A 72,089-nucleotide genomic window follows, 5' to 3' on the forward strand; every position below is an offset into this window, starting at 1 on the left:
ATTGGGAGCACACAAGTGGTAATTTTGGTGGATTCCGGGTCTACACACAGTTTTTTAGATCCATCTATTGCCCGGGTTGCCAAGTTGTGTGTTGATGAAGGGAAGAGGATCGCTGTCAAGGTTGCAAATGGACAATTGGTACACAGTCTAGGCCACTGCAGCAAGGTTAAAACAAAAATTCAAGGTATTCAATTCAACCATTCTTATTATATTTTAACACTTGGCGGTTGTGATGTGGTCCTCGGGGTGGATTGGTTGGAAAACCTTGGATCAATTGTGTGGAATTTTGCTGAATTAAGAATGAATTTTGAACATTCGGGTAGAAGGGTGGAGCTTTTGGGGCTGAGGTTAGATGGCCTTACAATTGAAAAAGGGGGAAAAGCCATGTTGGCTTCGATGCACAAGGGGAAGGGGTTGATTTTACAGTTGATAAGTGAGGAAAATATTGGGAAAACAGTAGAGTTGGGGAAGGATATCCAGCAACTACTTAAGAAGTTTTCCCTAGTGTTTGAGGTACCGAAGGGGCTGCCACCCTCAAGACCTCAAGACCATAGAATTCCCCTTAAAGAAGGAACTCAACCCATGACAGCTAGACCTTACCGTTATCTCCATTACCAAAAATCTGAGATAGAAAAAATTGTGGTGGAGTTGTTAGAGTCCAGAGTGATAAGGCCTAGCACGAGTCCTTTTTCTTCGCCCGTGCTCTTGGTTCGCAAGGCGGATGGGAGTTGGCGCATGTGCGTCGACTATAGGGCCCTTAACCAAGTCATCATAAAGGATAAGTTCCCTATACCCGTGATTGATGAGCTGTTGGATGAATTATATGGGGCAGTGGTGTTTTCAAAGCTGGACTTACGGTCCAGATACCATCAAATCAGGGTGGTGACCAAGGATGTGGAAAAAACAGCATTTATGACTCATGAGGGGCACTACGAATTCCTCATAATGCCCTTTGGGTTAACTAATGCCCCATCAACTTTTCAAGGGTTGATGAATAATGTTTTTCGACCCTATTTGAGGCGGTTTGTTCTAGTTTTTTTTTTTACGACATTCTAATATACAGCAAGTGTTGGGTAGATCACATGGAGCATTTGGGGGTAGTATTGGGGGTGCTGCAAAAAAATCAGTTATATGCCAAACGGTCAAAATGCCAATTTGGGGTTATCGAAGTGGAATATTTGGGGCATGTGATTAATGAGAAGGGGGTGATGGCTGATTCTCGCAAAGTAGTGGCCATGTTAGATTGGCCAATACCAACGAGTGTTAAATCATTGTGGGGTTTCTTAGGATTGACGGGGTACTACCTTAAGTTCATCAAAGGGTATGGGGCTATTGCTGCCCCATGAACAGATTTATTAAAAAAAAAATGCCTTTGTGTGGAATGATGAGGCAATGAAAGCTTTCGGTGATCTGAAATTAGCTATGACCCAGCCTCCAATTCTTAGACATCCGGATTTTTCAAGACCCTTTACAATTGAGTGTGACGCAAATGGAAGAGGAATGTGAGCAGTTTTATTGCAGGCTGGGCAACCCCTTGCTTACATGAGCAAGGCATTGAAGGGTAAGGAACTCCTCCTCTCCACTTATGAGAAGGAGCTTCTAGCTTTAGTGACGGCCGTGAGGAAGTGGAGGCCCTACATCTTAGGGCAGTCGTTCGTAGTCAAAACGGACCAGCAGGCCCTAAAGTTTTTGTTGGAACAACGGGTGGGGACTGTAACTCAACAAAAATGGGTGAGTAAACTAATGGGATATGACTTTACAATTGTATACAAGCAAGGAAAGGAAAATGTTGTGGCGGATGCTTTATCAAGAAAAGAAGAGGGGAATGAGAGTATCGAGGGATCCTTAGCTATGATATCTTTTCCAACACCCGAATGGGTAGAGGAACTCAAAAGAAGCTATGAGGGGTCAAGGGAATTAAGTGAGATTATCAAAAATCTCGGGGATGGCACGGTCCCTATTAAGAGTTACAAATTACAGCAGGGGTTGATTATAAAAAAAGGGAGGATTGTTCTTGCTGCAGATTCTGATTTAAAGGGTAAGGTGCTACAACATATTCATGATCATCCCCTAGGAGGACATTTGTGGTATTTGAAGACCTACCAATGGGCTAAAAGGGATTTCTATTGGAAGGGGATGAAGAAGGATATAAAGAAATGGGTACGGGAGTGTGAAATATGTCAAGCCGTGAAATACGAAACAACACCACCTGCAGGGTTGTTACAGCCCCTACCTATACCTCAACAAGCGTGGACAGATATTTCTATGGATTTTATAGAAGGGCTGCCAATGTCGAGTGGGTTTACAGTGATATTAGTTGTGGTTGATAGGTTCACCAAGTTTGGACACTTCATACCCCTATCCGACCCATATACAGCGTCCATTGTGGCCAATTTGTTCATGCTTCATGTGTTTAAATTGCATGGGTTACCCCGCACTATCGTTTCTGACTGAGATCCTATGTTTCTAAGTTCTTTTTGGCAAGCTTTCTTTTCACTGCAAGGTTCGACCTTAAATATTAAGACATGCTACCTGTCCATGGAAATGCTATTTAAAAGGTTTACATGAAAAGTAGTTAAGAATTCATAGGCTTCAAGCAAGGTTTCTTTGGTTCAAGCACACTTTGGATTATGGACATTAGGAGATAAAATCTGGAATTCTCAACAATGGGCTATAAAATAGATTTAGGCATCTCAAGTAGACTAACAAGCTTAGAAAACATGCCTTTAATCAACTTGTAGTCCCTCATTATAAAAATGTTAGCTTATAGATATTTTGGAATCTTGGGTTAGGTAGCATTTAACCAAAAGAGAGATAACATAAATGGGCTATTTTTACATCAATACATGGCATGACATAGGCTTAGGGGCACTAGGACAGCTTTGCAAATCATAATACATCAGGTACAATTAATCTCTTATATCTACTAACTAAGCTATAACTTATTCACATAAGCAATATATTAATTAGTTTAGATAAAACCTCTCATTTAAAATTAAAATAGCATAAAGTATAGTAAAGTTACCCATTAAGAAACTTTAAAACCTTTAAACACTCAAACTTCTGTTTTTCTCACTTAATACCTTTTAAAAGCAAGATATAAAATTATAGAACCAAGCAAAAGCAAGCTCTAGCATCCTAAAAATAGATTACCAACCAAATCTCAACACAAGGCACATGATACCAACATATATAATTTAAAAATCACTTTAATCATCACCTATGATTAAACCAAGTTTAATAACAACATAGTATTTTCGAAATATAGGAAAATACATAACAAAACAATTATAATACTATTCGGTTTGGGCCAAAAATAGGGCATACATATTTATTTGCAATATAGGAATTTAACTACACCAAAACACAAGTGGAGGACCAATTGGTGATAAACCCGTGTAGATGAAGAACAAAGTCATAGCACTGTTTTAACCCCAAAACCGAAACATCAATGGGTAAGGAAATGATGAAATTCGAAATCCATATGAAAATCTTGCTAGGAAGTGAACCAAGAGTTTATTACCTTCAATATTTCATCCTTTGGAAGATAAGATCAAGCTTTGGTTCCAAGATTTGAAGAAAATATTTTTCTTCTTCCATTGCTATGGAGTCACAAGCTTGAGGAAGATAAAGGAGCTTGTTTTCTTGAAGATGAAAATAAAAGAGAAGAAGAAAAGAGGAAGGTGTGCATTGGTTAGCTCTTTGAAAGGAAGATGAAATTTTATTTCTTTTTCTTGGGTGAGGGTCGACGGGTAGGATGATAGAATGCCTTAGGATTAGTTTTTTATTTTTTTTCTTTTCTCTTTTGTTGACTTGTCTTGGACAATAGGTGCAATAGCTTCCTTAGGAAGCTTGTGGGTCAAATGGCTTGATGGCTTGCTTTAGAAGCCTATGGATGCAAAGCTTATTTGCCTGTCTTGGGATTCCTACAGGTGAAAGAAATAAAAGGGCTTTAGGGGTTGTTTGGATTCAAAGGTGACTTCAGTATATGTGAAATTGAGTTCGTACGGTAAAGTGGTCTGTCAAACCACACTCATCTCAGCAAACTCTCGTATAAGACAAATTTGAGTTATGACCGTTGCTTTTCACCTTTTTCACTTTTGACTATAGGCAACTTGACATTACACGGGTGTAATGGCTCCGAAGGCCCTCCCACCCACCCTTCACCCATTCGGTTCACGCACCATCAACTCCACGCAATGCCTTGAATCGCCCTCACCGAAACTCGAGTGCACCATTCATCTCCGCGCAGAGCTCGTCACTCTGGGTAGCTCCATCGCCTGCCATCATCAATGCCAGACCGAACGAGGTGAGCCCTTTATCGCAGCATGAATGCAGCAGCTCATCTGCAATCTCCCATAATAGGCGTGTTCGAAGGCAACTCGAGGTTGAGAAGCATCTCAAGACCCATGGCCAGAGGCAACCCAGGGAGGTCAGTTGCGTATTCATACCATCCCCACCAACCGATTTGATCATCTTCCATATGTCTGGTAACCATACACAATCACGTCCCCCTTCCATTACAGAGATTCCCCTGCCCCCTGACCCAAACGCTGCGACCATTTGTCTAGGGTTTTCATGATAGATTCGCATAAAACAGTGTAGATTTAGGGAATATTTCTGTAGCCCCTTACATGAGAAATTATTTCTTTCCCCTTCACAAATGAAGGCCACAATTCCAAAAACCTCCAAACACCTCACCTCAAGAACTCGATTGCACCATAAGCACCTTCGGGGTACCCGTATCACCATCACGGCTCCAACAACACGATCCTTCCAAGTATGTGTATCTCATCTCAAATCATCTACTGCCGTGTTCCTTATGTGAATTGTGTAAATTTCAGTGGGCATTACTCTAGTGTGGACATGAATTTCACCCTAAATTGATTTTTTTATGGTCATTGACTGAGATTAATATGTATCCATATTATAATTTATGCCCTTCATGAGCACGATAGTTAGGGCTTTCATGTTATTATGGAGCTCCAGTGTTGTATGGTAAGTTGTTTAGAACATTTTTATCTATCCACAGTTAGAGAAACACAGTCACAATCTGTAAATTTGACAAGATTAAACACAGTTAAATATATTACATCTCTAAGTTTGTGTAATTGAAAGTAATGCTACAGCACATATAGTATCCCTTTAAAGGTAGTTAAAGATAGACAAAGAAGCTAATGTTCATATAGTATCCCTTTTGAGAATACATGCAACCATGTAGATGAAGCAGTGACTATCACAAGTTTTAATACAAATTATTCTAGACCTTAATTTACATAAGGAAAACATTACATTCTCAACAGCTTCATCCCATAAAACTGTAAGAGAGTTTGATACCACTGACTATATCTACTTTTTCTGTCTACTCTTTACTCTTATAATTATTTTCTGCATCTGTGCTCATAAATATGTTAATTTAAATTAAGAACATAAAAAAGAAATAGATGAGGTATTACTCAAATATAAAAAAAATGCTGCAGTAACCTATGCCTTTCAAATAGTTTTATACTCATATGGATTCCTTCATCTCCTGGATTACTTTGATTAGAAGCTCCCCCTTTGGGTTTATGTTGTGAGCATCTGAGTTTAAGGCACACACACACACAGTCTTTTTTTCATCTGAACAAAAGAAACAGTCGAGTTTGGGCTTATTGGGACATTACCATAATCTGCCCAGTTAGTCTTATGGGAGATCATGACTAGGTTTAAGATCATAAATTATCAATTCCTCCCAGTTGGCATGTCATCTTAGCTCTTCCCAGTAATTTTAGCCAATTTGTTTATGCCATTTGATTTTGTGAATTAGGTTACAATTATTTGAAACAAAAAATAAAATAACTGGGAAAATGAAGTCTTCATAAGTTCCACCAAGAACATATTTATGTATCGTCACTAAAATCCTTCCAATCACTAAGAAATAATTTGATCGAATTATTGCTTTACTTTTGCGGGGACATATGGATATGTTGCATTGGAATGCATATAGATATGTATTCCCCAACTATTCATTAAATTTTATTCGAAAATTTTAATTGGAAACCATTGCCATGTAATATTTTTTGTTAAATAGAATCCAATATGTGTTGCTTGTTTGTCATGCACGACACAAGGAAGTAGACCATATTGGATGTTTTTTTCTATCACGACCCGTTTGTCCAATTTGTACACTCGTCTGCCATTTACAAGGTTAAATACCCATTGTTTTAAACCTGTGGGATTGTTTCTTTTAATTCTTGAAGCCACTATGCTGCTATAAGTTTTTTTTTTTTTCTTTTTTGGAAGATACCCATTGTTTTAAACCTGTGGGATTTGTTCTTTTAATTCTTGAAGCCACTATGGTGCTATCAGTTTTTTTTTTTATTTTCTTTTTTGGGAGGTGGCTACTTGGTGCCGTATGTACTTTGATTATCTCCACAACTCATAAATCATGGCGAGTTTATTGATTAATGTTATGTTTTTGGGGTTCTTGTTATTGCGGTACACATGTGGTTGAATGTGATAGTGGGGTGTTTTGATTTTTGTTTTTCTCCTACTACTGTTATGTATTTATATATAACAAATATATATGGGGATTAATAAACTTCCGTCATCCATGTTCCCATAGCGATACTCCTTACGCTCATCTGCTAGACATCAGCCGTATCAATAGGTATGGCTCATTTTTAATTCCGGGTCATTACTCATATTAACTCATATAACGTAGCGTAGTTGACATAAAACATTTTTTTTTGTCTTATATTACCATTTTAGCTATTCCAAATGGATGACCCGGAAGACACGAGCCGGGATCATGTGCTTTAGGGCGATGCCATGGAGGAGATATTCATCGACATGTTCTACCAGGACGCCCTTCAAGGTAGATTAAAGGACGGAAAGATCACGTTTAGAGAGCATGGAGTTTATGCACAGCGACTCACCGCTGTTGGGAAGAAAGTGTTTGACGCGAACGAGGTTCGTGGAAAACTGACGAGGTTGAAGGGGATGCAGCGCTTGTTTTCTGATTTGTTGAGCCAAACTGGTATGGGTTGGGATCCAGACACAAAGACAGTAGTCGCGAGCGACGAGTGCTGGGAAAATGCCATTAGGGTAAAATTAAACTTATTAACCATCTTTATTGCACCAAAAAGTAAGTTTGGGCACTCGATGTCTGATTATTAACTGGGTATGTTTCTTCTGTAATTGTTAGGTTAAATAGAAATGGGGAAGGTTTCGTACTTTTGGTTGGCCAAAGTATGAGGAGCTATGCACCATATTTGGTGCTTCAGTTGCATACGGGACTATGCAACACGCATCAACACAGCTGCCTGCAGATAGCGACGAGGCGCGGCGCCTGGATGAGGAGATGCGAGCTCGACGCCCTCCCGCATTTGGCCATCGACAGGGATTGCCCATTGACAATGATGACTTTATTGACTTGATGGGGATCGGGTCACCTTCAGTCGATGCAGTGACACAATCATCACGTAGGCCGAAGACAAAAAAAAAGAGTGATTTTGAGGTATAGCTTTCTGAGGCCGTGGAGGAGGTGAAACTCACGCAGAGAGCGAGGCGTAAGCGATATGAGGATCGGGAAGCTGTGGAATCATCGAAGCGTAGCAAAGAGTCACAGCCTAGTGATGGGACCAATGGGGATTATGATCCGATTAATCATTGTGCGACGTTGCTCAGCGAGCTTTCCCCGAGGTTGGAGCCATCCCAACTTGTTCGTGCAATTAAGGAATTACTAAACCCAGATATGCGACAGTTCTTCTTGTCATTGGATATTGCAAGGAGGGACGATTGGGCCCGTAATTGTTAAAGTAGCATGCATGCGTTAATTGTTAGGTTTTATTCTTGATGGCATTGTCACCCTTTATTTTTCATGAGACCATTTGTTTTTCTTTGATGAGTTTATGTACTGCTACTTTTTCGACCATCGTTGTCTGTTTGATTTGTTGTAATGTCATCGAAATGGGGACGGATTATGGCGAGTTTAAGGCTTTGTTTGGATTATGTCTGATTATTCACCATAATGTTTAATTGGGGATTATAGTTATAGTAATGCATGATTATTTTGTTAACTTGAGAGAGATTATTTACAACTGTGGTAAAGATAAAATGTACGAATTAACCCACTGTGCACCATGCGAATTGGTCAGCAGGAAGCTACTCGATGAACGTGAATCAAGATGCATATGACATGTTCCCTAATGTGGGTTCGATTGATAGTAGTGAAGATGACCTTGCAACTGATGATCTTGAGACACTCGCATTTCTTGTGAGGGCTGGTAGACAAGCACAACAACATCTTAGACAGCCACAACACAATATCGGATTACGGGAACATCAATATATTTTGGAAGTTTTGAATGGGAATCCAAGGAATTCTCGCGAGTTATTCCGAATGGAGGTTGATGCCTTCCGCGCATTATGCAGCTTGTTACGTTCAAATAGTTTTTTGAAGGATACTAGAAAAGGGCTAACCGTCGAGGAACAAATAGGCATGTTCACATCTGTAGTGGCGGCTAGAGACGAACAACAGATTGTGGGGCAGCGATTTCAACATTCAACGGAAACTGTTAATGCCCACGTAACGAACGTTATGTAGGCCCTGTGTAGGCTTGGGACACATCTTATTTACCCAACTCACACATACGGGGTGCACCCAACAATCGCAGGCAATCCGAGAAATTATCCTTGATTTGAGGTAAGTTGTTTATGGTAGATAATATGATTATATTGGGTCATTGTTTTGTAAATTATTTGAACCGTATGCAATCATATGTATCATCCGGTTCTTCGTTTGCAGGGATGCATTGGTGCAATTGATGGGACCATGATCGACGCCGTTGTACCTGCAGAGGTGCGAGAGGCATATCGCAACCGGCATGGGAAAGTTGCCCAAAGCATATTGTGTGTATGTGACTTGGACATGAAGTTCACATTCCTGTACACTGGTTGGGAGGGAAGCTCGCATGATGCACGCGTATTCATCGATGCATTGTGTCAGGGCCGCAACCAATTTTCAATACCTCTCGATGGTAAATATTTAATATTATATAATTATTTTTGTCTGCAAAATCTTTATCTTTATATCTACTGTTGTTAAATCTGTGGGATTCGTTGCTTGGGGCCTGATTATATTAGAATGTTAATGGTTGACAGGTCATTATTATCTAGTCAATTCGGCGTACCCATGTACTCGAGGATTTATGCCCCCTATCCTAGAGAGAGATATCATAGAAGTGACCGTCAGGGTCAGTGGGGATTTAGGGGGTATAAGGATTATTTTAATCATCGTCATTCATGCATTCGTAACGTAATAGAACGTACATTTGGGGTCTTGAAATCACGATTTAGAATTTTACGACTCATACCTGGTTATAAAGTTGGGAGGCAAGGGGATCTGATCATTGCATGTTGTACGTTACACAATTTTATTAGAATGACGATCCTGAATGACTGGTTGTTCGAGGACTGGAGAAATATGGAGCTCAGTCCAAGCGGTCGTGCATATAGTGACGTTGCAGCTTCAGGACATCATCCTGACATGACCGTCGAATCAGCCCGAGCTATGGCTGCAATTAGGGATGACATTGCCATTCATATGTGGGAAGCTAGGAGTGGTCATTGATATCTATGTAATAAATATTGACATTATTATCAATATAAGGGTGTAGTTAGAGATTCAAATGTATTACAAATTTGATTTTGGTCTGGCAATATATTACTTATCCATATAGATGAGGAAGTTTGTAGCAAATTTATTTAGAAAATATGGTTGCTAATATTATAAGCTATATACGTAAATTTAGTTTCATAAATGATTGGTCGATATGTAAATTTTATCATACTAAAATTGAAAAGAATTGATTTTATAATTTAATGATGTTATTTTCCTAATTGATTATCACTGACTATAATTGAAAACTAGAGCTAGGCAAAATGAGCATTACTACTTGAATATGGGAAACCAATTTAAGCACAATTATTTGTAAAAAATTATTTTATATATATTAGTATTATTTAACGTTTTTTTGGAAACAATTTAAAATCATTTTTGAATAAATTATTATTATTATGTAAATTTTTTGTATTTTACAACAAAATTTCTTTAGAAAAGACTATTGTAATCCGAAAAATATTATTATTCACTTGATTAAAAAGAAAAAAAAGTAACTGGGTAATTTATAATTTATTATTACTTCTTTATGAATGTATTTATAAATAACATTAATCTCATTTCAACAAAAGTTTTTTTTTTTAAAGAGTTAGTGTCACATGGATTACAATTTTATTAATAAACCCTCACTTTTGGTGGAGGAATACCATGGATTACAATAAACTCACTATTTTCCCAAAAAACTTTACAACGTATTAAATACAACAACAAAAAAATCAATTAAAGCCTATGAATACAATTATGCACCTCCACAATAGGAATCTGACAATGCTGAAGAATATTAACATGTGCAATATTTAATTTTTTCTTTTTCCTCATTTTTATAGATATGTTCCTGAACCAAAACAAGATATGTTCCCAACATGCTTGGATTGACATCTTTCTATTCTCCATGCGTAACCTACACCGACGAAACCAAAGCATCCATATAACAAACACAGGCGTGATGCCTCTTAGATGATCTAGCTGTGAAGTCCTTCTACCTCTAGAAACCCAATTCCACAACCTTTCTCTCCAGCTTTGTTGCTGATCAAATTCAACCTCCAACATATCCGAAGCCTTTTTCCACATCGTCAACGCAAAATCCCCCTCTCCCAATACGTGATCCATCATTTCAATCTTTGGCTGGTCACAACATACACACGCCGAGCATAAAGAGATGCCCAGGCGTTGAATATTGGTATCTACACTCAAAGCCTCTTGTAATCCTTTCCAGCATATAAAAGAAATCCTAAGAGGAATACCAGGGTCCCAAACAGCATTTGCCCACCTAACTTTCTCATTTTTTGTTCTGCAATTTTCCCATCCAGCTTTAACAGTGACATTTGAATTATTTGAAGCCTTCCAATAAACCGTATCTTCCAACTCCAGCCTGCCCAACTTCACCTTCAAGCAAACATACCAAGCCTTTTCTCTACCTATCATCTCCGTGAGCCATTCTTCATGCCACTCTGTTCCTGAAATCATCTCCCGCTATCAATTTTGGATCCTCTACAACTCTTGCCTGCTTGCCCAGAATACCAAGCCCAGACCAATTCTCCCACCAAAATGGAATTTGTGCCTCATTTATACGCCACCCTGATTGCTCTATGACCTCCACAAAACATGATGCCATCGACTTCCATAAAGGAGAGGAATTCCATTTACACATTTCTTGTACTGGGTGATATTTTTTACAATACTTTTCCCTCATGAATTTCGCCCATAATGAGCTACCATAGAGTACAGTCCAAGCTAATTTCCATCGGATCGCCTTTTGCACCTCCATTAAATCCCGAATACATAATCCTCCTTCTTGAGTTGGTTTAGTGATTTTTTTCCAAGACACCCAATGTTTTTTACGATGCTCCTCCGTGCCCCCCCAAAGAAATCCAGCAAAAATTGAATTAAGTTTTCTAATGACCATCTTTGGTACATCCATTACTGACATAAGATGAATAGGTAAACTAGATAGTACATGTCGTATCATAACAATACGTCCCCCCGCAGATAATAAAATCTCTTTCCACCCATCAAGTTTTGCCCGAACTTTATTAACAATATTCTCAAAACAACGCCTGCCAATCATCGATGAGGATATAGGAATACCCAAATATGTACAAGGAAAAATCCCAAGTCCATATCTGGTGATCCTTTGCAATATTTTTTTTCTCGTATATGAAATGCGTGAGGAAAAATAAATGGCAGATTTATCTGGATTCACCTTTTGTCCCGACCACATAGAATAAATATCTATAACTTCCATGAGCCCTTTTACTGATTTTTAATCCCCATTTAAGAAAAATATAACATCATCAGCATAAAGTAAATGAGATACTTGTGTTTTCACTCCAGGAATAGAGAGAGGCTTGATTTTCTTATGAACGACTGCTTGCTTAACCAGCCTTGTGAACACTTCCTCGCTAGAATAAACAAATATGGCGAAAGAGGATATCCCTGCCGAATACCTCTGGATGATTGAAAATACCTTCTATAAGTTCCATTTAGCATTACCGAAAAATTACAATTCTGTACACAATTCTTTAGAAGAGCCACAAATTGATCTGAAAAGCCATAAGCATGTAAGGCCTCCCATAAAAAATTTCATTCCAGTCTATCATATGCCTTCATCATATCTAATTTCAACATTATATTCCCTCCCATCGTCTTCCTGTTTAGACTACGTAATACTTCTTGTGCCAATAATGCATTTTCAAAAATACTACACCCCTTAACAAACGCACCTTGTTCTTCTGAAATAATGCTAGATAAAAACAGCCTCATTCTTCCAACTATAATTTTTGAAAAGCACTTGTAAATTACCGAGCATAGACTAATCGGCCGGAATTTAGCAAAACTATCTGGATTCTTTGTCTTAGGAATAAGGACTAAAAATGTTGAAGTATAATATGGTCCCAACGGAACACCCAAAAAAAACTCCTTTGCTGCATTAAGAACATCCTCTCCAACAATATCCCAACATGAAATAAAAAAAACTGGACCCAAACCCATCCGGCCCGGGACTACTATCCTCCGGAATGGTCTTCATAGCTGTTAACGTTTCTTCCATGCTTGGAATCTTAACCAGATCAAAATTCTCCTCCATCGTCACAGTTGGGGTTACAATCTGACATATTTCATCTTTAGCATTTTTATTACCTTCCGATTGTAAAAGTTTCTAGAAAAACTCTACTGCTCCATCATGCACTTCAACCAGAGACTGAAACACCTGCCCATCTTGTATCTCCATTTTTCCAATCCATGCTTTCCGTCTATGATTCCTGGCCATACCATGAAAAAATTTGGTATTCGCATCCCCTTCCTTTATCCGTTTTGACTTCGCCTTTTGAGCCATAAATATTTCTTCTCTATGCAGCCATTCATGCAGATCTTTTCGAGCTTCTTGCAACAATCTGTCATCCTCTGCATCACTTGACTGAATTACCTTGTCTTCCAATAGAATTATCCGATCTTCCCATCGTGTAATATTCTCAAAGATATTGCCAAACGAAGTGCGATTCCATTCCTTTAGAGTATGCTTCAACCGCTTCAACTTAGCAGCCAAATTCAAAAGTCCATGGAACTTTGTAGATTCTCCCCAACTCTTTTCAACCACATTTCTGAACTCTCTATGTGTAATCCACATACGTTGAAAGAAAAAAGGCCTTGGTCCATAAAACTGTCTAGAATTTGAAATTTTAACATGTAACGGACAATGATCCGAGGTATTTCTTGCCAAAATAAAAACCTTTGCCGTGGAGTACCTCCGAACAAATTCTTGATTAACAATTACCCGATCTAATTTAGCCCATATTCGACCTCTTCCTTCTTGCCCATTACACCATGAGAATCTTGAACCCTCTTCTTGAATTTCCATAAGCCCACAATTCATTATGCAATTATTGAAGTCATCTTTAACGCCCTGAGACTTTAAAAGACCTCCGATTTTTTCATGATCATATCTAATAACATTAAAATCACCCCCAACCACCCACAAAATGTCCTGCCTTTGAACTATTTCTAATTCTCTCCATAGTTGCATATGCCTAGATTGAAGGCAACTCGCATAGATGAATGTTATAAAAATCTCACTCTCACCTTTTTTATACAACCCAGAAAACTATTGCTTAGAGCTGGAAACCAATTGCATATAAACATCCTTCTGCCAAAAGACCCAAATCTTACCTTCTTGATGATAATTAGTCATAAAGTTATCAAACTTCAATTTTCTCGCCCATTTCTTAATACGACATTCAGCTACGAATGGCTCCAAAATAGCCAAGACGTCTGGTTTTGTCTCAAAAATATACTTCTGTAATTGTAAATATGAACTTCCCACCCCTCGCACATTCCAAACTAAAATATTATCTAACATTTCAAACCTGTTTGGAGGACCGAGTGAGCATACCTGGTGGAGCAACTACAACTTTTTTCTTCTTATTTAATTTTATAATTGGCAAATCTGGTTCCTCGTCTGGCTCCACTACGACAGCCTCTGCATTTTCAACACCCTCCCCATCCTTTTCTTCGTTCCATATTCCATACCCCTGCCGCGGAATCACATGCGTTACTGCATCTACGGAATCCACGTTACAATTTACCACATCTAGATTCACAGCCCTTTCTGCTTCAGCCTCCATAGCCTGTATATTGATAGTACCCACATTCATCTGATATGCTTGCACCTCTGTCTGCGCCTGAGTTTCCATCATGCAACCCATTCCAGGATCACCATCTACTACAATGTCCAAAATCCTCTCCAATTCTGCATCTACAACTTCTTCCAATAATACCTCTGCTTCCGCTATAATACTTACATCCCCATGTGTAACCTTTTGGCTCCTCCGTTTCTCCCTCAAAACATTGCAAACTGTTGCCTTCCTGTTGAATTTCCGCTTGATCATCTATTGCTAAGGACGACATCATTACCCCATCCGGCATAGCATAAAATACCACTTGCTCTGATTTCTTGTTCTCCGTTTCTTGCAAATTAATTTGATCTTTTTTATTCACCGATTTCCACACCAGCTTTTTTCTTTCTTTATTTAGATCCTCACGAATCTGAGTTACTCTGCTTTTGTTATTTCCTGCATGTAATCTTTCCCTATTACAGGTGCAATTTGAATGCCCTTGTTGACGACATGTTGAGCAATATGCTGGAAGTGTTTCAAATATCACTTCTTGAAAATGGCTTCCCAATTTATTTCGAAGACCAATCCAGAAATAATGCCTATGCTCTTTAGAAATATCCATCCCCACACACATTCTTGCTCCCTCTGGCCGTGATACGCAAGCCGTTGCATTGTCTCTTTTCAAATATCTACCGTAAGAGCCTGTAAAGATCTTCAACGTAGATTCATGAAAGAAATGAGGCTGAAGCCCTGGTAAGAAAATCCATACCGGTGCTAATGGAGATTCCTCATACTCATTAAATGAAGGTGTCCAATGGAAAATTTTGTACGGTACGTTTGCAATGTCCATCACTTCCCTAGACATAGCAGTAACAAAATCCGCTTCATTTGTTAATCGCACCAGAACATATCGAATCCTCCTCATCGCACCAACAACCGACATTGAAGACACTCCCCAACAGTTCTTAATATATCCGCGAATAGTATCCAGAGAAGGTCGACGTCTTTGAAATGTTAACACCATTGAGTAGCGAAATGGAGCTGCCGTTCGTGCAATCTCATCTTTGTTGAAAACGAAACACAACTCTCCCTCGATCAGCTTTGCTTCACGCATGGGGACCTCTACCTCTGGCATTGGTAAAGGTCGTGACGATACAATCTCTGCCATCGTCCTGGTTTTGGCGGCCGAAGCTCCAGTCTCCATAGCAACCAACGCACAAACTTGAAATCAATTAATCTTTCAATAAGTTTTCGGAGTCTTGAAACATCTTTAGAATTCTTGGAGGAATTCTTGAAATTCTTGGAGGAACATTGCCCTACACATTTGTACTTTGATCATATTGAGGAAAAAAAGTTTAATTCATTAAAAGATTTCTTTAATAATTAAAAAAAAAAAAAACTAGATGATCAGGCATTGGCCCATGTTCTATAAAAAAAAGGTTATCATGTGAACTTGAGAGTGGACATGACACATATATTCCATGAAAGTATAATGGACATGTTCTATCATTTCAACAAAAGTTAAAACCATATCAATTCATAAAAAAATTACTACTATTTACAAATTATCTCAACTCATCTCACTACTATTTATAACTTATCTCAACTCATCTCACTACTATTCAGAACTCATTTCAAGTCATCTTAAATCATCTCAACTCATCTTTGAATCCAAACGACACCTTAGTTGACTTGGTCAAGACTTATCACATAAGATTGGGAGGAGAAGATGAAGACCTTTCTTTTGTCTTTCTTGGTTGCTTCCTACGGGTGAAATGGGATAAAGTGATTTAGTTTTGTCTTTTCTTCTTTTCTCCTTTGTATGGCTTTAACAGTAAGCTTAAGGAGGGACAAGGACTTTTGGTCTTTGTTTCCTCCTTCCATCACAAGAAAGCAAGTGGATGGTGGAGATCTATCCACCTCGAGGATGATTTTCACCTATCAATCCAATGATAGAGAATAATTGAGTCATTTCTTAAATAAATAAAAATAAAAGATTTAAGGGAAAATATTTCAAAGTCTTAAAAATAGTACCCTTGGTTTATGTAAATAAACCATATTTTAAAATAAAATATACTCACCTTAAAATAAAATAATTGAAAGTAATAAAAATATATTTATCTCAAAATATTTAACTTAAAGAATTAATAAAAATGATGTAAGGACCTACGTAGTAAGACTTGGGTATTACATTGATACATTTTGAGTTCTTCACATATGCTCATCATTTGAGAATAATACTCTTCCATGCCCAAAACACCCTATTCCAACCCAAAGAATTGCTGACACAATTGATAAATACGGGTTATGTTCCTAGCACCTGAATACATGTGTTTGAGATTCCTCCACACCTTTTGAGCGGTGTCAAAATGTATTAAACTAGTGCGAATATTAGGCTCAATACTGGTCAACATCAGGGACAATATTTGAGCATATTCTTGCTCCCATTATGAAGAAGACCCTTGCCTTTCAAAAACATTTCAGCAGATTTTGACTAAAACATATAGTTTTTTCCATTCAACTTCACCGAAGTCATAGGGATACTAATGTTTGGTGTAAGAGACATTGACTCAAATTTAGTTGTCATGGAGAAAAGTATCACAACAATTCAACTTGGAGACAAGAATCCACACAAAAATGAAATATAGATGAAAAAATGGGAAACACAATCTAGAAAAGTAGAAACCCAGATTAAGAACCCAAATCTCATATCTGTATTGATCGAAACGAGCTTGTACCAGTCAAAACAAGCCTATATCGGGCGAAGCAAGCAAGTATCGGCTGAGAATTGACCTGTATCAAGTCTGAATTGCTCTATTTCATGTCTCAATTGGTATGTTTTGGGCTGTATCAGCCTGTGTCGGGTCTATTTTAGGTACCGCCGGTACCGATTTCAAAACTAACCCTAGACTGGAATAATGAGGATAACTTATGCTAAACGGGAATAAGTTTACTGTATACATGTTACCAAAGGGGTGTTATTCTGGATAGGAATAAGACCTTACTCCAAGTTGGGGGCATACGCAGTCGAGGATGGGATAATAGAGACCTACAACCAAACACTTTGAGACGTCGATGTTGCCGGCGATAAACAGGACTTACGGCGGTTGATGACGACGGGAGACTCACATGTGTGCACAGAAAATGCCAGCGTGCTCGATTCTGGTGCCCAGTACCAGAGATGACACTTGAGGTCTTTGGAAACAACTTGAAATAGCTTTCGGCCGCCAACGACGAAGAGGACAACGACCACTAACCACCACAGACAATGACGATGATACCACAGCTCCGTCGCACAACCACCTCTAGCTTACTACACTTTTCTCTGATACCAAGTAGTCGAACATATAGAGAGAGAGAGAGAGAGAGAGAGAGAGAGAGAGAGAGAGAGAGAGAGAGAATAAATTTGTATATTCATTGACATTCAACTTCCTATACATACTACATACAAATGACCATTGTACACTCATAAATTATACTAATTACAACCATGTCCTCTAACAAGAGTCACAAAGTTTCATTGGAATAATAAAGTACCATAAACAACACCAATATATAGGACAATCGAAGCTAGGGTAATCACAACAAACACTAGCGAGGATATTGCTCAGTAATTGAAACATCATTTACCGAGGCTTGGACATTGTTGTTACGAGATTGGTATGACCGCCGAGACAACATGTGATCTGGTCCAGTGCTACTTGTGTACATAAGAAATGGAGGTCTCTTGGGTACTGCTAGAGTAATGGATTCACTACTGAGCATGAGAACGACCGAAGTAGTTGTCGGTCTATCATTTACATTTTCTTGAACACATAATAGTCCAATGTGGATGCATCTCAGTATTTGAGTTGTTGAATTTGCCATCAATGTGGGATGTACAAGATTTAAAGGTGTTCCTTGCCTCCAGTTTTTCCAAGCCTACAAATATTAAGATAATTTAAGTGGCAGACACATGACTTTCATAGGGTATATTCATTTAATATATATATATATACACATATGCATGGATAATTATACTTACATAGCTTAGAAGGCCTTCAGGAAAAGAACTATTTTTATGCCCACTCACTATCTCCAAAATTAGCACGCCAAAACTAAAGACATCGGACTTTGTTGAAAAGGTTCCACATTGTGCATACTCTGGAGGCATGTATCCACTGCAAGTCATGGACATGATGAATATATAGTATTAGTTTCATTTGAAAAATAACAGCTCAACTCATATTTTTATAGTAGATTTCATATACTTACTAAGTCCCAATAATTCTCATTGTATTGCCTTCAGTTCGATCTAACAACCTTGCAGTGCCAAAATCTGAAATTTTAGGATTCATATATGCATCTAACAAGATGTTGCTAGCTTTGAGATCGCGATGAATAATACGATGTCGGGAATCTTCATGAAGATAAAGAAGCCCTCGAGCAATACCCTCTATAATTGTGTGCCGTTTTTCCCAATTCAGTTGGACTTGTTTGATTGGGTCTTCATGTTCATGCATCCATAAAATAGAGGCTTCATTTGAAATCAAACTATGTATAGAATCTAAAGTTTGAGCAAAAGTAGTGTAACCATACCAAATAAGAAGTGATCGAGGCTTGCATTAGGCACAAACTCATAGATAAGAAGCCTTTCATTTCCTTCCAAACAAAATCCCATGATGCTCAACAGATTTCGATGTTGAAGCCTTGCTAGCAATAGAACCTCATTCTCAAACTCTATATTTCCTTGTAAAGAACCCATAGATAGCCTTTTCACAGCTATTTCTAGTCCATTTTGAAGCTTACCCTGATATGGAAATATGTCAACTAATTGATGACAAACATGGTATGCTTTTCAACTAATTGATCATGATATCACTCACCTTGTAAACAACACCGAATCCACCTTCTCCAAGCTTATTTACCTCGGAAAAGTTGTCTGTAGCAACTCTGATTGTGCCAAAGTCATATCTAATAAATGATTCATGAACATTACTAATTTCTTGCTTGGCTTCACCTAATAATTAGCGACACATTAGTAACTTCCAAATCTTATATATGTTCAATGCCCAAAACAGGCTAGCTAGTGCAATTGTTATTATATATCATGTGTATATTGACGTACGAGAGACTGATCTACATAACTATTACGTACTACTAGATCATAAATTTGTGAACAAATCATGCAAAAGACTCGTATGTTAATTATTCAAAACTTACTGTTCACTTTCTGTCTTGACCTGATCCTTACTCGTAAATAGAAAACGATGTTGGAAACGATTAGCAAAGCAAAACCAATAGTCAATACAATTATGACTATCGTAGTTCGAGATGGTTTACTTTCCTTTCCTGCAAACACCAAAAATTTGTTTTAACTAAAAAATATGAGTTGGATATTGAAATCTATTAAGAAAATCCAAAATCAAAAGAGAATTTTACATCGTCCAACCACAATCTGCTGGTACATCAACTTTTCATTGTAATTAAAATACACTCAATTACATACAATCAAAACTTATAAAATTTAAAAAAAAAAAATCTTGATGGTGCATGGTTGCAAGTCACCGAACTCGGGCGGCTGGTGGCGGGATTCCAACCACCTTGTTCATGATCTTGATAAAAAATGCACCCATTTATAATTTTAACAATGATAAATAATAATATTGAGAAGAAGTTGTCATAATGAGAACTTTTGGAATCTTACGTACTTTGTGCACATAAAATAGAAGCAAAAAAAAAAAACCAGTGAGTATGGTCCGATTCTAAATCGAGGATCCCAAAATGATAAATTATAATATTGAGAAGAAGTTGTCATAACGAGAACTTTTGGAATCTTACATTTGTGCGCATAAAATAGAAGCAAAAAAAAAAAGTGGGGGGGGGGGGTGAGTTCGGTTGGGTTCTATTTTTGCTTAAGATGGATGAGTTGCTTAACCTCATCGAGGATGAGTTCACCCTTGAGGCCTGGTTCTATTTCGTTATTTCTTGTTTAAAGGTTATCTCGTGCTTCCTTAGGGAGATCCAGGATACCTTAAATAAGGATTATATGCCACAGTGGCCAATTGAGCTTGAGGGAGCTCTCATGCTAGAAAACCAGATGAACTACGTGACTGACTATATAATACAAGCATGGGAGTTTATGGTTGAAGCCCAAAGAGGTCGCTCAAAGTCTGGAGATACAACAATTAGGACCTATGCCCCATTGGGAAATAGCTTCTTTTGATGTATGTAGCCTAGGATTCTTGTGAACTTGGTACTTCAAGGGTTATGGTTTAAACCCCTCTTTTGCATTGGGAGACCTTGAACTAGTACTTTTGGGATTTCTTAGTTATAATACATTGGTACCATGCATAAATTGCTCTAATCTTTACTTATAATAAAAAAATTTCTGCTTATTGCATACTGCTAGAAACATGTTAAGTACATTGCATATTATCTGTCATGAACGGGGGGTATGTAGCCTTAAGTTACATATCACAACACTTCAGTCTCTGTCAAATCCCAAACGGGATCTGGGAGTGTCACACTCTCCCAGTTGCATATATAATTTTTTGTATTATATTATATATAATATATATTATTATATTATATGCTAAATTGCTAATTAATATAATATGAAACTTTATACTTATTATTCATGCCTATTAATTTTATAACATGAAATTAATATAACATGAGATTTTAATTTTAATTTTAATTTTAAACATGAACATTAATATTAAGTTATTAATATAAAGTTACTTTTGATATATATCAAGGATAAATACATTTTTGACATAATAAATTATAATATATATTATTTTTTATAAATATATTTTTACATGCTTGATCATATATTCTCATATAAAAGTCTAGAATTTATGTAGACTATAGTTAAATTCAATACTGTGTTAATTATTATAAAATAATATACATATACTATAATATAAAATAGACTAATAGTTAGTATATGTAAAATCATATTATCACTAACATACATAATCAAGTATAAAAATAAGTTAGACACTAGTATAATAACATGAAATTGACACTATAGTATAAATTTCGAATAGAAATAAATTAGACACTACTTATTAGTATAGCTTTTAAAAAGTTATTTACTATTTGGTAACTATATGTTTAAATCACTTTCTAACATATCACATTCGTTTGGAAACAAATTTGAAAAGTACTTTCTGAGGTGGAAATGAAGATGATTTGATTTTTTTAAAATTTTGATCATATACTTAAAAGTTTGAAAGTTGTAATTATCTTAAAGTTGTATGAATAGTTACGTCCATTGACAGTTCTTTTTTTTTTAAAAAAAAATTGAACTATATTCTAGATTATTCAAGAAAATACATTTGAGGAAAAACATTAAAATGATACTTTTCATGCACCGAGCTAGGTCATTGCCATTCTATTAGTTGAGCGTAGTGGAATACCTACTAAAGGTTACAAGGGTCTATAAGGGGATTTTATTCAAGAAACCAATAATTTTTTTAGTGTTATCTTGGGATATTGATGTTGTTATTGAGAATTTGTGGTATTCTTAGTTAATTGTGATGGAGTAGTTCATTAATGTTCTTGTAGAGGAATATACATTTTGGATTGAATCTATGAGTTTTATTTGTTATTGAGACTTTGGAGTTTATACTTGTATCATTGAATTGTGATTTTAAGTGACACGAATTAACTCTCTGGCTCTTTTGGGTAGATGGCGTTACATTTTGGGTCTTGTCGAGCATTATCGAAGATTTGTATAACGGTTCTTCAAACTGTTAGGACCACTCACAATATTGACTAAGAAGAACGCCATGTTTGTGTGGTTAGATCAATGTGAGGCTAGTTTTATAGAATTGAAAAGAGGACTAATTACCGCACTATCACTAGTATTGCCGAAACAACACAATTTTTTTGTGTATAGTGATGCATCCAAGTTTGGTGCTGGATATGTACTCGTGCAAGATGGAAGAGTGGTAACCTATGCCTCAAGGCAGTTGAACAACCATGAGTAGAATTACCCTACTTGTGACCTCAAACTAGCTATAGGCTTTTTGCCTTGAATATATGGGGCCATTACTTGTACGGCGAGAGCTACGAGGTTTAATCAAATCACAAGAGTTTAAAGTATTTTTTCAATTGAAAATGTCTAAATATGATATAGAGACGGTGGATGAAAGCCATTAGTATCTACCAGTGTGAGATTAAGTATCACCCGGGGACAACTTTGTGGTGGTGGCTAATGCACTAACCCTTAAGCTGTAGGTTGAGTTAGATTCTCTGCCAGTAGATATGTCCTCGTTGCTAAGTAGTATGCAGGACTTATCAATAAATGTGCCTCATAGTATATACATCTATGTGGGAACCCATGAAGTATAGCTAGCTATGGAGTTGCGAAAAGAGGGTCCAAATCTTGTTAGGATAATGAAGCGGGTTGATGATATATAAGATGATGCACATCATTGGATAACTAAAGAAGATAATTGAATGTATGATTTTTGGACAATGGTTTCACTTAATGTATAGCTCAGATAACAGACCATGAGAGAAGCTTAGAAACCCACAAGGACTTTATAGCCTATTGATCATTGTAGATTGGAAATGGGATGAAATTGCCATGGATTATGTGTAATCGAGTTACTCAAAACTGCCAGTGGCAATAACTCCATTTGGCTTTATCATTGATAGACTGAGAAAGAATGCCCATTTTGTATTAAAGAAAAGTAAGGTTACAGAGAGTGACTGATAGGCCACGACATTCGGGGAGGGGCCTAAAACCAAATCCCAAGTATATGGGAGGAGGTTAGACGTGCGAAGGCTAACGGAAGTAAGGACGTAGTGCATGGAGTGGCATGCATGCGTGCATTGACTAGGTTGTAGCTGTTGAAGTCAGTTTCTATTTTCTGTTGATGTTATCTTTCTGTTGTTGCATTTCTATTTCCGTTAGTACGTGGAGTCAATTTCCATTATTTCATTTGTTAGGCGTCAGCTACTAGTAGTGGCTCTAGGTGGTTCCTCTGTTTTCGGCAACTATGTTTCTTAGTTTGTATTTTCAGTTTTATGAACATGGACTGCTATTTAAGCAGCCGTGGGTTATCAATGAAAGATATAAAGAAATTATTCCAGCAAATAATTGTGGTACATCCTCACCCGAAGAGGACATATACTTGAGTGTTGTCATTTACAATTATAAAGGACCTATCATTGGCATCACAGCTAGGTTACTTATGGGAACTAACAAGGAGCGTATCGAGCACTTGGAGTCTGGACTTGGTACAGTTTAGGAAGGACTACAGCGATGGAGGAAGCTCTCACTCGACTTTCAAATGTTTTGCTCACTAATCTGGAATCCTCAAATCATGGCAATCACCACCGAGACAACCAAGATGGAGGTAGACCGATTGTTTCATCAAAATCAGCCAAGCTAGAATTTCCACGCTTCTCTGGAGAAGACCAGACAGAGTGGTTCAACCGGGTGGAACAATTTTTTGAATACCAGGGCACTACAGAAAACCAAAAGGTTTCCATGGCTACTTATTACCTAGAAGGGGAAGCCAACCAGTGGTGGCAGTGGCTTCGAAGAACGTTACAGGAAGAAGGACAAGCGATTTCATGGGAACAATTCGAAGAGGAATTATGGGCTCGCTTTGGACCATCAGAATGCGAAGACTTTGATGAAGCACTCTCAAGGATCAAGCAGCTAGGAACGTTGAGAGATGATCAACGTGAATTGAATTTGAAAAGCTTGGCAACAGGGTGTGTGGATGGACGCAGAAGGCGTTGGTGGGAACGTTCATGGGTGGCTTAAAGGCTGAAATTTCTGATGGGATTTGGATGTTCAAACCGCAATCCCTCAAGGAGGCTATTAATCTAGCACGAATGAGAGATGAGCAGCTCACACGACAGCGGCAGTTCATGCGACCACCACCTACAAGAGCTCCACTAGCTCTTCCACAACCCAATCGGGTAGCTCCTGTTACCTCAGCAACTCCAGTCAGGTGTTTATCATGGGAGGAGATGCAGAAGAGAAGAGTGCAAGGCCTCTGTTTTAACTGCAATGAACGATTTACAGCTGGGCATAAATGTTAAAAGCCTCAGCTATTTACTCTTGGAGGGCTACGCAGGTGTTAGTAATGTGATTTGTGAGGACATCACTGATCAACATACGGTGGAATTTGACCAAGGGGGAGACATGGGAGAAGTGCAAGAACCAGAACTGGAACCTGAAATCACGCTCCATGCATTGACGGGATGGACCGCCTCGAGAACAATGAGTATAACTACGACTATGGGCTCCTGCAAAGTAATGGTGCTGATCGACAATGGATCCACTCACAACTTCATCAGCGATCGCTTGGCAAGCTCGCTGCGTTTACTAGTAGTGCCAATGGAACCGTTCATCGTTCGAGTTGCTAATGGCGAACGGCTAAAATGTCAAGGACGATTTGATGAGGTATTGGTGAATTTACAAGGCACTGAGTTTTACCTCACCCTTTTCTCTCTGCCCTTATCAGGTCTTGATCTAGTGCTGGGCATTCAATGGTTGGAAATGTTGGGTTCCGTGGTATGTAACTGGAAGAAATTAACCATGGACTTCAACTGGAATAAGCAAGCCTGCAGATTGCAAGGATTGGGCGAACAAGCTGTTCAGGAGGCTACATTAAAAGAAATCTCAAAAGAATGTCGAAGGGGCCATACGTTGTTTGCAGTATGCATTCCGTCAACCACGAAGAATAACTTACAGGGTGAATTTTATGAAGTTAAGCGTCAAGACCTGCAACGGGTTATACAGGAATACGAGGATGTGTTCCAAGACCCCTCGTGTGTACCACCTATGCGCGAGGTAGATCACTGCATTACACTAAAAGAGGGCACCGAACCGATTAACGGGCGGCCCTACAAATATGCCCATTTTCAGAAAGAAGAAATCGAAAGGCAGGTCCAAGAGATGCTGGATTACAGGCATATTCGTGCTAGCACCAGTCCATTTTCTTCACTGGTACTACTCGTAAAGAAAAAGGATGGAAGTTGGCAATTTTGCACGGACTACCGCGCACTCAATAACGCCACTATCAAGGATCGATTCCCCATCCCAACAGTGGACGACATGCTGGATGAATTATATGGCGCCTCATATTTTACAAAGTTGGATCTCCGAGCCGGCTATCACCAAGTAAGAGTAAATCCTCCTGATATTGCTAAGACTGCTTTTTCATACTTATAATGGCCATTACGAATACCTCGTAATGTCTTTTGGCTTTTGTAATGCACCCTCGACATTTCAGGCCATCATGAATTCCATATTTTGACCTCACCTTCGAAAGTTCATTTTGGTTTTCTTTGACAATATTCTCATATATAGTTCGACGTGGGATAAGCATGTGGTGCATGTGGCACAAACTTTGGAGATTTTGAGGTAGCATAAATTTTTTGCCAAGATAAGCAAATGTGCCTTTGGCCAACAAGAATTGGAATACCTGGGGCATATCATTACGCCTCAAGGAGTGAAGGTTGATGACAAAAAAATTGCAGCCATGCTCGCATGGCTTTGACCTACTAATATTTCTGAATTGTGTGGTTTTTTAGGCTTGATAGGATACTACAGAAAGTTCGTTCAAAATTATGGCATCATCGCTCGACCTCTCACCAATCAACTCAATAAAGGGAAGTTCGGATGGCATGAAGAAGCCGAAATAGCCTTTTCGGCTCTTAAGCAAGCAATGACCACTACCCCCACTTTGGCTATGCCTAATTTCAATGATTTTTTCACCATTGAAACCGACGCATCAGGCGAGGGGATTGGCGCGATCTTAACTCAACAAGGCAAGCCCATTGCCTTTATGAGCCGAGCACTGGGAGTTACAAAAAAATCATGGTCAACCTACGCCAAAGAAATGCTTTCCATTATAGAAGCCATTTGCCTATGGCGACCTTATTTACTGGGAAGGAAATTTTTTATCCAAACTGACCAACGCAGCTTGAAGTATTTCCTGGATCAACGTGTGGAAACTCCGGAGCAGCAAAAATGGGTAGCCAAATTAGGCAACGACTATGAAATTATTTACCGTCCAGGTCGTGAGAACTCAGCTGCAGATGCTCTGTCACGCAAGCCAAACAGTCCAGTAATTCACCATCTACACGTAGCAGTTGTAACCTTTAGTAGCTGTAACCTAATGGGATGAGATTAAAGATGCTTACGAAGGTGATCCCTATATTCAATCTATTGATCGGACGGCCAAGGCTCAAACCGAAGGACCCTATTCGCAACGTCAAGGACTTTGGTTCTTTAAGGGAAGGGTAGTCATTCCATCGTGCGAGTCATTACGCGCTAAGCTGTTGCATGAGGCACACAATACCAAGATTGGAGGGCACTCAGGCTTCTTACGCACATGCAAACAGCTAGCCCAACAATTTTATTGGCCGAAAATGCACCAGATCGTCCAAGAGTATGTCAAGCACTGTGAGGTATGCCAGAAAATGAAGTCTGAGACACTTCCCCCTGCTGGGCTCCTGCAACCTTTGCCCATTCCATGTCAAGTCTGGGATGATATTTCTCTCAACTTCGTTGACTGTTTACCGACTTCCCACGGCAAGGATACAATCTTAGTAGTCGTTGATAGGTTAAGTAAATTTGCACATTTCTTAACTCTCACTCATCCATTTACTGCTAAGAGCGTGGCTAAAAAATTTGTCGAAGGAGTTAGTAAGTTGCATGGCTTCCCTAAATCGATTATTAGCAATCGGGATCCCATCTTTATTAGTCGATTTTGGCAGGAATTTTTTCATATGTCTGGTACTCAGTTAAAACTCAGCTCCGCCTATCATCCACAAACCGACGGATAGACAGAAGTGGTGAATCGATGTGTCGAACAATATTTGTGCTGCTTCATTCATCAATGGCCATGCAAGTGGACCACCTACATTCCATGGGCTGAACCATGGTATAATACGACATATCATGCGTCTACTGGAATGACTCCATTCCAAGCCTTATATGGTCGTTTGTCTCCTCTGTTTCTCAATTACCATAGTGGTGACTCTTCGGTGCATGAGGTAGACCAGAGTCTCATGTCCAGAGATGAGCTGTTGCGTCAACTAAAAGCAAATTTGGAGACTTCCATTAATAGCATGAAACAATCAGCAGATCAAAAGAGAAGGGAGGTGATTTTTGAAATCGGTGATATGGTGTTTCTCAAGTTGCATCCCTACCGCCAGCAATCGATTTTCAAACGTGCCCACCAGAAAACTTGCTAGTCGCTTTGACGGATCATACCCAGTCGTGCAAAAAATAGGAGCGGTTGCTTACAAGCTTCAGCTGTCGGAAGGAGCCAGAGTTCATCCGGTCTTCCACGTTTCACTGCTAAAAAAATTTGTGGGAGATCTGGTGGTACCATCCACGGAACTGCCACCAGTAACTGACGAGGGCATTATTATTCTGGAACCAAAAAAAATATTGGACACTCGCTGGGTCAAACGAGGAAATAAATTTGAAGAAGAAAGCTTGGTTCAATGGAAACGCCTACCAGCAGAATAGGCCACGTGGGAGACAAAGCAGTCGTTGCTTGAGCAGTTTTCGAATATGGACCTTGAGGACAAGGATCCACTTGAGGAGGGGAGTATTGATAGGCCACGACGTTCGGGGAGGGGCCTAAAACCAAATCCCAAGTATATGGGAGGAGGTTAGACGTGCGAAGGCTAACGGAAGTAAGGACGTAGTGCATGGAGTGGCATGCATGCGTGCATGGACTGGGTCGTAGCCGTTGAAGTCAGTTTCTATTTTCTGTTGATGTTATCTTTCTATTGTTGCATTTCTATTTCCGTTAGTACGTGGAGTCAATTTCCATTATTTCATTTGTTAGGCGTCAGCTACTAGTAGTGGTTTTAGGTGGTTCCTCTATTTTCGGCAACTCTGTTTTTCAGTTTGTATTTTCAGTTTTATGAACATAGATTGCTATTTAAGCAGTCGTGAGTTATCAATGAAAGATATAAAAAAATTATTCCAGTAAATAATTGTGGTACATCCTTTCCCGAAGAGGACATATACTTGAGTGTTGTCGTTTACAATTATAAGGGACCTACCAGTGACAAAGGCATTCGTATAGGATAGAGACATGAGGCCATGGGAACAGAGCTGGAGTTCGTATTGCATATCATCCCAAACAGATGGTCTATCTGAAAGCGCTATACAAAGTCTAGAAGATATGCTATGTATTGAAGTTTAGAGGAAGGGTGGTAGGAGGGTAGTAATTACTTGATGACTTTACCTTTCAAGAGTTACAAGAAAGGTAAAGTCATCAAGGAGCGCCTGGCAACAGTGTAAAGCCTAGAAAAAAACCTACACAGATAATCTTAAAAGGGAGTTAGTTTTTGACATGGGCGATTGGGTGTATTTAGAGTGTTCGCAATGAAAGGAATTTACTGTTTCAGCAAAAAAGGTAAACCAATCTGGAAATAGCAAAAAAGTTGGGACCGGTTGCTTACGGTGATACAGCTAGCTGAATACTCTAGTATTCATTATGTGTTCTATAAATCTTCATTAAAGAAGAGCTTTGAGGATGGTCAATAAAAAATATCAATCTCGCAGCAATTCAAGTACAACCTAACCAGTCCTACAAGGAGGTTCTAGTGGAAATCTTGGACCAAAAGGAATAGGTAGTTAGAACAAAAACAATCCCAGTAGTGAAACTGTTGTGGCATAACTACAACTTGAAAGAAACAACTTGGAAAATAGGGGTTAAGATGAGATATAAATATCCTCAATTGTTCTAGATTTGAGTTGGTAGTTGTGATCAGCCTAACTTGAGGAGAAGATGCAGGATTATTCTAAGAGGTAGGATCTGGAAAGAGTTGTAACAATCCGAAATAAATTCATTTATTGAATTTCTTTGGACCTTAGAAACATTTTGAAATCTCAAAAGGAGTGATCGATTGATTAGATTTTAGTCCTTTAACATAATGGGATCACAATCCACTATGGCGATGGAGTTGTCTTTTTATTTAATTAAGGCACTACAACAATAAAGTAATTTCTGTTTTCTAAAATGATCAACCAATCCCGTGGATTGAACCCCTTAGTTTTTCTGTGTATGGGAACGGTATGATAGGAGTACTAAACTTGTTAGGCGCAGTCTTTGGAAAAATAATCACAAAAAAAAAAAGAAAAAAAAAAAAAAAACAAGATACCTTAATTACTTATTTGTCAGGCATGCACGTAGTATTAGTACCATACCTTCTGTTGGCGGCAGTAGCGACGGCGGTGGTGTCTCAGCTTTCGAGTCATAGAAAGGGTAAGTCTCGTACCTTAAATCACAGCTGGGTGACATATATCTCCCTCCCAGCTTTCCGTAACAGCATGGTCGAAATACCCATTCCCTAGTCTGCTCCAGGCAGCTCTTGCAATCGAGTTCATCCAAATCAGGAGTGCACATAAGAAGTGCATATATTGTTTGGGTATCTTGGGCAGCTCTTCCCGCAGCAAATTTGCGAGTAGAATTTCCTGCTGCGGTGATGTTTTCTAGCCTCTCTAACAAGGGTACTAGAACCCGTGTGAACGCACCTACATCTGAGGCGTTTCGTGGTTTTTCGAAGGTATATTCAGGGTAGACAGCTTCCAAAACACCATATATAGATCTGTTTGAGTATCGCACCATACATTCCGGGTACCATATGATCGCCTCCTTCTGGTCGGGACATTCCTGTAGCAGCTCCTGACTCGACGCACTTACACAAGTACGGCATTCGTCTGTCCCAATGTCTCCTCTACAAAGTGCAATCGCGTTTACTTTGTTGGAATCTTCTCCGACGGATAAATTATAAAACCCGTAGCTGATATTGGTATTGGAAGACATAGACGCCAGGACGGTGTTGAGATTTGCTCTGTATGTACTGTTACTGGTGTAGTTACCCTCATCGGAGCAGAGGTGGATGGTATCTAGCGCTAACGTGGGAGCAAACAGATGAAAGATCAGAATTAGGCAGGTGAAGAAAAGTAGTCTTGAACAGCACATCTTCGTTGTTTCTCTCTGTACGGTAGTCTTTAAATTGAAATGAAATATATGCGCACTCGTGGTTAAATATCTTCTCCGTTCGTTCAATATTCATTTATGGCGCCCAAAACTCAAGGTTGTTGAATATAAAACAAGAATGGAAGACTGAAGATTGGAAAGATCATCTAACTAATTCAAGACAAGGAAAAGTACATTTTTCTTTGTATTCATTGTGTTCTTAGAACAATTGGGAACATGTTGATGTATATGTTGACTTCACAGCGCCCAATTAAGGCTCACGTTGTTGATCAGGACCGGCCTACATGATTAATATTAAATATTAATGTAATTTGTAAAAGCTAATCTCAACAGACGAAATTTCATCCAACCTTATAACGATTTATTGTGATTGTTCTTGAAAAGGCGTCTATCTTTTCAATAGAAGCCACCGTTATAACGGACGTGTATATATATATATATATATTAGAATAAAATATTATAATAATATTATTTTTTAAAATTATTATTATTTTAAGATTTAAAAAAATTAAATTATTTATAATATTTTGTGAGAGAATTTGTTATAATGATTAGACGACTTGAGATCAACTTTGGATCTAAACGAAACTTTTAGATCAGATATCCTTCGATAGGACTGTTCACTTGGATTCCGGATTGGGTATATGAGTACCTTGGCCCGAAACTCGAATTTCAAACCCGAGCTAGAACTTGGATATGGCCTGGGCCGAAACCTAGATGAATCAAGATTTTACAACTTGAAAATTAGGGTTTTGGACTGTAGTTGGATGATTGTTTTTTTTGGCAAAAGCCTATATTATTAAATTCTTTTAAGAAAAAAATAATGAGGAAAAGCATAATTTTTTTTTTATATCTAAAAGCCTATATTCTATTACAATTTTTTTAAGAAAAAATGTTGAAAAGCATTTTTTTATATATATAAAGCAACTAATTACCTTTTTAACTAAATATATATAAAAATAAATAAATTCAATATTTATTATGTAAAATAACTAAACATAATTATTTGATATTTATACATTATATTACAAAACACAAAATTACAATATATAAAAATTACATATCACGATTACAGAGAGCCAATAGTTACTCCGTCTCTTACAATGGGTCTGCTTCATCCAATGATCAATTCATTCTTCCACAGCTCCAGAGGGATGGAAAGTTGCCATGCAAGCAGTTTTTCTTGCTGCCATTTTTATTGAATCAATTAGAGTTTCTACCAATTCAGATTTGTTAAGTTGGGTAATAATATCCGTTCCTCTCCCCCTTCCTTACGGCTAAAGTCATTCATCGTGAGGAAAGGGAAATAATAGTAGTAGTAATAATAACAATGACTGACCCTGCCGAGGCAGAAAAAAGTGATTGTCAATAAATTAATGTTATATACAGTTGTGGAATGCGTAAATATCGTGCAGTCATTTTGAAAAAAAATATAAATCACTCATAAAAAAATAATTTCTTTTTATATAGATTTTATATTTATTTATTTATTTTAAAATAAATACACGGTACTTACACATTCACGACAAGTATCATTTCTCTTGCCAATAATCTTTCCCAAGACTTGACTCTGGGTTGGTGGGAACTCGCGTTGTTGAAAAGTAGTCTTGAATAGCACATCTTCATTGTTTCTCTCTGTATTGTAGTCTTAAATATATGTGCACTCGTACTCTGACTAATTCAATATTCATTTATAGCACCTAAAACTCATCACGAGGACGAGTACATGTTTCGATGGACAAGTTCACGTTTCGTTATATATATCGTCGAAATTAGCAGCAATTGACAAGCCTACTCGGGTGGAACAAGTCCTAATTTTTATGATTTGACCAGATCGAGCATCTTAATATGAAATACATGTAGACAATGACATGGAAAGCAGGATATCAAATTATAATGGCCGAACGCCAAAGATCAGAAGTATGGGTCCGGTGATAAATACAAAGTAATTTAATTTATATTATATAATAATCAATTATAATTTTGTTGAGGATATTATCTCATCCTAGTACTTAGCATTGTGATTGACATAAATAACTTGATATGACTGTTCTCGAAATACATAAACTATATTTCGAGATGAAACGTGACTGGAATACGAAATGACAGAAACCTTGACGTAACACAACGTGACTTGTATGTAATTCAAAAGATATGACTTACTTGAGATAGAAATATTTCGTAACATGACATAACATATAACAAACAACATATTTAACATGACATGCTTGCAACAATGAATGTTACATGATATGACATACATGTAACATATAACATACTTAACAAGATGTACTTATAATGTATAGTAATACGTAACAGAATATGTTGCATAATAGATAAACAATTCATGACAAAATATCTTGATTTGACATGACACATAAGATAACATACAAACATATACTATATTTCATTTACTATCACCCACACATATTAAATTGATATATAGTATGTTAAAAGTTAACTTACCTCAGTCATCGTATTTTTAAACAAAACTCAAGCGTGATCACGAGGAATTAAAAGTAGTGATTTTTAAAAGTTAGAATTTAATTACTAACAATTTAGAAATATGGAAAAATAATAACTTAGAGCAAAATTACTATTTTACCCTATACATATGGGAAAATGACAATTTTATCCCTAATTTAAAGATTTTTCATCCTAACTCTAGAAAGACCAAAATTTACATACCTCATGTAAATTTTGTCCTAAACTCAAATATTAAATTGGAAAATTTTAAAACTAAACATAACCATGAAAACTCTATAGGGGTCTGAACATGCATAGGTTTTTTCCCTTGATTTTTGTTGCAATTATTTCAAATTTAAAACTCATGATTAAACCAAAATTTTGCAACAAAGATCTTCCTATCCTAAGTTTAAAAACATACTTAAACATCCATTAAAAATAAATGCTAATCCTCACTACCAAACTTTTTAACCAAAAGCAAACTCCTGAAACACAAGTTTCGACTTTATTCAAAACATCTCCAAGAATTTAAAAAAAAACAAATCTTACATCTAACGCATTCATAATATTATCCTAAGATCAACCATGCTTTAAATAAGCAAATAAGATTCACAAAAAATCACAAAACAACACTTAGAGTTTTCAGTTTTACACTTAGTCCAAAAATACAAACTTTTCCTTAACTAGTTTTGATCAATCTCTTGATTCATGGCTTAAAAATATGAGATCTTCAAATTAAAACATTACATGGTTTAAAAATGTGTCATAAAGAAGATCCAACCATCAAACTTAAAATCACATGGCTAAAAATCAATAAAATATGGATTTAACCCAAAAACATCAAACTTTAGGTCTAACCGAAATTCTCTTACATAGAAAAAATCATATGTTTAAAATTAATACTAAATATATTCAAATTAATATCCTAACATGTATATAATATCCGTTCCTCTCCCCCTTCCTTACGGCTAAAGTCATTCATAATGAGGAAAGGGAAATAATAGTAGTAGTAATAATAACAATAGGAGACGTTTGAATTTAAAGATGACTTGAGATGAGTTGAGATAGATTGTGAATAGTAATGAGATGAGTTGTGAATAGTAGTAAAATTTGTGAGTTAAAGTTATTGAATAGTAATAAATAGTAATGAGATAAATTGAGATGAATTGAAATGAATTAAGATGAGTTAAGATGAACTGTAAATCCAAACGTCTCCTTACTCTACCGAGGAAAAAAAAAAAAGTGTTGCCAATAATCTTTCCTGGACTTGACTCTGGGTTGGTGGGAACTCGCGTTGTTGAAAAGTACTGGTCTTGAACAGCAGATCTTCATTGTTTCTCTCTGTACCGTAGTCTTAAATATATGTGCACTCGTACTCTGACTTATTCAATATTCATTTATAGCGCCCAAAACTCAGCACGAGGACAAGTACATGTTTCGTTGGACAAGTACATGTTTCGTTATATATATCGTCCAAGTTAGCAGCAATTGACAAGCCTACTCGGGTGGAACAATACCTAATTTTTATGACTTGACCAGATCGAGCATCTTAATATGAAATACATGTAGACATGGAAAACGGGATATCAAATTATAATGGCCAAACGCCAAAGATCAGAAGTAAGGTTGATCAGGACCCTACATGATTAATATGGACATGTTGATGTATACGTTGAGGAATCCTGCTAGGGTGCGGAAAATATAAACACACGGTTAGGAACGTACATCTTCCTTGAGGAATTATGGGTGGAAACCATTCATGAATGTGGACATGAATTAGTTGATGTTATGATCATATACCTGTGGAAAATATGGACATGTTGATGTATATATACGTTGACTTCACTGGTGTCAAGGTTGATCAGGAGTCAGGACCCTACATGATTAATATTAAATATTGTAAAAGCTAATCTCAACAGAAGAAATGCCATTCGAGGTAGATTGAAAGCTGAGATCATTTCTTTATTTTGCAAAAGAACTAGATCTACGTACAGCTAATTATATATGTGAACCATTTAAAAATTTCGTCCAACTCTTTTATAAGGAATATTTATGGAAAAAATAATTATTTAGAGCAAAATTACTATTTTATTCTCTACATGTGAAAAAATGACCATTTTACCCCTAACTTAAAGATTTTTCATCCTAACTCTAAAAATACCAAAATTTAAATATCTCATGTAAATTTTGTCCTAAACTCAAATATCAAATCGGAAAAAATTTAAAACTAAACACAACCATGAAAACTCTATAGGGGTCGGAACGTGCATAGGCTTTTTTCCTTGATTTTTGTTACAATTCTTTCAAATTCAAAACTCATGATTAAACCAAAATTTTACAACAAAGATCTTCCTATCTTAAATTTAAAAACATACTTAAACATCCATTAAAAATAAATGCTAATCATCACCACCAAACGTTTTATCCAAAAACAAACCCCTGAAACACAAGTTTCGACTTTATTCAAAACATCTTCAAGAATTCCAAAAAAATCAAATCTTACATCTAACGTATTCATAACATTATCTTAAGATCAACCATGCTTTAAATAATAAAATAAGATTCACAAAAAATCACAAAACAATACTTGGAGTTTTCAGTTCTACACTTAGTCCAAAAACAGAAACTTTTCCTTAACTAGCTTTGATCAATCTCTTGATTCATGACTTCAAAATATGAGATCTTCAAACTAAAACATTACATGGTTTAAAAATGTGTCATAAAGAAGATCCAACCATCAAACTTAAAATCATATGGCTAAAAATCAATAAAATATGGATTTAACCCAAAAAATCAAATTTTAGGTCTAACCAAAATCCTCTTGCATAGAAAAAATCATATATTTGAAACTAATACTAAATATATTCAAATTAATATCCTAACATGCATATAAGAGACTTATGATCATCAAATAAAAATATCAAAGCCATTGGAGTAAGATTAGACTGCGAAATATTCAAATTTTCTCAAAACAGAAACTATTTTTTCCACTTCCAGTTTCTAAGTTTCTATATCTAAGAAAATCTTTCATCAAAAGCTTTAGTCATGAAACAAATCCTCAATGAAAATTCATAAACACATGTTAACAACACTCCATAAAATTTTCAGACCAAGATATGTCTATTAGCTTGGTCCAAAACTTCAAAATATAACACACTCTCCAGTTTAACACCCAGAATGATCTTTCCATGGTTAAGACAACTTTTGACGAACCAAATGATAAATAAGATATCCACGGAAACTACACTCAAATATGAACAACTTTCATGAAGGAGTCATTGCGAGAAAATACTTACAAAGGGTTGAGAACTGCCATGCAAAATAACTTAGAAATCTACCTAAGAGAGCTCTTTTGGGTTTCTCTCAAAGAACGGGGTGAAGAAGTGATGAAATGAAGTGAATTATCTTGCATGACTTTATATTTCTGGAGGTGGGAGGTATGGGCTTGAATGACCTTTGATTAGAGGTGCCTATGTCACATAAATTGCAAAATAATGAGGGGCAAGGACTGCCTGCTGCTGCCATGTGGTATGGAGGGTGATGAGGTGGATTTCCCCACTCACATCAAGGCACTATTGGGTGCAGCTAAGGTCAGTGGATGGCCTGCCATGTTGAGGAGGAAATTTATTTAAGAAGTTTTGCCAAGGTGGCCAAATTCATGGGCATTGGTGGGCCTCAACCATGTGGGCTTCAACCAAGTGGGTTTCAAGAGGGTTTGGGATGCTATTAAACCCAAATCCAATTTTTGTTGGCCCAACCAAAATTTCAAGGTTTAAAGGGTTGGATAATCATGACATAATATGAATTTGAGGAATTAATATGATGTGGAAGTGATTTAATCAATGGATTAAATACAATGCTAGAAATTAGATCAAATAGGGTTTGGAGGCTAACATTAGGGTTTGGAGAAACCGTTTAGAGTTTCTGTTTCAACCAAGCTTTTGGGGTTTTAATTAGATTCCAATCATTTTGAGTTTCACTAGGGTTGAAACCCTTTTTGGTCTGGCACAAAACGGTTGATCAGATCAAAAAGCAAAGAATAGGATTTCGCTTTGGTGGCATGATCTCACACCTTGTTTCATTCACAAATCATCTCATTGCTCCCTTTTGTGTCAAGTGTCTAATACTATTTATAAAGTGTGTCTAAGATATTTTCAAGGGTTCAAATAAAACTTCTCTAACATAATTTGAGTATTTCATACTGTGATTTTGAAAATACTACACTAGATGCTACTATAGAGGTTACTATTCACTCTAGGAAAGTGAAACATAAACTTTAGACTGTAAAATTCTAATATTCTCAAAGGTATGATTCTTCTCTCTATTCTCGGGAGGGAGTATGAGGTGAAGCTAAGGGGGGACCACTTAGAGTTCCTAACGGTTAGTTAGTGGGTGGCAGGCAGTGCGTAGCTGTGGTGTAACAGATAGTACGGTGGTCACGGTGGCTGTAGCAGGAGGAAAGGTACTGGGATAGCATCGGTAGCTAGAAACGGGGTGGAAGAAAGGAAAATATCGGAGGCTCTGGCAGAATTGTATCGGAGGATTAGGGTGGAAATGGATGAGGTAGAGGAGAAATGGGAGAGACTCTGTTTGACGGAGGAGGAAGGAATAGAAATAGCCATTGATGAATTGGTTACAGAGGAAATCCAATATAAAGGGGAATGTAGTTTGGTAGGTAAAATCTGTATGGAGCGAAGTATTAAAAAGGAAGTTGTTGAATCAACAATGATGAAAGTTTGGAGAATCAGCAAACCAGCAAAGTTCACTGAGGTGGGGAATAACTTGTTCACCCTCACGTTTGCAAACCACGCAGATAAGCAAAGAGTATGGAGTGGGAGACCATGGTTATTTGATTCGCACCTACTTGTACTGAAGATATTCGAGCAATTTACACCACCACAGAGCCTGAAGTTTGAGCAAGAAAGCTTTTGGGTCCAAATGCATGATATGCCTCTTGGCTGTATGAATGAGGACCATGGGAAGAAAATAGGGAAAACTATTGGCGAGGTGGAGGAAATGGATGTGGATTCAGATGGCAGTGGATGGGGCAGATTCCTGAGAGTTCAAATCAGGTTAGATATATACAAACCTTTGGCTCGAGGTAGATTTATTAATGTTAAAGGAGAAAAAATGTGGATTCCTTTAAAGTATGAAAAACTGCCTAGAATCTGTCTTGCTTGTGGATGTATGGTTCATGGTAAATTAGGATGTGGAGGGGAAGGGGAACAAAAGGAGCAATATGGGTCGTGGCTGAGGGCTGAGGCTAAATCTGGTCTTAGAGTGAAGGATAGAGAAGGTTGGCAGGACAGAAGGAGGGGGGAAAGTAGTGCTCATTCAAATGTGGGAGATGAGGGGCTTGGGAAGGGATATAAAAAAGATAGGGGGGAGGAAATCAGTGGGGACTTGCTACATGGGGTGGGAGAAAAGGATAAAGGTGTAGGGATTGGGAGAGAGGGTAGTGTAGGAGAAGAGGTAGAAGTTGTAAAAGAAACACAGGTGGTAGAGGGGGAAAAGGAGCAGGGGCTAAAAGTTGTGGGGGTCGGGGGTGGACCAAAACTGTTGGCTGGGAAACCATTGACAAGAGGAGGATGGAAGGGGAAAGCTCGAGAGAAGAAACAGGTAGTTGTTAAGAAGGATGTTTGTTTAACTAGAAAAAGATCAAAAGATGAGATAGAAGCAGGAGAAGGGGAGAGTGGAAAGCATAAGAAAGGCAGAATAGATCTTGAAGGAAGAGGGATGGAACTTCACCAAGAGTTGGCAGAGGCTGTTCAACAGCCCTGCCAATCCCAATGAAAATCCTAAGTTGGAACTGCCGAGGGCTTGGGAACCCTCGGACAGTTCAGGACCTTTACCACTTGGTGGAGGATAAGAGACCCGATTTAGTCTTTTTGATGGAGACTAAACTAAGAGCAGAATGATTTGATTATTTGAAGAAAAAATTAAAATGTGAAGGGTGTTTTGTTGTGGACTCAGTAGGGAGAATGGGGGGTTTAGCTTTATTATGGAACAATGTGGTTAAAGTTGAAGTCATTAACTACGCACAAAGGCATATAAATGTGAAGATAGTTGAGGAAGAAGATAAGGATAGTTGGATTCTCACATGTTATTATGGGCAGCCAGAAACTGTTAAAAGAGCCGAAGCATGGGATTTTTTTGAGTCCTTAAAGCCTAAGGATAACCAAGGGTGGTGTGTAATTGGGGACTTTAATGAAATTGCAACCAATGATGAGAAGGTGGGGGGAAATCCAAGACAGGAAAAACTGATGGAGAGATTTAGGTCAGCTTTAGAGAAAGGGAATCTCTCTGATCTTGGGTGGAAAGGGAACAAGTTCACATGGAGTAATAAACATGAGGATGACACCTTTACAAAAGAAAGGTTGGATAGGGCAGTGGCCAATCCAAGGTGGGCACACCTGCACAAAGATTACTGGGTGGAGGTATTAGCAGGAAGATGCTCAGATCATAGGCCTTTGCTATTGTTTTCGAGTAAGAAAGGCAGAAATATTCGGAGAGGCAAGAAAGTATTTAGATATGAAGCTGGTTGGGCCAAAGATGAAGAATGTGAAGGGGTTATTAGAAGAGAGTGGGATAGAGGGGAGGAGAGGGGTGAGCAGTCTATAAATTTCATGAATCTGTTGGATAATTGCAGCAAGGCACTTGGGATGTGGAACAACCAGAACAAGTTTAACAAGGTGAAAGTTATTAAAGAAAAACAGAATATCTTAAGAAGCTACAAGAAGATGAGGGGAGGCACAACTCAGCAGAGATTAAAAGGGTGCAAAGAGAGGTTGGGAGTTTGTTGGAGAAGGAAGACCTGAAGTGGAGGCAAAGGGCCAAAAGGAATTGGTATGCCTCGGGTGATAGGAATACAAAGTTTTTTCATGCTTGTGCAAACCAGAGAAGAAGAAAAAACAGCATTAACCAAGTGATGGATGATCGAGGTAGAGTCTTCAGGGGTCAGGTGGAAGTTGATGAAGCTTTCAGATCTTATTTTGAGAGGTTGTTTTCTACCTCAAATCCTAACACAGCTACTATGGAGAAGTGTCTACAGAATATAGTACCTCGGGTGACAAGTGAGATGAATGAAAGACTAAGTAGACCTTTTAGCAAGTTGGAGATATAAGTTGTTATCAAAAGCATGGCCCCTTTGAAGTCTCCAGGTCTTGATGGTTTTGGTGCTTGTTTCTACCAAAATCATTGGGCAACAGTGGGGGATAAGGTATGCTTGACAGTCTTAGATTTGTTATATGGTAAAACCCCTTTCTCTTCTGTTAACCACACGTTCATTGTCATGATTCCCAAGTCTAAGGATCCTAAGTTGGTTACTGAATATAGGCCTATCAGCCTATGTAATGTGATTTACAAAATGGCTTCCAAAGTGATAGCAAATAGACTCAAAGAAGTGTTGTCAGCTTCTATTTCAGCCAATCAAAGTGCCTTTATTCCTAGTAGGATCATAACTGATAATGTTATGGTGGCTTATGAGGTTTTACTGTAACATCCCGTATTTTAGTGTATTTTTATTGAGGGATTATTTTTATTTATTCAAAAATTTATTCTCTTATTTTAAAATTATTGGATTTTAATTGGATTATTTTTAGGATTTTTAATTGGGGAAAATTAATATTTTATGTGCTTTCTTAATATTTATTTAATGTTGTGCATTTAAATTGCTTTTAATATTTAAATTAATTACTGTGAGATTTAATTATTTTAATTTGACTTTACCATTACGTTTAAATTATTTTATTTAACTTATGGTTTAAAAATTGTTTCCGTTGGATCATTTTCGTGACCCAAGTTATGAGGATTGGACCTCATTTCTTTTCCCCTCTTTTTCTTTCCTCTCCTTTTCTTTTCCTTCTTTTTTCTTTTCTCCTTATTTCCTTCGGTTTCTTTCTCTCCCGCGCGAGCCCGACCCTCTCTCTCTCCCCGTGCGACTTCGGCCTCCACCCAGCCCGCCGCCGTGAGCCGGCGGTGACTCTCACCGCCCATCCCCTCGTGTTCCCCTGCCGCCGGCGACCTCACCCTACCAACCTCACTTCCATCCGAGCCACCGTTAGCCTCCACGCACGGCTTGAAGCCGCGGCCTTCACCTCCTTCGCGCGCCGCCGTCGCGCCACCATTGGCCACCATCTTCCTACCACTTCATCCCCGACCTCTTGGCAACCCTTTGGACCCAACCCCAGCTCCGATCCGTCACCGGTGAAGCCCCACCAAGTCCATTTCCGATTTGTACGTTTTTGGCCTTAAACCACAATTTGCGCCGTCATCCACGGAAAACCACCACCACCATTGGCTTCACGACCTCTCTAGGCCCTACCCTATCATTTTGGGGTCTTCGTTTGTCTCCGTTGAAAAGTGGGTATTTGTGACCCACGGCCACAGTGTGTTTTACACTGTGGTGTTGCTCAGACGTCGCCTTTTTCAGCTTCGTGATCCTCCGGAAATTATCATATAGCGCTGTAAGTATTTCTCCAAAGAATTCTCATGAATTTTATGTATTTTTGCACTAACCCTTTTCACTGTATTTTTTTGGCATGCCGGACTGAGTCCGAGGAGTACGGGGGTCGGATGGATTTGTGATTGGAGTTGTTGGTTTGATTGGATTGGATTGGTTATTGGATATTGGTTATTGATGGATTTTGGATTGGTTGGTTCTTGTGCATTTCATTATTTCATGCATGTTCATGTTTGTAAAGGAAAACTGGGTTTTCGTGTATTGCATTCATGTTCATGTGTTTATGAAAACTGAGTTTTCATGTGAATGATTTGTTGGGTGCGTGTGTATCACGAACCCCAAGCCGAGATGGGGCATTATCTCGGTGGAGCTCCTCTGGTTACTCGGGAGCGGAATAAACTGAGTAACGTCCCCTGGATTGTCGCTGGGCGACAATGGGATCGGACGAGAGATTCGTGCCGACTCCGTGGTCCTTCTGCTGGCGGGGACTAGAGGATGTCTGGCCATGTACGCGCTGGGCGCGGAACTGGGCATCGCTCGTTGTGTAGTGGATGTTTCCCACTAACGTGTTGGGCGCGAAAGTGGGCATCGCTACGAAGCCAGGGTGTGCGGATGACCCATAGGGGAGATCATGGTGCATACATTAAAAATGGACTATTTTCTGGGAAAATAGCGTGTGTTGGATTTTGTGTAATTCATTTTCTGGGAAAATGTTTTACGGATTATTTTTGGGCCAAATGGGATTTTGGCGTGTGTTGGAAAATTAATCATTTTCGGGGAAAATGATATTTTGAGGAAAATGCATATTTCTTCATATGCATACATGTTGGTGGCATTAATGCATTTTTATTCCTGAGATTATTTTTGGGTTATACTTACCTGCGGTACCATTCTGTGGTAACGCAGAGTTTGTTGCAGATGAGGAGGAGGAGGGTGAGCCTGAGGAGACGGCTCCGCCCGAGGAGTGATCTGGGATCACTAGCTTGTTATTTATTTTACCCTTTTGTATTTTCGGGACATGTGTTAACTTTATTTTGGATGACTGTATAACTGCTTTTAAAACTTTACTGATGTTTAGTTTGTATTTAAATTCTGGTACTTAGTAGACTTGTTTAACCGCTGCGTTTTTTATTTGTACACCGTTGCATGTACACACACTGGCACTTCGTTGGGATGTGTGATTGTGTTGTCATCATCCCGGCGTCTCGATTCCCGTGTTTTCTCTACATGGGGGTCGGGGGCGCCACATTTACATTCGATGAAGGTGAGCAAGAAGGGTAAAGAAGGCAGTATGGCTATCAAACTGGATATGTCTAAGGCCTACGACAAAATTGAGTGGCCTTATGTGATTGCTGTTATGAAAAGGCTTGGGTTATGTGATGAGTGGACAAACTTAATTCTGAAATGTATTAGTTCAGTCTCATTTTCTGTGTTAATTAATGGTATACCAGGAGATGTATTATTGCCCTCAAGGGGTCTTAGACAAGGGGATCCTCTATCCCCTTATCTATTCATCTTGTGTGCAGAGGGCTTGAGTTCTTTACTCAACAACTCAGATCTCAGGGGGAACACAAAGGGTATCTCAGTAGTTAGACACGGATTAAGAGTAAATCATCTGCTCTTTGTAGATGATTGCATCCTGTTTGGTAGAGCCTCGGTGGAAGAATGGAGGAAGATGCAGGATTTATTGCTCATATATGAAAAAGCATCGGGTCAATTTCTTAATAAGGAGAAGACAGCAGTTTTTTTTCAGTTCTAATACTTCTGTGGAAGTTAAAAGGAAGATTCTTTGGGAAGGTGGAGCTATTGTGCAAGGCAGTTATGATAAGTACTTGGGTCTACCTACTATGGTAGGTAGATCAAAGTATAACACATTTAGAAGCTTAAAAGAAGAGTATGGCAAAAAATTAGCAATTGGAAGAATTTCTTCCTGTCAGGGGCAGGAAAGGAAGTTATGATAAAGGCTGTCCTACAAGCAATTCCATCTTATACTATGAGTGTCTTCATGCTGCCTAAAAGGCTGTGCAAAGAGATCAATGTGATGCTGTCCAGATTTTGGTGGAAAAGTCAGAAAAATTCCAGTGGTATTATATGGAGGAGTTGGGAGAGAATGAGCCAGTCAAAAGAGGGTGGAGGTTTGGGCTTTAGAAATCTAGCCAGTTTTAATTCAGCACTCCTGGCTAAGCAAGCATGGAGAATACTTCAAAACCCTTTCTCTATGGTTGCCACCATTTTCAAAGAAAAATATTTTAGAAGTTCATCCCTGCTGGAAGCAAAGTTAGGCAGAGTTCCATCTCAAATCTGGAGAAGCATATGGAGTTCATTGGACCTGCTCAAGGAAGGACTAAGGTGGAGGGTGGGGGATGGCCAAAAAATTAATATTTGGGGTCAAAGGTGGTTGCCAATACCATCTTCTTACAGTGTCCAATCTCCTAATCCTTTTCTGAATACTTGTGTTAAAGTTAAGGACCTAATGATTGAGGGAAGGAAGGTATGGAATGAGGGTTTCATAAAATCAATCTTTTCTGAGGAAGAGGCTGATATGATAATCAGTATCCCTTTAAGTAAGAGGGAAGTGGGTGATAGAATGATTTGGGGACCTTCTAAGAAAGGTATTTTTAGTGTTAAATCTGCCTACTACTTGGAGGAGTCTAGATCAAGAGCCTCAATAGGAGAACCCTCGGAACAGAATGGCCTGGGAAAGCTTTGGAAGAGTATTTGGGGACTAAACATTCCTGGCATTACAAAAAATTTCATTTGGAAGGCAGGGAATAATCTTTTAGCTACTAGAAAAAATTTGATGTCGAAGAGGATTGTGGAAGATACTAGATGCCCTATATGTTTGCAAGAGGAAGAAATAGTTCTACATGTTCTTTGGCAATGTCCTGCTGCAAATGATGTATGGTTAGGATCTGTCAAATCAGTTCAGAAATGGAGGGTTGGAGAAGGGGATCTACTTGGTTTACTGGAAGTGTTGGCAGAGAAGCTCTCACTTGCTGATATGGAGGAAGTTGCTGTAGTTATGAGATGGTTATGGCTTCGGAGAAATACCTTTGTGTTTGAAAACAAGCTTCTAAGTAACACATTTGTGATTAGTACAGCTAGAGAGAGCTTAGAAGAGTATCAGTCTTCATGTGTGAAGATAACAGAAATCAGACAGCAAGCAAATACAGGTGGTTTGGTTCATAGTTGGAGTCCACCTATTGTGAATTGGTTTAAGGCCAATTGGGATGCAGCTTTAGATGTGAAACAAAGGAAGGTGGGTTTAGGGGTGGTAATCAGAAATGATAAGGGGGAGGTGATGGCAGCTTGTTGTGAGTCGAAAAGCTTTGTGGATCAACCTGCTATAGCTGAGGGCTGGGCATTAAGGAAAGCAATGGAGTTATGTGAGGATCTAAGATTCAACAAAGTGATAATGGAAGGAGATGCACACATGGTTGTTAATGCAGTGAACAGCCAGACTGAAGACTTGTCTTACTTTGGTAGCATTATTGAAGATTTGAAGGTTCAGATGAAAGAATGGCCTAACTGGTCAGTGAAGTTTACAAATAGAAATACAAATACAGCAGGACATACTCTTGCTAAAGAAGCATTACACATAGATTTAGAAAAGATATACCAGTTTGTATCTCAGATTGTTTACTGAGAGATTATTGCATTGTAAACACTGATATTTGAATGAATGAGGAGGTTTTATTTCAAAAAAAAAAAAAAAAAAGACTGTAAAATTCTAAATATTCATACAAACCTAGATGTGCAATTCGTTTATTAAAATTAAATCTCAAAGTGCCTCGACATAAGCAAAATGCATTTTCGAACAAACGTTTCGTTCGAAAACTGAAAATGAGATTATTGCAACATAAAATCCTAAATACTCAACTGAGTTTAATGGCGCAGACGATAACTCAATTTGACACCTCTAACTACATCAAATATATAAGATTGCACTTCTGGCACCACAGTGAGTAATAATTTTGACTATGCTGACAAACTAAAACTTACACGATTGGTCAAATCGTGAAAATTTACGGTGTTTTCACGAGGTTCCTAAAGCCTATAGAAATCTCACCATTGAATTTCTATCTGGCTGTTACAATTTTCATGTTATGCTTGAAAAATGTATTTCATGATATGTGCATATGTAGCAAATTTTCATGTGAAAATAATATTTATGCAACATGCTAAAAATGGTGAAAATTTCAAATGTCATGTAAGAAAGTAATCAAACACTCAATTTATCATATAACATTTCATGCTGAAATGACATTTATAATATGAATGTGGGGTTTACACAAGAAGCATAAATAAATTATCTAAAAGTAAGTTAGAAGCTAACTTACAAATTGTCTAAAGTTATAGAATCAAAGTGGCTGAAATCAAAGTTATGCTTAGTTAGAATTTGAACCTCTAAGGAAGATTTTTATAATCAAAGGATTCAAAAATTTAGTATTTACAAAATTATCCCTAAACTTAGCAAAATTGCCACTAAGGCCTTAAATTTGTACTATTTGCGAATAAGCCCCACATTTAACCAAACTTCTTAAACCTCATATTTTCCATATTTGAAAACCATGCATGCCCTTAGAACTTTAAGAATCAAAGTGCAACTATGTCAATCACACCCAACTTGTGGCATGCATTCTATTAAGGCCAAGATGTGATTTCAACTATTCAACCTCTATGGATGCATGTGTACTCAAATTCATCAAGTAGAAATAGTAATTATAAACTTAGGTACAAACTAAAAACTTAGGCTCAAATCATATAAGTTCATCCCAACACTTAAACATGATGTTCACTAATCCATCCATTAAGCGTGCATGATGTTTCTAGCTTTCCTTACCCAAAGATATTTCAGAACTTAGTTAAATCATGGCTTTTAATTCTTATCTCAATCACAAGACTTTTATAAATGCACATTATTCAAGCCTAGGTAAATTAATCAAAACTTCTATAAGTTAAGTATAAACTAATAAAAACCAATGCATGCTAGATAATCAACACAGGATAGAATTAAAGCCTATGATGACATGCTTCCAACTTCAAAATTAAACCTTAACAATTCATTCTAAGACATTAGTGAATCATATAAAATCATATCAAGTCATGACATGGCTAAAAATTTGACCAAAAGTAATTTATTTCATCAAAACATCAAATCTGACCAGTTTGACATTAGCATGCTAAATCTTAATTAAAATCAATCAAAACCTCATTCTCATGTCATAAATTAAAGCCTAACATGTCATTATAATACTTAAAAAACATATTGGGCAAGATTACTTACAGAAGCCCTTAAAGATCCCAAAACAACTTGACTCAAGAATACTCAAGAAATCTCAAGAACTTCACTCGATTTCACTTTATTGCTCACTAAGGGAGAGAAATGCTCTCAAGACTCAAGAGAAGGCTTGGAGGAGAGGTGTGGAGAAATGAGGAAGTGAGTGAGGTATTTATAGGCTTCAAGAGGGGAGGGGGACGTTGGCCTTGGATGAAGATGAGGCTTTGGATAGGTGGAGGTGGGAGGTGGAATGATGATTGAAGTTATCAGCTTTGTGTCATGCTTGGCAAGTTGAGTAGTGCCCTAGATTTTCATGATTTCTTCATGGTTAGGTGTAAGAGTGAGTCTATAGGTGCATGGGTTGCATTGGTGCAGAAAATAAAACCAAAAAAATCAAAAGAGAAAAACACAAAGGAGGCCAACAATTTTGAATAAAAACTGTCTAGATTTGATTCCCTTCTTGTCTCTTCTCCTTGGTTTGAATTGGGGCATTATTACCACAATTGAGTGGCCTTTTCAGGTAGTTAAGGGACTTGGGTGGTGGCGTGGAGAATGGCTTAAGCAAGAGCAGGAAATTCAATGAAAACCCAAGGCCACTCGGTTTGGTTTCAACTAGGCTAGGAGGGTTAAGGTGGGGTGTAAATGATGAAATTTCCCTTGAGAAAATGGTGTAAAAGGTGTGGGCTAGGGGCTGATTTGGTGCAATGCACATAAGGGTGCACCTAGGTGCAGAATGGTGGTGATTTGGACGTTGACATGGTTTTGCTTCTATTGACATGTGTTGGGTCAAGATTAAACTTCTAAGTTGGTCTAAGAACAATGAAAATCAACAATAAAAATAAAAAATTTCAGATTATAAATGTGGAAAATAAATTAAAGAAAAATTAAGCTAAAAATTTGGTTTAAAGGTTTCTAATCATGTGTGAGATGATTAGTGTTTCTTAACTCAAGTTAGAAACTTAACCATGGTTGGGAAGGAACCCTAGGGGCGTGTGACACTTATTGGGCTCGAGGGAAACCAATGGTATGGTGTATGTGGACTTCAATTGGAAGAATGAAATAAAAGATAAGGCGTTGGGCTTCAAGGGTTGAGCTTTGCTTGGGCCACAAGTGCAAGCCATGGATGTGGGCTTTGGAGTGGGTTATTATATGGACCTTATGTCCAGATTTGTGGGGCCTATCTATGGCCTCAAAGGCCTACTAAGTTGAGTTCTACTCTTTGGGTCTTTCCTCAATTGGGTCAAAGTCTGGAATCTTACTAAGTTAGGCCCAATGGCCTTATGCTTACTAAGTTAGGCCTAATACCTTAGGTCTAACAAGTTAGGCTCATAGTTTTGTGTCCAATAAGCGAGGCCTAAACTTTTATGTTTTCCGAGTTGGGCCTAAGGCCTCCACTTTGACTAAGTTAGGCCTAATAGCCTTATGTACTTTACATTGGGCCTATTTTCTAGTGTCCTCCAAGAAAGGCTTAAAACTTTATATCTCATAAATTGAGCCTAAGACATTTTAATATCTTATCCTTAGTCCATCACATCCTTCATGCATTAGGGCCCTAAAGTTTTATGTCCATCAAGTAAGGTCTAAAGTCTTATTGCCTCTCCTAAACCTTTATACCTGAAAAACTTGGGCCCTTAGTAAACCACTATTTGTATTTTCTCCAAATCCATTAAATATTTAACCCAAATTACTTAACCTAGTAATGTGACAACCCTCGAATATGCCATGTGTCATGCCCTTATGGGCCTCTTAGCTTCTTATCCTTAAAATTAATAAAGCATTAAAAAATCTCCAAAGTAAAAACCAATCAAGCTCCAAAAATTTCATTTTCCTAAAAATCAATATTGCACTAGAATCTTTTAATAATTCTACTAAACCCAAAGTATACGGTCTTCTTGCCAACTCAAATATCCAAAATTGTTCTTATTCTCAAATAGCCAAACTCCTAATTAACTAGGATTAAGGTTACTAAGGACAATGCGTAAGGAGCTTTTTAGGTGGAGTGTTACAAGTCTCTAGCTTCGATTTAAACTTCATAACACTCTGCTCCTCAAGGTATTTGGTGAACATTATTCGAAACTTAATCGGAGGCGATGCAGGCTCATTACCAATGTTTGTATTAGTAGTGCTTGGCCTCCTTTGAACCATATTAGAACTCCCCCACTAAAGACAGGAAATGTGTTATATTACTCGATCAAGTGGACTAAAAGGAGTTTAATATTGTCCTCTATCTTATGCACCAACTCATCCCCTTTGCACTTTTGCAACCAAAACTTCGTTGCCATCATTTTGTATCATGGATCAAGCATAAAAGCAACATATATAATCAAGTTGAAACTATTTGTGCTACCCCAATACTTGTCATATTTACTTTTCATATTTATGCCCATAGTACTAGTGATAATATCATTACTCTAGCACATATCATTTAATGCATCTTCAATTATGTAAAGTTACTCAAAATATATATTAGTCATCACATACAAAGAAGTAAAAATGTTCAATGTAACATCATAAAAAATTTTCAGTAAGTCTACAAACATCCATGGATTTTTCCAATCATCACTAGTGGGGGTACACGAATTATTCATCCACAAACACATGTTGTTCAAATGCTTGTTTATGTTTTTCAGTAGTACTCAATATCAAATATGTGGAGTTTCATCTAGTAGGAACATCCAAGCAAATCATCTTCCCACTAATCTTTTCCTTTGTAGCACAAGCCTTGAACTTGACAAATCTTGACGGCGAAGATTTCACATACCTGACGGCATCCCTAATCTTTGTTACAAATTCATAAACATCTTTCAAGCCATCCATAACAATCAGATTTAATATATGAGCAACACACTGCATGTAAAGACATTCACCACCCAATATAGTACAATCATTGTCTTTTAGTAACCAACAACAATACTATTTGTAACACCCGGACCGAGTCAAGCTCATTTTAATTTTTTATTTATATTTAAAACTATATTTATATTTTTTTTTCACACGTTAATTTCTTTCCCGCATGTTTATTTATTTATTTCTATCTCTGTCTATATTTTTTTTTAAATCCTGTAGGGTTTCCTCTCGTCCACTCCATGCACACACACACGATCATGCACACACACGTCTTTTCTTTTCAGCACTCTCCACACGCACGTCTCTCTCGTATCTCTAGGGTTTTCGCATCATATATACTCACACTTTGGCCTTAGAGAAACTACTCTATTATGTTCACTGCCCCCATACGAAGTTGACACAAACCACGCTTAACTCCCTCTCGTTCACTGCCTCTCCACATTCTCAGCTCTTTGCTCGTCGACTTTGCCACCTTAAAACCTCCACCGAAAACCACCAACACCAAAAGATAACCCACTTCAAAAATCTCCACCACGCACGGCCAGCAGAGGGAGATCATCATCACAAGTCACCCTCTGTGCGAAGAAGCCCCATGCCACTGCCCTGCCACTCGAAGTCATCGCCCAGTAATTCCTCCTCTTTACAAACAGCGCACCCCTTCTCAACCACCATGGTACACTTCACCACCGTGCCCAGCCACACGGAGTTGTAGCCCAACGCCCCGTAGTCGCTACTACAAGCCTCGGACTGCTCTATTTTGGTATCCAAAAATAGAGCATATTCAGCCACCTTGAGCCGCTGAAATCACCCTCCACCGAAAGCTCCTCAGTGCTGTGCCCCCATAGAAACTGCCAAGGAGGACGTCTCATCACCCCAGTCAACCTCACATTGCCTCAAGTTTTCCCGGTAAGCTCACGCCATTTCTTGTTGGTGTCTCCGATCTCTCGGTCTCTCCCTCTTTCTCTCACCGTGTGCCTCTCTTGCTCGTCGCCCTCTCTTCCTCTCTCAGCCAGTGACCAGGTGCCACCCCACATCTTCCGTAGTCTACCATCAGCTCCATGCCGTCGTGCCCCCATCTCGCCGTAAGTGCTGCCGCTGCACTATTGTTGCGTTTTTATTCTCTGTTTCCTAGTAGTTCATTATAAGGTGTATACATATATATATATATATATATATGTAATTACGTTAACCATATAGTAGGGAGTACTAGTACTACTTTTTACCCTTTATAGTATTCCTCAGAGTTATTGTTTCGGGTGTTCAAATTAATGAGTATATTATGTAGGTTGTAGAGTACGTTTTCATTTGGACGTCCACGTGTGGATTTATATTGTTAAATTGGTTTTTGTAAGAGACTGATATTTTTTAATGGAATATTTTTTTATGTAAATACTAATGAATTTTTGAAGTGATCGGCAAGTGAAAAATCTTAATTTTAAATCCTTTTAAAAGAATATTTTTTATTTAAATAAAAGTATGATTTTCTACTTATGATGATTTCGATATAGTTACGCTATTTTAGTTTTATAAATTATAGAAAGATTTCAATTGTAAATAAATTGGAATTTAATGCTTTAGTCGAAGTTATTATGTTGGATATTGATAAGTTAGAAAGTGATGTTGGTATTTTAGAAATAATGAGAATTTAGGTTTTTGAGGAATTAAAATAGGTTATTTTAGCATCTTAGGCTTAAATATTGAGATACGTGTTCGATTGGAAATTTATGAAAATTACGTGATTGTGTTATAGGTGAAAATTAATATTTGTTCGGCATTTTTGAGAAAATTTCGGAAAAACTAAGAAGTCTAGGTAAGCGGGGTTCCCATGCTAGACTTTGCATTAAAATAAAATGAGCTAAGGTTATTTTTGGAAAATATACATATTTGAGTTTGAAAGGAAATTTGAACTACCTCAGTTATTTGTTCTGTATTACTCATGAGATTCTGTTTAAGAATAAATTATTTTCTGTCATGACTGGTGTAGACATGAGCTTATTTTTGACATTCTATTTCTGAACTTTGAAAAAAAGAGCGAATATGAAATTTTGTGCATAAATTATGTTGTGTTATGATTTTGTTCAGTTCTGAAGATTTTTCGTACTCTGATATGATCTGATGTGATTTCTGAAAACCTCTGGCATAACATTCTGTTTCTATTTCTGTTCCGTTCTGACCTAACCACGGGTGTAAAATTGTGGCCTCTATTCGGGTTGGTACCAACTTTTCTATTTTTGGTGCACCCACTTTGGAAACAAAGTGGTTTTCTGCGTGGTCATTCCTATGTGCACACTCGGGGCTCCGAGAATGAATAAGGGGAAGATTCACATTCTGTTTCTGCTCGGTTAGCTACCGGGGTTTGCACAACCCTACCACGGGGGTTAAACATGGTATTTGTTCTGATATAATAAGATAAGATGTGATGTGATGTTTTTGCTATGCCAATGGGATTTTGATTATGAATATTTTTGAACTTTCGCTCTGATATTTTTGATAACATGTTCTGACGCTGCATTTTGAAAACATTATTCTGATTTTGCATTCTGAAAGAAAATACTTTTTTCTGTATTCTGAACTCTGTAAATGCTTATGTTTACACACTAGTATATGTTCTCTGCTTACTGAGTTGTTGATAACTCATCCCTTATCTCCATATTTTTTTTAGATAATTTTAATGGTTCAGCAAGGGAACAAGAGTAGAAAGTTTTAGTAGGTGTGATGATCAGAGCGGAATAAGTGCCCGAGGGTACAAGTGCTTATTTGAGAGTCATAGTTAGTAAACTGAATTTATGTTTCGGATATTTTGATTTGATGAGTTAAGGATAATTTCGAGTTTTGGAGAGTTTTTAATTTATGTTATTGAGATTTTCTTTATTGTCCCCATGGAGGAACTTAGATATTTGGATTGATTAAATTGGTTAATATTTTATTGGATTTTTTGGATTTTATAGTTGTACTATTTAAGTTGATTTGAGGTATTAAGAGTTAACTCTTCGGATCTCTGGGAACGGGGCGTTACACTATTTGAGGAGGCATTTTCTTAATGTTTCTAAGACTAAAGATCTCCATGTTTTTGTTATTATTTGATTTGTATTTTAAAGTGAGGACTAATTTTTGACTGTTCATTTGATAACCAAAAATATGTTTAAATTTCTCTGCAATTACATAAAGTAGTAGTTATAATGTTTAAATTGCTTGGTTATTTGGAGCAAGGGAGTGAAAGCTAATTATCATTTTTTATAGAAGTATTCTCATGCTATTTATTGGAATGTTTGAAATTATTGCATATATACCCAAAAACAGAGAATAATTCAATGAACCAAAATGCCATTGGCCCTGACTATGCAATCTTTAATGTAATTTCATTGTTTGTCTTATTTGTTTGCCATATTTAGTGGATCAAATTGTAATTTTCTTGTTTGCCTAGGGTCAAGCTCACAGCCAGTTTGACAACTACTGACCCAGCATAACACATTGTTTTGAATTCAAGTTCCCATAAAACATTGACATTTATACATATCCAAATACCATCTTAAACCCAATCAGACCAACATCTTTAAATCAATTATTCGTGTGTTGATTTCATCTAAGGGTTTGTCTTATATTATGCATATATTGATCAAACAAAGCAGCAAGAACAGGGGAGGGAAAGCTCAAACCCCAATTTATAACATTGAAATTTTTTTCCTCTCTATTACAAGGTCCTTATGCTTGTGCTTTGTAATACAAAAACTTATCAAAGTTTTTTTTTAAATGAAAAAAGGTATTATGCCCCCAAAACAAAATATAAAAAATTTTCAAATTTTAATGGCCCAAAAAGATAAGTGTCATGTGCAACATGTCATTCTGAACATGCTATATCATGTGCAATTTCTGTGCATGTGTGATTTTTTATCTGGGTAGTTGAGAATTTGACCTGAGATCAAGAGGAGGTGATTTTTGTAGGAGGTGAGTGAGGTTGGCATAACATAAATGCAAAATATATGTAGTTACTGCTTAGGTAAGGAGGAATTTAATGCTAATATTTCATCTACTAGCAGGTACAAAAGAATTGTAACGCCTCTTTGCATTGATGCAAAAGAGAGACATAATTTTGAAACTTGAAGTTTGGACTAGAGTCACTTATGTTGGGATGGGCATGCTTGTGCAAAGAGGGGAAAACACATAAAAGAAGTAATCTGCCAAAAATCTGGCCCAAATCGAGTTCAAAATCACTTCCTAAATAGTAAATGATGTATTACCATAAAAGATTAAAAAAAAATAACTAAAAATAAGAATTCTGAGGGGAAAATAGTGGCATTTGGCCTCGAAAATGATACACACTAAACATAGCTAGGTGTCCACGGCATGTGCACCGAAAAGTGCTTTTTGAATTGGGGTCATATGAGCGATTTTGATACCCGTAGCCAAAGTTATGGCCAAAATACCGAAACGTGTCCAAAACTACCCTAATCAAGGAAAGATCACGATTTCCTGCCATCTTTGTGCTGATCTGCCACCTCAAGGTATTTCAGCGCAGTCATCGTACAATCTGACAACTTAGAATCGTTTGATTCAGATCATCCCTGCATCACATGGTTAAGAGAACCTTGGAAAGATGTTTAAAATATAAAAGATTTTCGATATTTGATACCAAGGAAGAGAAATGATATTTGCAGTTTTGGAGTTTGCAGTCTCTATGTACTCCCTTTGAAAATTATGGATAAATCTAAAATCCACATGAAAAAATTATTTTTTTAATGATCACCCCCACTTTTAAAAAAATAGAAGTTAGAATCTGACGCTTCTCATCAAGGCTCCTAAGGGACTACGTCGAGATGGTAAAGTGAAGTGAAATTGAGGAACCATAACAAGCTGCTCAATATATGTAATGATTTTACCAAAACGAGACCACTTAGGCTACGTTTGGATATTGAGCTGAGCTGAGTTCTTTATGAATAGTAGTGAGTTGAGTAGGTGGAGTGAGTTATGTGGGGCTCATCTAAAATGTGTTTAGTTGTGATTGGATGTTAAGATGAGTTTTGTACTATTTATGGAAAATTGAAAAACGTTGTAGGTCCCACGTAAAAGATGTGTTGAGTTGAAAAAGGTTGTGGGTTGCATCGTTCCAATGGAAGGCCCAAACCAGATGGCCTATACTCCAAAATGACTAGTCAATGATATAATTGGAGTTCCATTGGAACCTTGTAAAGAGCAAGAACTTTTCCTTCCCAAGCAATGTGGGATCCCATCACCAACCCTTATCCATATCATATGGGGTATCACACTAATGCCCCTTCAACATTTCAAGGCCTCATGAATGAAGTTTTCAAGCCATTCCTTAGACAGTTTGTCATTGTTTTTTTTTTATGACATACTAGTTTACAGTAGGGACATGTCAACTGATTTAGTCCATCTCTCTACTATTTTGCAAACCTTACAACACCATCAACTTTATGCCAAACAATCAAGGTGTAAGTTTGCATGCCAAGAAATAGAATATTTGGGTCATTTGATTTCAAAGGAGGGACTGAGGGCAGACCCTAAAACGTTGAAGTCTATGGTTACTTGGCCAATACCTAAAAACCTGAAGTCATTAAGAGGTCTTTTAGGCTTGGCAGGTTACTATAGAAAATTTATTAAGGACTATGGTCAGATTGCTGCCCCTTTGACATCATATCATATCATGTTGGTACCAACCATATCACGTGAACTAGTATCATCATCTCAGAACCATATTCAGAACAGATAAGTATGCCAAAGTTTTATCATATCCATATCATATCAAAACACGTGCGAAACATATTCATATCATTTCCATTTGATAAAAAGCAGATCCAAATCATTTCATATCACATGCGTAAAAGTCTCAATGATATCATATTCGCTCTTTTGCATATTTCAGAAACATGTCAAATATTGCTCATGTCTACACTATTCACGTCAAAAACATTTCTTTTCTTTCATACATATCTCATGAATGAATGCAAAACATATACTGAGGTTGTTTTTCACCTTTTCTTTTTAAAACAACATGCACATTTTTTTTTTACAAATCAACCTTAGTTCATTTCTTTTTATACAAATCTAGCATAGGAACTCCACTTACCTGGACAACTTAACTTTTCAGAATTTACCTCAAAATGTCGGGTCGACTATAAATCGTCACCTATAAAAAAATAACCACATAATTTCCGTAAGTTTTCAATCAATCACGGATTTCGATATTTAAGCCTAAGCTTCTAAAATAACCTATTTTAATTCCTCAAAAACTTAAAACCCTCATAATCCCAAAAGATATCATCACTTCCTAAAATCACCAATATCCACCATAACCAACGTCAAACTCAAAGCACCAATATTTAATCCCAAAACAGCTAACAAATCTCATAGCATAAACCAATCACACAGAAACTCCATCATCCAATCTAACCGACCCCCCTCACTCCTCAGACTCAGTTCGGCACAACTAACCAATTCACAGTAAATATAAGTTAGCACAGAAATACATTTAAATCGCAAAAGTTCTTTGGAAAAATACTTATAATGCCATAATATAATTTTTGAAAGATCACAGAGGTGTTAGAAGTGACAGAACAGCAACGGAATAATGCAAAATGCACTGTGGTCGTGGGTCTCAAAAACTCACTTTTGAACGGAGACAAACCAAGACCCGAGATTGATAGGGTATGGCTTAGGGATGTCGGTGAAGCTAGTGGTGGTGGTGGTTGGCCGTGGGTGGCAGCGCAAAGGGTGGTTGAAGATAAAAAATACCCAAATCGGAAATGGAGTTGGATGTGCTTCACCCATGATGGATCGGAGTTGGGGTTGGGTCCATTGGGTTGCTAGGAGGTCGAGGATGAAGTGGTGAAGAAATGGTGGCCGGAGCTGGTGCGACGGCGGCGCGCGAGCTCAAGGAACGCCGCTGCTTAATGTTGCGTGTGGGAGCAAATGGCGGCGCGGGAGGAGCTGAGATAGGAGGGGACGGGTCGCCGGCAGGTGGGGAAGGAGGTGGGCTGGGTGGTGAAGCACGTGGCGACGCGAGGCGGTGGCTGGGTGGAGGAGAAGAATTCGCACAGTGAGAGAGAGACAATGTCGTGCGCGCGGGAGAGAGAAGAGAAGGAAAGAAAATGAGGAGAAAAGAAAAAGAGGAAGAAAAGAAAAAGAGGAAAAGAAATGAGGTCCAATCCTCAAATCTTGGATCACAAAAAAAATGATTCAACGGAAACGATTTCAAAATAGCAAGTAAAATAAAATAATTCAAACATAGTGATTAAATGAAAATAAAATAATTAAACCCAACAATAAACTAATTTAAAAATAAAGAGAAATTTAAATGCATAACAATTATTAATATTACGGAAACATGTCAAATTTAATTTTCACAAACTAAAAATCATAAAAATAAACCCTCTAAAATATGAAAATTTAAAACAAGAGAATCAATTTTTAAAATAATAACAAATAATCATTCAATTAAAAATACACTAAAATACGGGGTGTTACAACTGACCTCATTTTAAGCAAAGCTTCTTCGATCGCTTCTTTCCGAAAGCAGACCGGGAAGCTAGAGCCCGAGAGTTTACTAACTTGGTGCAAGGGACCATGACGGTATGCCAATATGCTGCAAAATTTGCAAAGTTATCGTGCTTCATGTAACGCCCCGTTTCCAGAGGTCCGGAGAGTTAGTTCTTATTCCTCAAGAACATCTCCAATAATCAATAATAAATAAACAAAAACTCCACAAAATACTTAACTTATTTGTTCGATCCAAAAATCCGTATCCTTCCACATAAATACTAAACAAAATATTCAATATAACAAATAACATCTCTACAAAGACCCAAATTAATCATAACTTGACGTACCAAAATAACCGCAAGAGATAAAACTACTAAATATGATCCTCCAAAATACTCGTACCCTTAGCACTCATTCATCTACGATCATCAGACTGTTCCAATACTTCATATTCTTGTTCTCCAGCTGGACCATAAAAATATTTGAAAAATGTTATGGAGATATGGGGTGAGTTATCAACAACTCAGTAAGCAGATGACATATACTAATGTGTAAATATGAGCATTTATAGAGTTCAGAATGCAGAAAGAAACATTTCAGTTTCAATATGCAAATCTAAAAAATACATATTATTTGAAAATCAGAGTGACATTCAAACATTTCATATTTAGAAACCAACTTTTCATATTCAAAGACTCATTTGGCACAACATGGCTGAATATCTTCATCTTATCATATCATATCAGAACAGAGACCATGTTTAACCCCCATGGTAGGGTTGTGCATTCTGCGGAAAGCTAAGCAAAATATAAATCACCATGTTATCAAAGCGATTGCACTCAGAACAGAAAACCACTATTATATCTCGTGGCAGGCCAGAGGTCATTATCATCTCCCGTGACAGGGCCAGAGGTCACTATTGCATTCCATGACAGGACCAGAGGTCACTATTGTATCCCGTGGTAGGGCCAAAGGTCGCTATTATATCCCGTGACCGGGCCAGAGGTCACTATTGTATCCGTGACATGGCTAGAGGTCACTATTATATCCCGTGACAGGGCCACATATTAGAGCAAAGCAGAATCAGAATCACCATATCAGAATTAGAATCAGAGTCATAACAGAATTAGAAAGTCATGCCAAAGGTTTTTCAGATGCCACATCTTATCTAAATAGAGTACTGAACAAAATCATATCATCTTCATAATCATAGCAGATTCAAAGCATATTTACAAAATCATGCACAAATTTTCATATTTGCTCTTTTTGCATAGGTCAGAAATAGAATGCTAAAAATAAGCTCATGTCTCCACCAGTCATGACAGAAAATATTTTCTTCTTAAACAGAATCTCATGAGTAATGCAGAACAAATAACTGAGGTAGTTCAAATTCCTTTTCATAACCAAATATGCATATTTTCCAAAAAATCAACATCAGCTTATTTTATTTTAATGCAAAGTCTAGCATAGGAACCCTGCTTACCTGGACTTCTTAGCTTATTCAAAAATTCTCCACAACAGTACTGAACAATTGTCACTCGTCACCTATAAAAATTCATGTAACTTAAAGAAATCTCCAATGAACAAATAAATCTCATATTACACCTGAAGTACCTATTTTAATTCATCACAAACTTAAAATTTCTCTTAATTCTAAATTACCATCACTTCCTAAATTCCTCAATATCCACTTAACTATTAAACTCATAATATTTCTAAAATTACAAAATAATATTAGTAATAGATACAATTATGCCACACAATACATTTCTGGTTTAAAGACTCATAAAAAAATGATTAAAATAGGAGAGCAAATATTTCATTTAATAAAAATAGACTAATTACTATCTTTTTAACGAGTTCAAAATAAAAATCTTGCACTACTATGTACTTCTAAAAAATATTAATACTAATAATATCTTTCAAATATTTATTTAATTTATATTTAAAACAAAACTCATACAAAGTGAATTTAACGTATAAAAACTACTACATGATCAACTTATAAATATTCTGTTAAAAGCACCAATATACTTAGTTTATAAGCCCATACATCTACGCCCAAAATAGCCTGTACCCGGCGTAAAACAAAACTCAAGCTTTTAGATTCAATAAACATAATATTAACTCATGTTTCAAAGAAGGCAAAATCGTAAAAACACCTAATATTATTAGAGTAACCGAGATACCCAAACATATGTATATTTCCTTCTCAAGGAAACTACCACAAAACAAAAGAAAAATAGGAGTTGAGCAGCGGTAGAAACTTACCCAAAGGAAACCGAAAGGCAACAAGCGATGGCTGGAAGATGCACTCATGGCAAGCACCAAAATTACCAAGATACAAGTGGAGCTCACGGCTTTTATGGAAAAAAGAGGGCACGGCAAAAAGGCAAAATAGAGCAATGAAGGACCAAACAAAAGGGGAATGGAATGGGAATAAATCACAAGCATGAGCCACGAAATTAGTAAGGAAAAATTTAAGAGAGAGTACAACAATGAAGGCTCACGGACATACCTGCAAATGGAGAGAAAGGTGAAAAATATCTGCTAAAGAGGAAGAAATTTGCACGGTTTTACAGCACAAAGCGAAACTGTAATTTAAAGAGATGGAAAAAGAAACAATACCAGCCAAAGATGGAGGAATGAACGATGGCGTTGGCTGACTTGCAGAGGGGAAGACTCGAAAATAAGATGAAGGAAGAAGAAACACAGTAGACGGTAACCCAAACAAAAAATAGAGGAAAGAATAAAATGAAGGAGAAGAGGAGAAACAGCAGTCGCATGGATTGAAGAAAGGGAAATGAAACTGAAATGGAAAGGAGTTGGAGAAGCATGGCGCGCAGGAGAAGAAAAGAGAAATGAAGAAGCCCTAAGGCTGGACCAAACAACGTCGTTTTGGGGGGGAGGGGAGAATTACTGGCCTGGGTTGTCACAGGTTGGGCTGGGGACCAAAAGGGCTAGGCCCAAAAGAAAAAAAAAATAAAACACACAAAAAGGCCCAGTCTGAAAATATAAGAGTCCAACAAAAGAAAAAAAAATCACAATAAATAAAATAAATAAATAAGAGCCAAATAAAAACACTGCAACTCTAAATTAATGAAATAAAATAATTAAAGTCCAACGATAAACTTATTCATTAAAGCAAAGAGCAAATTTAAATGTAAACACTATTAATATCAAGAAAGCACATCAAAATAAAATTTCACAACTTAAGAATTATAAAATAAATCCAACGAGAAATCCAATAAATTTAAAACAAGAGAACCAATATTTAAGTTAATTAAAATAATCCTTCACAAAAAAAAAATACATTAAAAATACGAGGTATCACGCTTCACCCCATATTTGATTCCCGAGGAGGAGAAGAAAACCTGGAGGTTTGAAGAAGGTTTAAATCACAGAATCTATGAACGGGTTATGGTTGTACAAATTCAAAACTTTTCAGACTTGATACATAAAGCAATGCTAGTGGAGCAGAATCTTAAGAGAAGCACTGAGTTGCAGGGACAGAGAAAGAGAGATATTTCACATGGATCCTCTAGTATGGATCAAGAGCCATGGAAGAAGAGAAACGAAGGTAGCAACTCAGGCCAGAGACAGGTGTAGGACAATCAATGGAATAACACCTGCAAGTCATGTAGCGTAGTACACTTTGGGGATTGCAGAAGGAGAACTAAATGGTGTTTTCGATGTGGGAAGCATAGCCACCTCGTCAGAGATTGTCCAAGGCAACCCGATGGGAGCATGAACTCCAACCCGTTGTGAGGATTGGACCTCATTTATTTCTCTAACCTTTTCTTTTTCCCTTTTTCCATTTTCTTTTTTTTTTTTTTTTTGTTTCCTTCTTCTCTTTTCTTTTTCTCCTTTCTTCCTATGCTTCTTTCTTCTCGCGCGCGACACCCCCCTCTCCCCCGTCAGTTTCTTCGTCTGCCTAGTGTGCCATCGTGCGTCGCCCGTTGCTGTCACCGCCCCTCCCATTCTCCTCCCCACCGGCCGGCAACCACCCCCCTCTATTTTCAACCCCTTCTGTGCTGCCAAAATCCCCCACACACGGCTTCAAGCTGCAGCTTCATTTTGCTCTCTCACCGCTGTGCCTTCGCTATTCACCACCGTGCCTTCGCTGTTCACCACCAGCTGTTCACCACACCACCGTCAACCCTTTAGTACCTAAACACCCTTCCTCAGCTCCGATCCGCCACCTTTGAAGCCCCTCTATCCCAATTTTCGATTTGGGAGTTTTAGCCTCCAACCATTGCCCTCGCTGCCACGCATAGCCAACCACCAACACCAATAGCTTCACCAATACCCCTAAACCATTCCCTAGCCATCCCAAGTCTTCGTTTGTCCCCGTTCAAAATTTAGGTTTTGAGACCCACGACCCTTGTTCAATGTTGCACTATTTCATTGTGGTGCTGCCACTTCTAGCACCTCCTTGATCCTTCGAAAATTATATTTTAGCACTATAAGTAATTTCCCCAAGAATTTCTTGAGATTTAGATATATTTTTGCACTAACAAATCTTATGCAGTCTGGTTGGCTGTTTCGAGTTTAAATATTGGTGTTTTGAGTTTGACGTTAGTTATGATGGATATTGATGAATTTAGAAAGGGATGAAATTTAGAGTTAAGAGAATTTTAACTATTGAGGAATTAAAATAGGTTATTTTAGAAGCTTGGGCTTAAATATCGAAATACGTGATTGATGGAAAATTTATAGAAATTACGTGATTATTTTTATAGGTGACGGTTTATAGTTGACTCGAGATCTTTGAGGAAAATTCTGAAAAGTTAAGAAGTCTAGGTAAGCGGGGTTCCTATGCTCGACTTTGTATAAAAATAAAATGGACTGAAGTCAATTTTGAAAATGTGCATATTGTGTTATGAAAAGAAAGGTTAAACGATCTCAGTTATTTGAGATTCTGTATAAGAATAAAGTATTTTCTAGTATGACTGGTGTAAACATGAGCTTATTTTTGGTATTCTATTATTGAACTCAGAAAAAATATGAGTGAAAATGAAAATTGATAATTTTTCCATGTGACGTGAAGACATTCTGAATCTATTTTGAAAAATGTGAAATGATCTGAATTTCAGTAATCTGTTGTGATATAATTTGGCATTTGAAAAACTTTTGGCATGGATTTTTGATTTTGTTCTAACTGTAACTCTGATTCTGTTTCAATTCTAACTCTGATTCTGATTCCGTTCTGACTCTAATTCTGATTCGGTTCTAACTCTAATTCTGATTTTATTTTGACTCTGATTCTGATTCTGTTTTGTTCTAATATGTGGCCCTATCACGGGATATAATAGTGACCTCTGGCCCTATCACGGAATACAATAGTGAACTCTGGCCTTGTCACGGGATACAATAGTGATCTCTGGCCCTGTCTCGGGATACAATAGTGACCTCTGGCCCAGTCACGGGAAACAATAGTGACCTTTGGCCCTGTCACGGGATACAATAGTGACCTTTAGCCGTGTCACGGGATACAATAGTGACCTCTGGCCTTGTCATGGGATATAATAGTGACTTCTAGCCCACTACAGGATATAATAGCAGTTTTCTATTCTGAGTGCAATCGGTATGATATTCATGGGGATTTATGTTCTGCTTGGCTTTCCGCAGAATGCACAACCCTACCACGAGGGTTAAACATGGAATTCTGTTCTGATATAATGTTTCAGTTATGCTATGCCAAAGAAATTTTTGAATAAGAATGTTTTCTGAAAGTTTTACTCTTATATTTTTGGTAACACGTTTCGATTTTGCATTCTGAAAACAAGTTTTCTAAATCTTCATTCTGAGAGAAAATATTTTGTTCAGCATTTCAAAGTCTGATAAATGATCATGTTTACATACTAATATATGTTCTCTGCTTATTGAGTTGCTAATAACTCACCCCCTTATCTCCAATATTTTCAGATGATTTTGGATATTTCAGCTGATGATCAAGACTATGAAGCATTGGATGAGATGTCTTAAGAATAGAAAGTTTCATTGTGTATTTGGTGACTTTGTGTTAAGAAATTTCATTGTGTTATGATGACGTGACATTTTGAAGAATTTAGTATATTGAGGATTTGATAAATGAGTTTGTGTGATTATTTAAATTAGAAGTGTTTACGTTTGATTTGGAGTTTTTGGAAGTATATTAGCAGTGTCACACCCCCGCCCCAAGGAAGGGCGGGATTGCGACACACATACCTATCCTTTTAGATTTCATTCTTTTCTTTTTCTGTCTTATTTTTTTCCCAGTAATATGCTATCGACATGGACATGACACACGTGTACTCTAATTTCTAATTTAATGAAGGGAACACCTGCTAGACATCCTATTCGAACATTCATCCATAAAAGACTCTCGGAGTCCATACGTTCATAAAAACATAACCCACCATCCATAAACATAACTGTTCTGGTTAGGGAAGATCCTAAGCGTCTGCCTCTCCCTTTGCAGTAGTGCCTTGCTCCCTAGCCTTTTCATCATTACCTGGACGTTTAAAACATTTAAAACAAAAGTGAGTCAAATACTCAGTAAGTAGTACACCATGCAGTGAACATACTTGGCATCTATTCTTTTCTTTAGAAAACATGCATACATAAATATTTTAAGAAATAACCATACTTTCATGTTTCACTTTCTTTGGCCGGTACACACTATTATGCCCTGCGTGTTGAGGTTAGCGGTCTTCTTTTGGACCTGGATTCTGCCCGTGGCCACAGGTTGGGAATCCCTTTCACTCAGGGGGCAGTACTAGGTGCACTACCAGTACTACTTACCCGACATTGCAATCTGCCCATTCCTTTGGTACCCTTTTCATTCATATGGTCGTTATGTATTTTCATACAATAAGACATTCATTCATTCAGTCATTTCTATCATTCATTTCAGTTCTTTTCATTTAACAGTTCATTCATGGAAAACATCATTTAAAGGCATGAACTTAAACATAATCTTTTCATTTAACAGTGCATTCACGAAAAACATCATTTTAAAAGCATGAGCTTGAACATCATTCTTTTATGGCATCCATAAAGCGTTAGTTCATAGGGACAATTTAAAATCAGTTCACAGGGACATCTTAAAATATTTTCTTCGCGTCATTTAAAACATCAGTTCATTGGGACATTTTAAAATATTTTATTCGCGTCATTGAAAGTATCGCTTAAAGCATAAGGCATGAGACGTTCTTTTCCTTTCCTTTGCAATCAAAAAATTTTCATCATCTTTCTTACTCCGATGCACATGCATTTTTATGAAAAAGATACATTTTCATGCTATACTACATATAAGAATAATCAATGAGTTTATTGAGAGAGCATGTATGGAAATCTCATAACTTGGAACCTACGTGTATGCATTACCTTATACACATATACACAATTATAATCAATAGGATGCTTAACAGGGGCTATCAAGAAAGGGCTTGTACATACTATATAGATTTACTCTTTCTTTAGAAGAACATTTGAAAAGAGAGAGACATTCTTTCATAAAGAGAACTTGGTGTAAGAAGCATAGTCATAGCTACTTACCTCTATGCTCCTCGATACTTCCAACAGATCATATTTCAATAAATAGCATAAGCATGTTAATACTCACATAATATTCTTTAGCCCTCCTTTTAAAAGAGAAAGCCACGATATTACAATCTAACGTCCCTTCTATGCTTTGCATTAACCCAATGACTGACTAATCCTCAGCTTAACTTACAGGAGAAATAGCTTAAGTATTATGACATGCGAGCTGTCTATGGAAAGGCTATTTTAAAAGCTTACATGAAGAGTAGTTAAGAATTCATAGGCTTCAAGTAAGGTCTCTTTGGTTCAAGCTCACTTTGTGTTGTGGACATTAGGAGATAAAAATCTGGAAATTCTCAACAATGGGCGTTAAAATAGATTTTGGCGTCTCAAGTAAGCTACACAAGCTTAGGAAACATGCCCTTTAAATCAACTTGTGGTCTCTTATTGTAAAAGGTTAGCTTAATAATATTTTGGACTCTTGAGTTAGGTAGAATTTAACCAAACGTGGGACAACATAAATGGGCAATTTTCACATCGAGACATGGCATGACATAGGCTTAGGGGTACTTGGACAGCTTTGCATATCATAATACATCATGCACAATTAATCCCTTATATCTAAACTAACTAAGCTATAACCTATTCACATAAGCAATATTTTAATTAGTTTAGATAAAACCTCACATTAAAATTAAAGTAGCATAAGGTATAACAAAGTTACCCATTAAGCAACTTTAAAACCTTTAAACACTCAAGCTTATGCTTTACTCACATAATACCTTTAGAAAGCAAGATAATAAAAGTATAGAACCAAGCAAAACCTTTAAACCAAACCTCTAGCATCCTAAAAATAGATTACCAACCAAACCTCAACACAAGGCATATGATACCAACATATATAAATTAAAAATCACTTTAATCATCACCTATAATTAAACCAAGTTTAATAACAACCTAGTATTTTCGAAATATAGGAAAATACATAGCAAAACAACTATAATACCATTGGGTTTGAGCCAAAAATAGGGCATACATATTTATTTGCAATTAGGAATTTAACTACACCAAAACACAAGCTAAAACAACTTAGTTGGCTTCCAAAATCACATTAAAAATAAATGAGTCAAATTAGGATTTTACCTTAAGCTCTTAACTCCCTTTCAAAACACAAGTGGAAGACCAAATAGAGGTATAGCCGTGTGGATGAGAGCAACATGATATCACTATTTTAAACCCCAAAACCGAAACATCAAAAGAAAACCCACTTGATCAACCATGGCTAATTTCAAAATACACAAAGGAGAAGGATTAAGGGTACTCTTACCTTGCTATTTTCCTCTTGAGAAGAAAGAAAAGTGGATGCTTGGCTTGAAGGAGATGAGAGGAGTTTGGTTTCTTGAAGAACAAATGAGAGGAGAAGAAGATGAAAACTTTCTCTTTTTCTTTTCTTAAGTGTAGTCGACAGGTAGGAGTAAAATGCTTAGGATAGTTTTTGTTTTTATTTTCTCCTTTGTTGACTTGCCTTAGACGATGGGTGGGAGGAAGAGTGAAGTCAATGGCTTCCTTAGGAAGCTTATGGGTCAAAGGAGCTTAATGGCTTACCTTAGAAGCCTACGGGTGAAAAGGGATAAAGGGTTTTAGTTGCTTGGTCAAAGCTTATCACATAAGCTTGGAAGATGGATGGTGGAGATCTATCCACCTCAAAGTTACTTTTCACCTACCAATCCAATGGTAGAGATTAATTGGGTCATTTCTTAAATAAATAAAATTAAAGGGGTTAAGGGAAAATATTTCAAAGTCTTAAAAATAATACCCTTGATTTATTTTAATAAATCATAATTAAAAATAAAGCATACTCATCTTAAAATAAAATAATTAAAAGTAGTAAAAAAAAATCTTTATATCAAAATATTTAACTTAAAAAATTAATAAAATGATAAGGGGACCTAAATAGTACGACTTGGGTATTACAAGCAGTGTTGGAGTTGATTATCAAGTAACATGAGTTAACTCTCCGGACCCTCGGGGTCGGGGCGTTACAATAGGTACCCCACTCTTTTTCTCCTTGAAAGCTTTTTGTTTTAATTGAGTTGGGATTAATCAAAGGCTCTAGCTTTAGGTGTTTGATGGGTTAGTATGTGTTTTGGAAACCGGAGTTTTAGGAAAATTTATGCTTGAAAGAAGATTTTATGAGGATTCGGGAATTTGTGAATTGGAGTGACCTTGGACTTAAGTTTGGAACTTTTGATTGCATTATTATTCGGAGTTTTTTTAAAATATTATTTTGAGAGTTCTCTTTTAGTTATTTGTGAGGTTTAGCTAAAAAAAAAAAGAAAAAAGAAAAAAACTTAGGCTTGCAAATCTATGGTTGAGATTCATACTTTTAGGTTTGGATTCAAAGTCGCGTTTGAAATTGACACTTAGATTTTGGAGATTGTGAGTTGAGGAATATTAGAAAGTTAGGATTTTGAAATATGAAGGAGCAGTATATTAGACTTGACTTTTGATGCAGTTAATTTCGAGGACAAAATTTATTAAAGGGGAGGAGGATGTAACACCTAGGCCTAGCCAAGCCCACTTTACAATTTTTTTTTGGTTTTATAGGTATGAAAAACCCATTTGGAATTATGAGTAAATTTTTTTGGAAGAGAGAACGGGCCTAAGATTTTATTTTGGTGTATATCGAATTTTTATTGGGCTTGCCATGTTAGTTAAAACCATTAATATTTTGGTTTGGATGGAATCTTGGTATGAGTAGAAGAATTTTTGGAACATTTATTTTTTCTTTTAAGGATTAGACATGGCCCAAATACTTGGAATGGGCTAAAAAGCCCAAGCCATTGGCCCATTGCCAAATACCTCTTCATCCACGGTTTTGATCACGACTCATGTCCGATCTTCACTGCATGCATGTCTCTTTTTCTCTATGGTTTTCTTTTAGTTCTCAATCACCTTTATATAATACGCTCATCCCCTACATGAAAAGAAGACCACAAGCCGCACTCCTTTGAAGCCTTACCTTTCATGCACGTTGACCTCGCATGACTGTCCATCAGTAAATCAAATCGTGCACCGCTGCCTTTCCCCGATCTCGGCTCAACCCATGTTGCACCATAGCTCCTCCCTCCACTGTAAACGAGCGACCACAGAAAGCCACAACCAGCCCCTATTCATGCCAACCCCGTACGTTCAAGACATCCAAAACAACCAAAGACTGCACCTTTTAGCCATCTCTGTTGCGGTCCCTGCACCACCACCGTTATAGCCCACTGCTCAGCCATCGCAGCCACTTGTTAAGAGAGCCACCAGGTCATCCTCACGAAAATGGATAACCTAGCCGTTGTCCTCTGTTTCTCCTCCCAAAAATAGAGCAACACCACAAACACGATTGATCCACCGTACGACAAAAAAATTATCGGGCTAGCCACAGAATCCGCCAGTCTTCATCTTCCCGTTAGCCTCGAGCTGCCTCAGTTCCACCTTGTCCCTCATGGCGAGCCATCATTGAACGTTCCATTGCTTCTCTGTCCCTTTCTCTCACTATGCTCACTCTTTCTCATCTCCCTCTCTCATTCTCTCTCTTCAGTGTTACACCAGGGCCCAGCCCAAGTCTGTTAAGTATGTTTGGGCTTATGTATGAAAAGCCCATTTGAGTTTTAATGAGTAATTTCATAGCAGGTTACGGGCTCAAAAACTTATTTTGGCAAAGTATGAATTTCATTGGGCTTAATGATTGGACAAAGGCCCAAATAAAAATTCATGGACCAAGGGGCCAGAATAATTAGAACTTGGCCCAATAAAACTTTTCTAAACGTCAAAAATATTGTTGGACAAGTGATTTATTTTTGACATGAGGATTATGGCCCAATTTATTTATCAAGTCAAAACCCATTAACATGTCCAGTTTCAAGCATACTAGAGTTAAAAATTTTAGAGTCCCCTTTGTGATAAAAATTTCTTAAGCCACTGTCTTATATATATTTAGACACATGGACATAAATTTCTTTCAAGTAGATGAAGTCACCACAACACTCAGCATGCAGGGCATGATAATTGCCATGCACATCCCTATGTGTCCCAGAAACAAGCACGGAGCAAACTTTCCATCGCCTGGCCTGATTTGCTTTCAGTAAAACAGATACTTTCATGACTACGTAATACATACCACCTTAATTTTTCGCCATAAGCTGCAACAGTCCACATTCACTACTCCATGCACATCCCTATTCCTCACATTTACGGCAACTGTCATAATTTATATACATCATGTATACGTTTGACCATAATGTTCTTTCCTATAGCTAGGGTTGCCACTGCTAGATTGTTCGGTGAAACGATTTTTTGATGTTGTTAACCAGCTAGCACCCGAGGCCAAACAAAATAAATTGCACCAAATGCCATCCTCCGCACCGTGGCATCACCACCCTCATGCCTCCATAAGCCAACCACCATAGCCCACTATTCAGCAGCCACTTCTCCTAGCGTCATGTAAAACCTTGGTCCTACACGAAACTCGTGTTCAATTTTTTCTTATTTGTTTTACTTTATATATTTTGTGGTACACATTTCATGCACGTTTCTTTATTATTATTTTTTTTTTCTCTTAAGGTTTCAACTATTTTTTCTTTTTAGACATCACACGTAGAACCTCCCTTAACTAGGTTCACTCTTGACGTCAGACTTCAGTTTTCTCCGCATGCACGTTCCTATCCCTACGACATTCACGGCAACTACTTGCTTTGGAGATATACTTTCACGACAGTTTTTCTACCTTTTATTTCACTAGGGTTTTTATCAGTTTTTGTTCTATATTTTCACCTTCAACACGTCCTACACACTTTCTCTTCCTCTACGGCAGAACATCCATCCACCTTTGCCTTCCTACACCACGAAACACGTACACTGCCTTAGAGTTAGCAACCGCAGCGTTGCATGCCCTCCCACCGTCCAACTTCAGTGCACGTCCTCACACCCGCTTGAAGACCAGCAGCCGCGCAGCACCCCAGCCACTACCACGATTGAGCCCAGCCCGAAACACACGAACCACATCCGCACGACGAAAACGACCGTGTGATAGCACTAGCCAAGCCCGTTGCGAAACCCAGGTTGATTCTCCGTGACGCCACTGCTTTGCCACTCGAACTCACTGATAGCAACTCCTCTGTGCAACAGTGCACCACCCTCCAGCCGTCCTCACCACCACGGAAAGCCAACCACCATCGCCAGCTGTTGAAGGAGGAACACACGACATACTCTGTTTTAGCTCCTAAAAATAGAGCATCAACAGCTCAGTGTTTTTTTTTTTTTCGTCCGGAGCCACCATGCGTCACCACCGTGCAGCCCTCTCTTCATCTTGGTATTATTTTCTTCCTCATGCCGTGATCACTCTCTCTCTCCGTTCTCCGTTCTCCCATCACTTTTCCTTTTGCTTGTCACCCTCTCACTCCCTCTCGGTTGCTCTCTCTCTCTTTCTTGCTTTTGTGCTCAGCCCAACTCGACGACATCTCCGCCGCACTCCTGCTCCTCAGCCACGCCTCTACAGTCCCTCCAACCAGCCATGTCACGCCTCACCCTCGACGCGTGCCTCGGTTTCTCTTGGGTAAGTTCCTGCCACCGCATATGTTTATCTTGTATGTTTGTTTGTTTGGTTTATGCTTATGAGTTATATATACGTACTTTATATATAGATTATATATATGGAAAGTTTTAACCTAGGTTGGGTACTTACTAGTTTTGACCTTATTTATATATATATACATATATATATGGAAGGTAGGTTTAACCTAATGTTTTCGGGTAAGAAGTTTTATTTTTGGGGTTTATGTTTAAATGAGTTTTGCTTTAAGTTTCAATAAATATTATATTTGTATTTTAATAATATTTTTAATTAAAGGAAGTAAACCTATTTTTTTATTTAAGAGAGGAGTTTTTCATGACTTATTTTATGGAAATTTTAGTAACCAATGTATTCTTTTTATTTATAAAATGTTGCTCGTATTTTAAATATTTTGAATATTAATTTTTATTGAGTTTTATATTTATTTTAATACTTGCTTGATTAAATTCTTATTCGGTACGAATTCATTTAAGTGGATATTGATGGGTTTGGGAAAATGAGGGTATTTTGGGAATTATGAGAATTTTAGGTTTTGAGGAAATAAATAGGTTATTTTAAAATTTTAGGATTAAATATCGAAATAAGTGGTTGACTGGAAATTTACGAGAAATACTTGATTATTTTATAGGTGACGATTGTTAATTGTTTGACATTTTGAGGAAAATTCTGAAAAGGTAAAGAGTCCAGGTAAATGGGATTTCTATGCTAGACTTTGCATTAAAATGAAATGAGCGAGGTTATTTTTGGAAAATATACATATTGATTTTGAAAAGAAATTTGAACTACCTCGGTTATTTGTTCTGCATTACTCATGAGATTCTGTTTAAGGAGAAATTATTTTCTGTCAGGACTGGTGTAGACATGAGCTTATTTTTGACATTCTATTTCTGAACTTTGAAAAGAGTGCGAATATGAAATTTTATGCATAAATTATGTTGTGATATGATTTTGTTATGTTCTGAAGATTTTCTGTACTCTGATATGATCTGATGTGATTTCTGAAAACCTCTGGCATAACATTCTGTTTCTGTTTCTGTTCTGTTCTGACCTTACCACGGGTGTAAAACTGTGGCCTCTGTTCGGGTCGGTACCAACTTTTCTGTTTCTGGTGCACCCACTTTGAAAACAAAGTGGTTTTCTGCGTGGTCTTTCCTATATGCACAATCGGGGCTCCGAGAATGAATAAGGGGAAGATTCACATTTTGTTTTTGCTCGGTTAGCTACCGGGATTTGCACAACCCTACTGCGGGGGTTAAACATGGTATTTGTTCTGATATGATAAGATAAGATGTGATGTGATGTTTATGCTATGCCAAAGGGATTTTGATTATAAATATTTTTGAACTTTCGCTCTGATATTTTTAATAAGATGCTCTGACGCTGCATTTTGAAAACAATATTTTGATTCTGCATTCTGAAAGAAAATATTTTTGTTCTGCATTTTGAACTCTGTAAATGCTCATGTTTACATACTAGTATATGTCCCCTACTTACTGAGTTGTTGATAACCTCACCCCTTATCTCCATATATTTTTCAGATAATTTTGATGGTTCAGCTGGAGAACAAGAGTAGGAAGTTTTAGTAAGGTGTGATGATCGAAGTGGAATAAGTGTTTGATGGTACAAGTGCTTATTTGAGAGTCGTAGTTAGTAAACATATTTTATTTTTGGGTATTTTGATTTGATGAGTGAAGGATAATTTCGAGTTTGGGAGAGTTTTTAATTTATGTTATTGAGATTTTCTTTATTGTCTCCATGGAGGAACTTAGATATTTGGATTGATTAAATAGATTAATATTTTATGGGATTTTCTGGATTTTATAGTTGTATTATTTAAGTTGATTTTAGGTATTAAGAGTTAACTCTCCGGACCTCCGGGGACGGGGCGTTACACGTCAACCACGAGACCACCATGAATGACCCACGCCGTCACAGCTCCACCACAGCCCGGTTTCCATTCACTGGGAGACAAGAATAAATTTTCTCCACTGTGCGACCCCTGCACCACCAGCCCACACACATAGCCTCCACCTCATGGCACAACAGACCGAGCATTATGAGGAGACTTCCCTCACATGGCAGAAGCCACCGACGCCACCACCCCTCCCCCATCTCACGGAAAACCAAGCA

General features: G+C 37.5%; 1 protein-coding gene across 1 annotated transcript; it reads right to left on the reverse strand.

The window, feature by feature from the left end:
• Nucleotides 1-17,722: 17,722 nt before the first annotated feature.
• Nucleotides 17,723-30,248, reverse strand: LOC108995793 (putative receptor-like protein kinase At4g00960). The gene is made up of 7 exons (XM_018971422.2): nucleotides 29,465-30,248; nucleotides 19,474-19,602; nucleotides 19,137-19,270; nucleotides 18,850-19,060; nucleotides 18,526-18,757; nucleotides 18,296-18,431; nucleotides 17,723-18,192 (listed from the first exon to the last, which is right to left on the reverse strand). The coding sequence occupies exons 1-7, from the start codon at nucleotides 30,240-30,242 to the stop codon at nucleotides 17,863-17,865; spliced, it is 1,950 nt and encodes a 649-aa protein (XP_018826967.1). The 5' UTR covers nucleotides 30,243-30,248; the 3' UTR covers nucleotides 17,723-17,862.
• Between the last annotated feature and the right edge of the window lie 41,841 nt (nucleotides 30,249-72,089).

The sequence above is a fragment of the Juglans regia genome, chromosome 11, assembly GCF_001411555.2.
Source record: "Juglans regia cultivar Chandler chromosome 11, Walnut 2.0, whole genome shotgun sequence".
Classification (NCBI taxonomy): Eukaryota; Viridiplantae; Streptophyta; class Magnoliopsida; order Fagales; family Juglandaceae; genus Juglans; species Juglans regia.

Excerpts from the sequence above, each read along its gene's own strand:
- LOC108995793 (XM_018971422.2), bottom strand. The coding sequence starts at position 30,242 with ATGTGCTGTTCAAGACTACTTTTCTTCACCTGCCTAATTCTGATCTTT. Across the intron at positions 18,758-18,849 it reads CCTCGATCACTTCTTATTTG|ACCCAATCAAACAAGTCCAA; the intron begins GTATGGTTACAC and ends ATGAACATGAAG. Across the intron at positions 18,432-18,525 it reads ATGAGAATTATTGGGACTTA|TGGATACATGCCTCCAGAGT; the intron begins GTAAGTATATGA and ends CATGACTTGCAG.